Source organism: Mastacembelus armatus, chromosome 3 (assembly GCF_900324485.2).
Source record: "Mastacembelus armatus chromosome 3, fMasArm1.2, whole genome shotgun sequence".
In the NCBI taxonomy this organism is placed as follows: Eukaryota; Metazoa; Chordata; class Actinopteri; order Synbranchiformes; family Mastacembelidae; genus Mastacembelus; species Mastacembelus armatus.
The window spans coordinates 8,675,003-8,747,091 of NC_046635.1; the positions used below are offsets into that span (position 1 = coordinate 8,675,003).

Genomic DNA, 72,089 nt, shown 5'->3' on the forward strand with positions numbered 1-72,089 from the left:
ACTGGGGCAGGCAGTTAACAAAAAAGGTTGGATATACTAAACTATGTTTCCAGGGTATCACAGTGCAGTGTTTAGCACTGTTGCCTTATAGCACAAAGGTTCTGGGTTTGAAACCCATTTGAACCTGGAGCCTTTATGTGTGGAGCTGCAGCCCCAACATCGACCCTGAAAGGATAAGCTGGATGGATGGATGGATGGATACTATATGTCCAAAAGGTAGACAGATGGACACTTTTTTCAAATTTATTTTGAGAACATGGTAGAGGCCAAAACAGATCAAAAGATGAATAAGTATCTCTCTTTCACGTCAGGTCGCCAAAAGCATGATTGAATTAATGTTTACGCTTATGGTGTTGCTGTTTTGGGGAATATGCGTATTTATGTATATGACTGGAAACACAGGGAATGGCTAGACTGGCTTTGTGCAAAGGTAACAAAATCAGCCCCTCTGAAACTAATTAAATTCTTACACAGTACTTTGTTTAATATATACAGTACAAACTGCAAAGCTTATGTGCTGGAGTGCTATTTGCCTGAGTGCAGCGACTTTGCACAAAAACACTTGTACAAATTCAACAAATGACGCATAACATGTTAATTTGCAAGTTTGTGAGGTGTCGGTAAGTTTAATTATGTTACCTTTAGATAAAGCCAAGCTAGCTGTTTCTTTGTTTTCAGTCATTATGCAAAGCTATGCTAACCAGCTGCTGGCAGCAGTTTCATATTTATTGCCAAGACAGTGGTTTCAATCATCTCACCCTAATCTTTTTATTATCATTACAGGAATAACAACAACAAACAAAAGAAGCTGCTTACATGTATATACATATAGTATCAACACAAATCATGTGATAACAACATGTGCAACACTGACCTTTTAGCATGACTACTGTAGTAAACAGACATTTCATTGAACAAAATTGTGAAGATTTCCATCATGTTTTATTAGACTTTTCTAACAGGTACAAAACATCAGCCATCAAACCAATATAAATGTTGACTTCATTTAGTTGCCAAGCATGTTTTCCCTTTTTGACCTTCTTTGCCCTGCATGTTGGCCTGACCCTGCCCTAATCTGACCTCAGCTCTGTGTTTGCCAGTTACTGCATCCTGGCCTTTGCCCATTTAACCTCCCAAGACACTTCTGGATGCTCTATCTGGGGCATGTTATTATTATGGTCAGAATCTGACAGTAAGTTTTATTTAAAAGAAAACATATCACTGTCACTTACAAGTGACACAGTCCTTTAACATTTATCTTTATGAAGCTTTTGTAAACCGATCTTGTGCATGAAAAGCAAAATAATTTCATAAATATTTTTAGATATTTTTATGGAGAGTAGCCTGTCACTCGGCCTAATCTCTCTCCATATGCTGATCTTAAGCGTTTTTAGTCAAATTGAATGGAGTGGAAAGATGGTGTTTAAAGTTCATGACAGTGACTCCAGTGATTGGGGTTCACATCCAGATTTTTCAGCCTGGATATGTTTATGTAACATGTGTAATGTTTTTGTAAACTGACCACAGTGTTTCTCCAAATTTAACTAAGTGGTTTGAGTGTCTAAACATAACCATAAAAAAACGTAAACTTTAGTTCAGGGGTGGGCAACCCTGCTCCTCGAGAGCCTCTGCCCTGCTTGTTATTCATCTATCCCTGCACTACCCACTGCTGGTTACCTGGATCAGGTGTGTTTAGCCAATCAGAAGCTTCTGTTTGGAAAAACAATCAGGGCAGTGGCCCTCAAGGACCAGTGTTGGGCACCACTGGTTTAGTTGCTACGAGTGCCAATTATATTTCATGATATTGTGGGAAAACAAATGAAACATTGTCAGTTAATGGTTTGCCAATATGTTTACTATCATTAAGCTATGACTTGGCCCATATGCTCATTAAAAACTGTGCTACTCCCTCTATAATAAAAGCCCTACATTCTCAGACTGTATATTAAAATGTGCTCATTGTATTCAAATGATTAGTAATCAATCGTAAATATGGCTGTGCTTTGTCATTATAACTTTTATTCCCTAACACACGTTGAGACAGAGAGATGTGATGAGGTGGTTCCTGATTTGAGTTTCAGGAATGGCTGACAGAATAACAACCAGTATCATTCACCTGTCACCTGTCCTTCAGATCTTCAGTTCCCAGTGATCTGAATGTGGATAGTAGCAGCTTCCACCTTGTGTTTGCAAATAATAAATCATTGTTGTTGTTGTTGTTTTTAGCTATTATGGATTCTAAAAGTTTGTTGATTTATGACTTAGGCTTCTCAAGAAAAGCATATATTCACCAAATCTGGAGAGAGAAGTAAAGTCCAGGCTGTATCTTTGACTGTGTGAGGCTGGCCATGCCACTCATGTCAATGTGCCATTCTCTGACTCATGGTGTTGCCTACGGTGGGGGAGGGAAACTCAGGAGGCAGAGAGAGAAGACCGAGAGCTGAGATACTGCGAGTGGGATGAAGTGTTTTCTCCCCCTACTGACTGAGAAGGTCTGTGTTATTTTCAGTAGAAATTTCATTGCCGTACCTGCATTAAAGTACATACATTCCTTCATTTATATTTAGCATTAAATTCATTTTTTAATTTTTAAAATTAAAACCATAATTTTTGATTTAACTAAATTAAACCTACATTGCGAAAACCTGAAAAGTTATTTTAACACATTTTTAGTGTTCTAAAAAGTTCTAAATACAATTACTGTATTACTTAAACTTAAATAACCTTGTGATATAAAATGATGGGAATTTCTTAAATGCTATTCATGGCAGCATGAGATTAATTTAAAAAGTTGAACAATGTTTACTTGAAAATAAATGTTTGTATTTCAATGCACACAAAAACATTTATATTGCCAGCGCCCTTAAGGCTGGAATAGATCATCACCAATTACAATGAACCATCTTTTGTACAATCAACTTAACAGCACCCCAGGTATTAGTAGGAGCTGTAAAGTTTACTCAAATGTTAAGAAAAATGTCAGAAGTGGTAATTTCTTAATATTTTATCTTAACCCAACTCAAATGTAAAATGGTTTTTAAACACAAGGCAGCAGTGTAAAATATTGCCTCAATAAAATAGTTAAATATCAGGCTAAGAATAAGAGAATAAGTAATCAATCTGAACAATTATTCAATACTGTCAGAACAATTTTGGACACAATTCATTAGATAAAACACACAGACACACACACACACATAAACACACACAACTGTATTAGTTTGATATTGATATGCAGCCATATATGTCTATCTGTCTTCCTGAATTTCCCTTTGGGGATTAATAATCATCTCATCTCAAAAGAAAATGTAAATGAGTTTGCATTTCCATCTATTACCCTAATGCCGTTTTTAAGAGTTTGTTCTGTGAGCTAAAGAGCTCATGGTGCTAATTTTCCAGTCGGGTGCCATTATTATGATTGCAGAAGAGCTAGTGGATAAAAATCTACCAATGGCTGCTTTATATACACTGCACAGTGTTTTTCAAAAGTAGTAAAATTGGTGACTGAGACTGTGTCATATCCACATATAACACTTTTTAGAACAGTCACATATATTCAAACAGGTTTACACTTGTTTTCAAATAAAAACAGTGTTAATTAATAAGTTGTAAAAAGTTTACAAGCCTTCACATTTTGAACTATGGCCAATCACAGCCAGTAGAAAAACTGTCTATAAATGTAGCTGTAATTTTTTTAAACAAAGTATAGAATTTCTGCTGTAATTGCAAAATATAAATAAAAAAACAATTTTTGCCACAAAAAGTTTTTTTTTTCATAAGTTTTCATAAATTCTCAGGTGTGCTATAAAACAATTTTTCATTTGAATGATTCCAACTTCCACCTTGCCATTAGTCATCATATTTTAGGTTACTATTTTATTCTGTCCTTTGTCTGTAGGGCTGCATCTTCAGTGTAGTTCCAATGTGTTACCTGAGGTTTGAAACAGTACTTTGTTTTAGTATGTTGCACTGACAAATAGAAAACATCATCCATCTATTGTCTATACCTGTTTATTCCTACTTAGGCTCACTGGGATCCGCTGGAGCCTAAGAAATAGAAAATATTTTCAATAAAAAACATTTAGTCTAAAAAAAACAGTCTATCAAATGTAAAACAGTTTTTAATCTGAGCCATCTTTAAATATATTTCTACTCTCGTGAAGTATTTGCACCTGTTGTTTTGAAAGGTTCTGTATAAATATGAAATGTCTATTTGCCTGACATGGCCATTTCTCTCCAACCACACCTTTTTCCTGAAACATTTTAGTGTATCTTGCTGTTCACACATGTGAAATGAATTCTCTTTCATGTGAGATCAGAAACTGAGATATCAGTGACAAACCAGGAGTTAACAGGATTATCCCAGTTAATACCTTCACCTACTGTGACTACATTACAGGTGAGAGACTAAAACTGGCCCTTTTGACTCAGTACAAACCAGTACATTTGCAAACAAATGCAATTCATCAGCAGGTGCGAATATCTATTTTTCTGAAGAAAAGCTCTCATCTGACCACACACACACATCATTGTCTTCCCATGTGCATATGTGTGCATCAGTGTGTGTCTGTTATGTGTTTGTATTTTGATTCTAACATGAAAAGGCACTTCCACACCCATATATTACCTTCTAAAAATAAAGTCATGACGTCAAACAACATTTATTTCAGTTGGTCAGTTAGCAGTCCCCCTCCCTCCTCAAAACACACTCAATAACGGGCCTTTCACAACTAAAAAATAAAAGTACACAAATTGTTCTTAGTAAAGAGATGTGACGTGCCTTATTTTAATGATCTCAAAATACAGCTAATTATGAAAATGTACAATTTTCAGACTGTGAAATTTCTAAACCAATAAAAGCAAAATGTATACAGATGTACAGACAGCCGTTCCAGAAAAAAAGATGTATGCATTTCCTTTTTAAAATCTTTTCAAACAGCATATCTGCATCCTTTCTGTCTGTTGTCATGGTATGAGGCAACAACATGCACAGTGGTTAATACACACATGAAAAATCAACACTTGGTGCTCCTGTCCTGGTAATTTACTCATAAAAGATGGATATGTTACGTTGAGGCTTAAGTATAGAAACAACTTTAGGACTGTTGCCTTGATAAGTATTCACATCACATATAACTCTCTGCAGTGAGGCTTAGATATGAGTCATAGTCTAGAATGGTAGGAGGGCACGTTAACAGCCTGACTTTTTATTACCACTCAGCTGAAAACAAATCAACGACCAGCTGAATGACTGTGGAACAATAATTAAGAAGGGACTGATTAAAGAAAATATTAGAGTACTGATATACATATATAGTACATACTATAAAATGAATAATCTCTAATTGGTCCTGGAAATGTGACTGGATAAAACTGATCTGAACAATGTTACAGGTAAGGGAAGGTTTTGATTCATGTCAAATGGGAAGAAATGGAAAGCCACATTCAAAGAGTAATTTTAAAGTGATATTTTCATGACATTAACTTAGATGTGTCACTACAATAATTAGTAATTTCTTATTATGATTTACTATTTGACTGATGTAACTGCTTACTAGGTCAATAAAAACCTGAGTTTTAAATAGTTCACCATTGGTTTAGATTCAAAAATCCATCTCTCTCTATCTCCATCGCTATGTTGCCTTTTCCCCTAAACAGTGATAAGATCCATGAATGGGAAAAAAAAATGTTCACATTTCAAGTCAGGCAGTCTTTTCTTTATGGTTTGGCTTTAAATGCGATGCAAAACATTTAATAGTGTTTTGTTGGAATTAGTGTGCGTGGAAATATACATGAAATGTAAAAATTAAATGATTGCGTGAGCTGTTTTAGTAGGCTACATGTAATTTTAAGCCAATTTAATCAGAATCACAGTGGTCTGTGATCTGTACAGCACATGACTTCCTCTTAGACCCTTTAATTGATAAGGAAGGGGGAAAAAATCAAAGAAAGCTTGGGAAGAGCAACAGAGGAGTGATCCCTCTACCAGAATTGACACACACATGTAATAGATGATGTGTGTTCAGAACACAACAAACAGTAGAAGCAGGACAACGTCATAGATTACAGATATATACAGACAACATGATCCAGGAGGATGTCAAGCAGTTCGGAGGTGTCGCCTACAGATAGGACCCAAAGCCACATGACCGCCACTCCACCTGGACAAAGGGCAGACAACAGAAACTCTGCATTAGGGGCAAAAACCCAAGCACAGTATTCACTCTCACAGGAAACATGAAAGATACACACAAAAGGAGAAGGAGACAAGGTCAACATGAACAAAAAGCAGAGAGAGAAAGAGAGACAAAGAAGAGACTGGGACTCCTGGATGACAAAAATCCAGCTCCAAAACAACCAGGGGAGAGAGAGAGAGGTCCCAGGTCCAGCACAGAGAGCCTGTGTGCAAAAATAGGACAGGAAGGAGAAGTGATAGACATGGGCTCAGATGCCAATGTGCCACAGCAAGTTTAGTTAACATTTCTAAATCCAACAATATTCCTTTATTGCCTCAAACGTCTGCATGTCTCATCTCTGCTGTTCTCTGAGGATACGCTCTGCAAGAAATCTGCAGAGACCTCATACACCCCTAAAGCACGATATGATCCTTTGGACCTAATTCCCCTCATGGTCTTTTTTTCCCCCCTTTGTGGTCACTTCAATCTGGGAAGCAACAGCAAGTGTGATCATCAAGACTTTAAGGTAAAATAATAGCTCCATATAACTATGTATTACGCAGGAAAACAGAGTACAAACAAAACAAGAAAGTACAAAAGCAGAAAAGTAATCTATTTAGATATAGATATCTTGTACTGACTACAGCATTAATAAACTTCTTTATGGTTATGTTTAGACATCGGCGACACCTGGTTAGTGTTAGGGGAAGGCTCTGGTCTGGTTTAATATAGAAAAGGTTTACAGTGACTTGTGACACAATGTGATTATTTAGCAAAGTGTTTTTGCAGCCCACAGACAGGGCTGTGGATGTAAACACTGGTCATTTTCTTTGTTCACCCATTATCCACCCTATCCACCTCCTGGCATCTCTGCTGCTGTTAATACATGCAGCACTTCATTCATTCATAAAAATGTAGCCTCTGGATATAGTACAGCCAGCAATTAGGCTGCTAACACAACGTAACTGAGAAAGCAGCTCAGTAGTATATGAATATCATTTATAGGAGACATGGGTGTATTTAAAGTTGGCAAACATTTGTGTACATCACCACTTTTTCTTTCTGAGAAAAAGCATGAATAAGGGATTTGGTGGTTAATCACTCTGCTTGTTTTTGGAGGCACCAGCTTTCAGGACTGTCCCTGAAGTCAGATTAGACGACAAGACATGGTACCTGCGCAGGCATTGTGAATTTTTGTTGGTTTACTAGCTAAAAGAAAGGACAGTGAGGACACTCAAGTACAGTAGAATGAATAATACTTTCACTGTGTTGTTTTTACTTTTGCAGCTGCAGCCCCCCCCCTCCCTTGCAGCAAAAAGAAACAGTCTGGACAGGGTTAATGCATGTCACGGAGCAGTGGTTAAATATGTGATGAAAGCCATACACACTTTCAGCACAGTATTATCTCCATGGTTTAGGTGCGATACTGACTGCACACAGGTCATATTTTTGTAAATAATTTCTCATCTCTGCAAATACTAACCACTAAAATGTTTTGATAAGGGATTCACAAGTGGATTTTGAAATGGATTTGGATTTCACAGAAAGCTATACTCCTTAAAATTACTCTTTTGTTCTGTTGTAAAATATTTCTCTTTGTCTTTATATGTGCAATTCCTTAAACATTTGTTTTATTTCTCTTCACTTGACCACTTCCACAAATTCCTTTTATAACTTCTGGAACCATACTTTCTGGCCACCTGTGAAACACATTGTAACTCTGTTTCTGAAAAGTGATAGAAATAAAGTTCATTCACTTATTATTAGACCCTCAAATGACAGAGCATTATTAGATTTTGTAATCAACAATTACTTCTTTTTGGATTTTGGACTGTTGTTCAGACAAAACAAGACTTTTGGGGCCTGGGATATTAAAATGACTAATTGATCAGGAAAATAATTTTACAGTAAGTTGCAGCTCTACATTAATACAGTATAAATCCACAAAACACAATAAAAAGACATAGTGATGGCAGAGCAGGTATTCCAAAACTGTAAAACAACGGAGAAGTCTTAGCGTTCGGAGAGTTACAAGACAGAGCCTGTAAATGCTTCAAATTCCATGGAGAGAGTGCAGGTGACAGCACTTCAGCTCCAGTATTTGAGGATGAGGATCTGTTTCCTTTTGAAGAACAAAGCAAGAGCCCTTTTCTATCGTCATCCTTCTTTTGTTAAGTCTGCTGCATTTTGATGCCAAAGAAAAATGTAAATATTGAGACTTGTCATGAATTGCTGTGGGAGCAGGAGTCAGGCCTGGCTAGCAAATGACAGTTTACATATTTTAGCTGTGAGAAACATATTTCTGAATGAGTCTTATATAAATATCTCACATCAGCTGGGTCACAAAGACACATCCCAGTTGTGAATCTCCAGGAACTATTAACTCTAACAAAGCAGTAAGCCAGACTGGTTTCAGTAAGTCCTGTTAAGTTTTTCCAATAACTTGTTTCACAAGCAAGCAAGCAGGTATGCATACACCCCTCCTGATACTGTGATGCTCATCCGACATCTCCGAAACATTCCCATTTTGTGGCCAACAATTTCTGACCTGTAAGACCTGGAATTTTTTTTTTTCTGCTGAGACAGATTTCCATGCATCCTTCATGTAAGCTGGCCTTAATTCCTCTGCTGTGCCTTTTGTGCTTGTCTTAATTTTCTCCAGCTTTTTAAAATTCCGTTAAAACATAATGAACAATGCATGGATTTTACAATACAACCATCTCTGAGTGTTCTGAAAATCCCAACCATCTGCCCATGTTGAACAAATGTAGCTGTCAACAATGATGCACAAACAAGCAGGCTGAGGTACAGTATAATTTATAAATGCGTGGTCCTAATCCACATTTGTTCCTGTTTCGCAATGACTCAAGCTAATCTTGCATTTGTAACTCTTACATTGTATTCACGTCTTTCTAAAACACAGACCTGAGCTGCATGTCAGCATTCTGTCCTTCATATGGTTAAAAAAAAAAGTCAACATTACTAAAATATTTATGGAGCAATTATCCAAAAACATTACCAAAGATTCACCGGAAAGAAAGGAGAAACAGCTTTTAAGCAATACTTTTTATGAGGCTGTGCAATGTCAAACCAATCACACACTTTTCTGAATGAAATGAAATGAATAAATGAAGGTGGCATTAATGAAATGATATGAAATAAGTAGCAGCAGTGACCTGAACCGAACAGTGAAGCAAAAACAGAACAATAGAGAGCTGCCTATTGACACACCAGTTTAACAGGAGAAAAATCCACTATGACTGGATTTGAGCAAATGACTGAGAAGCTTTTGCTTTATGAAAAGTTTTGCTAAATGTATAAGGTATATTAGTTTGGGGGTATAAACATGAGAGACATGCAGTTTAGTAGTTTTAGCAGGTTGTGTGTGTGTATGTACATATGTGTCTTTTATTCTGAGACTGTGAATGAAACAAGGTTCTTGTAGCTACAGCAGGAGAGGAAGTAATAACTCTTAATGCTGGGCACTTGGGAGATGCACGAGGCCTCATTATCTCCCTAAACGCCTCAGGCTTTCCGCTCTTCTCACCTTACACCCACTTCTGACCTATGACTCACCAGCCTCACTATCCTCATAGTAAACCTTTATTACATTACCTTAATCGTGTGTCATCATGCTGGAAGGTTGGAGGGCAAACCTCCAGCTCCTCATCATATATGATGTCACCCTCACACTGATAAATGACATATACATGACTTTGACTGTATTCATTTGGCAAAACACCATGCATACTACACATTCTTCCAACATGACGTACAAAAAGAACCAGCTCACTTTTGTAGAGATTCACCAGAGTGGTGGTGATGTTGGCCCACATCTCTGCATGGCTGCTTAGAAACTGACGTCACTCCATTGAGATAGTGGAAGGACTTTTGTCAGAGAACTGGTATGCCTCTGAATAACAATGTTTGATCAAATGTTTGTGTTGATATGACATATTCTTAGTAACAGTTTGGCCCCAGTGAGGCCCCAGACATGCAGAACAGCTATGGAAAAAATGTGGAACCTTAAGTTTAAGCTTGTGAATTCCTATACTTCCTACACTCCTTGAACAAACAGATGAGGTCCCTTTCCTCCTTTGATTTCAGTAAAGTTTTGACTGAAGTTAGACTAAATGCTATTAATGCAATTATTATGTAGGTGTCCTTTAGCCCAGTTACTCATGCTCTGGGTCAACTTCTTTTAGAATAAGCTGATAGAAGATGTGTACAGATCTTTAGATTAAGATGTATTGCCTGCTCCTTCCAGTACTGATTAGGTTATAAAGTAAAGTTTGTCTTTCATGCAGCCACTGACAAGCCAATTTGAGTAAACTTTAAATGTCAAAAATGAGTCAGGTATCCTATTGCTATTATGGCATATTCTTTGCTCCTGTATTGGAGGTATCATGAGTCAAAAAGGATAAAGACAGTTTGCTCTCGTAGCTCACACTTTGTTCTATATGTGGGTGAAGCCACACAGATGAATATTTGATTATTCAGGTACGGTATTTAATTGTAACATGGATGTTCAGTCACAGGGTATCTGTCAAAACACACTTTGCATAGGTTGGTAAAATGATGGTTAACGTGTGCATCTGTCTCTTTAGAAGCCCATTTCACCACATTTTCTCTCATGTGATCACTGAAAAAAAATCCTAATTGATTTTTTAAATATTTTATCAGTTGCAACAAGGCAAAATGACAAGAAAAATGATAATGTGCTATATACAGGTACATGAACCAGTTTTCAGAGGAGAGGGGTTTTCATGAAGTATGATGACTAAAACTGCCAGATCTGATTAAATAAGATTTTATACGATAAATAAACAACAACAAAGTAATGAATGACAACAATCTCCATATTTATTGAATATTTAAGGCTATCTACATTATACATTGTACCACAGGATTAAAAACAAACTGCTACCAGATTTTCTGCATAAGCTAAAATCACACACAACTGCACAGCAAATAAACACACATAGCCACAGCAGGCCATCACCGACCCCACCTGAGCAATAATATAACACCAGGGAGTGTTACTTGAAAGGCCTTTCCCTTCATGGAGCAGAAGTGGTCACACATGTTGTTTAATTAGAGCAACTGTACAGTACATACCGTACATCAATAAACACAGTATTCAGGAAATGTTCCCACCACATTTTCCTTAGAGAATAAAGAAAACTCTTAGTAGTCTGGTTTTAGATCTGAAACTTTGGGACATATGTATTAAAATAAATAAAAATATTTCAAAGGACAGCTTAAACATAGAAACATAACCAGGTTAATAGAATGTTTTATACTTATAATGACTTTAATGGGTTTTTTAAAAATAATTCCATCAACATTTGTGGTTGTGATTATATACCCTACTTAAACTTCTGCTGGTAATAGTATCAATAGCCATATTTTTGCAAACCTGCGTAAGAAAACTACTGGGCATATGAATGAACTGAGAAAATATAATTATGCTGTATTTAAGCCAATCATTATCCAGACAATGTATGGAAAACTTTAATATAAATATGTTATATTCACAAATTTTAAAATACTGGGTTCAAGCTATTATAGGGGTTGAAATGTTGGCACCTTTATTTAGTAGTAAAGTGAATCAGGTTGTTGGAGCCATGAGGAATTATAACAAAATTGATTTATGGTAAGTGTGTATAGGCTCACAGATACAACAAGGGATACAGCAAGCTTTGTGGGTCGCCTTAGTTGTGCAGGAGTGTGTTTGTTTCTGAGAACCAGAGGTTTCCATCTTACTTCTGCTGATGACTCATCCCCTCTGCCTTCTTACAGAGAGCAGCACTCACCCTCCTCTCCACCCTCACTGGACTACAGGATTGCTTTACTGCACACACCTTATAATGAAATGGAGAGACTGAGGTGAATTTATTCAAACATAGAGAAAAAGGTAAATTCTACCTAAGGCTCAATGGATCATACACTTGGCATGAGAAATAATGGTTCAAAATTAAGCAGGCGGTCAAATCAATGTTCCAAATGTGTATCGTAGTGGCAATTTTGTTGGTCTAATCATAATCAAGACACAAAGAAGCCAGATGTGTTCCCAGATGACTTGACACTTGACAGAAAACAGAAAAACACACTGAAGGGATAGAGCTGCTTACAGCTCCTGCTGTATTTGCAGGGTTTAAAAAAATCAAACATTAGAGACTCCTAGTGGTAGTTTAGAAAGACACTGTGCCACAAGGCAATTATAGTTTTCACAGCAGTTTGTGTTGTTTTCAAGGTCAATTAAGATTTAGCTTTAGGTAAACAATACAACACTCATTGTCAACATGATGAAGATCATCACCCCACCTATTATAAAGTACTTTTGTGCCAAACCTTAAATGTGCAGTATCTGCCTTTTTTGTCCACTTAGCGGCAGCAGAAACGAGAACATAACACGAACACATCATTATCTATTTTAACAATTACTTATTTACACATCCAGCAAAATTATCATTCATTTGGAGTTATTTTTTCTGGCCATAAAATAAATACAAGTCCAATATTTAATCTCTTGAAGCTTTGTTTTTGGTCTCCACCAACTCCTGATGAAAGTCTCTCATGTTTTAGCTGCTAAATACTCCACTATGTTCACCAATTAGAGCTTCTATTTGCAGAAAATCACAGCCTGTTTTAGCCAAGAATGACATTATCAGAGTTGTAAGATTGAATCAAAAACAGTAAAGTAGAAGGCTGAATGGCTGAACGGTGAGTTCATAGCTACATAAAACCATTCGGAGCTGCAGATTCGAATAGTTATTCTCTGTAGGTTCATCAACCGGAGTACTACACATTTGAGCTTTCTTTTTTTTTTTTTTTTATTAAAGCAGGATAGTTTTTGGAGTGTATGAAAGGCTACATAAGGCATGTTTGCTAATTTATAAGGTAATAATATGTTAGGGCTGTGTTTTTGTGAACTTGTTCTGTCTTCTCACCAAAAATTGATTACTGAAGCTTCATCTCCATGGTCACTGTTAAAACAACACTGCTGAAACTCATGTGCAAATTCCCATAATTTGTACTCCGCTGTCCACTCTGTATACATCTGTTACTCATTTTATATACTGGCCAGACATGAAAGAATGTAACTTTTCAAGTATACTTTAAATATACTGTTGTATGGTGGCTATGCAGTCTTTTTCACCCGCACATGTATGGGGCCCAGTATGTCCAATAACCATTATTTTTCTCTTCCTTTATGATTTAATCAGTGAATGTTGGCAGATGCCTAATGGCAAGGCCAGTGATGAGTCAGCCAGGCTGCAGTTTTGGGAGCTGGAGGTGAGAATAACAACTGAGGGAGGAGGAAGGCAGCGACAAAGAGAAAATACAAACAGAAAGGAAGACAGGGAATGAGGAATAACTTTAATTTCATTTCAAAACAGAATTTCTGTTTTTCTCTGGTGGTTTCTCGGGTAAGAATAGCTGGATTAAAAAAGAGGTGCCACTGCTTAAAACAACTAATTTATTGGCTTATTTGAAATGTTCAACATCACTGGGATTCCCATTCATCTTTGCAAAATAACATAATTGTTTTATACATGGTTCCAAATATTTCAGTCCAAAGATGCATTTCTGGAGCATGGGTTGGGCTAATCTAAATGTTGTTGAAAAGGTTTCCTTCAGAACGTAGCAACCATACCCCCTATCAAACAGATTGATGAGCCAAAGTAATAGTACATCCTCTAGCATTCCTTCCATATCCCACTAAATACCATTGTGACAGAATAGCTTTCCATGTCTGTGTTTAGTCCATGGCCTGAGGTCTTTATTTTCAAACAATACAGTAAATGCAATGTTAATTATGGACCCATTTAATAGCTGACTGTGTTTTTGCTGCCAGAGGCATCTAGTGACATTGTTTGGGTATGACACACCACAGTTTAAACTGTCTGGTATTTTCATTCATAACACTCAAGCTATTCTTGCTTCTGTTATTGAACCAGAGACACCAAATGTTAGCAGACATTCTTCATCTGTAAAAGTTTATAGAAGGTTATATTTCCACAGGTGTAGATAATGAAAATGACAGCCATCAATACACAGTTAAATATGCCAATTCCCATGGAAACCAAGTATTCAAAATAATTTGTGTTTTGACCTGGGCCCTTCAGTGCATATCAGGCTGTACCATCATAAATCTGCTAGTCCCCAAGACAGACGACAACAATTCTATACCTTAAGATTGACCTACAACCCAAACCTGCTTTTACCTCTGACCCTGTCACAAGGGTCAGAGGTTTGTGACCAGCCTTTACCATACAAACAGAAGTATGTAAACCCCTGTAGTTGTGTTTATTCGGACCATGGCTAGCCCAACTAGCCTGGGTTGTAGTGTCAGCTAAACAAGTAGTTACCAGAAAATCTGGCTGAGAATTATATTTAACTGCTTCAGGTTCAGCCAACTGGTATTGTTCATGCTGGCTCATTCCCACACTTACTGGGACAACTCAACAGAACAGAACCATTACTAATGTAATTAGTAACACCTGCAAGTCTGCATTTTTATCAGACACTGCTCTTCTAGCATTAAAGTTGATATTCAGAAGCTACTTTCTTATTTTAAGTAATCTTTTAAAATTACATCCGATTGTCTGATTAGCTGTCTACTCTTTTCTATGGATTTTATTTCACAGGGACATGTGGGCTTGTCAAAGCAGGAGAACATATAATAAACCTATAAATAATAATAAAAACGGCTGCATACCATGGAGATGAGTTGGTTTCAGGGCCCTGGTATTGTGCATGCTGGCTCACTGGGAACTGAGCCATCTTTTTTTTTTACTCTGCCAGTCACCCGTTAAAATTATCTGTTTAGTATCGTATTATAATCTGATGGTTAACTGATTATGAGAAGAAACGTTGTAGAGTAATTCAGAGATTCACACTGCAGAATGTAGCAGAGACATGTAAACTGGTATGAATCATAGGAAATCTGGCAGGGCTCTGTAAGAAACTTCACCGTCAAAAACGGAGCAGGGATTTTTCATTGATAAAATGTCACTGACATATAAAGATTTGAAAACAGTGTGAAAATATGTGTTTTCTAATTAATTATGTATTCAATATCTAGCTATGAAAGGCCACCATGACATGGACTGCCTGTGAGCTGACTTTCAAAGAAAAAGAGGGCGGTGCATGTTGTGTTGAATGATGGACAGAGGAAAAAGAAATGTGGGTGAGAGAAAATGTTCAGTGTGTGTGAGGGAAAATATCTGACTACCAGGAGATCGAGTGATGTTCGTTATTTTCCAGCTCTAATATCTAAATGTAGCTGTTATTCAAATGGACCACTGGGAAAACATCCATCAGAACAAGTCATTCCAACTTTCAGTATTTTAACAAAACAATAAAATCTTCAGCTTAACACATGACCACCACTCATTTCCCAGTAAAGCTCTTGTTCCAGGAATACAATTGTCAATATCTTGAAACAAGACAGAGGGGGCAGAAAAGGCCTTGATTCTACAAAAACATCTCACCCCTTGTTAGATTTTTCCTAGTAATGTTAAATAAATAAGAATTTGATAGACTCCTTAAAAGAAAATCTGACATCTTAAGATTTTTGCAGTAGGCTATACTAATACAGGTGGATCAGCACAGCACAGAAGTTTTATATTTTAAGGAGGCAACTGACAAAGATGTATTCTTCAGAGGACACAAAGGAAAGTTTGAACAGGTGTGTTTTAGCAGCTCTTCTTGCCTCATTAATTCAAGGAAGTCAACGTTCATTAACCAGGACGATGACCTCAAGCAGTGAAACTCAGTAAAGTTTCCTCATACTGTACAGTAGTTGAGGTAACTTGGATGCATGTGACATTAAAATAAACAATATGGTAATGGATATTTGTTCCATACACTCACTTCTGTAATCTGTTACTTTTTATTTTCAGTGTTTCTGAATTTAGTTAATTGATAAGTTCACATTTTGTGAGCAAGTCTATCTTAAAATAATAGTCACATACTCATTTGTACAATTTGGGTTTTTCAATCTTGTCTGTTCTGGCTGTCGAGAGATACGGCACCTTCCTGACGCAAATTTAATGTTGGTCATATGGGACAAAATAAAATGTCTTCACTCTAACAAAAAAAAAAAAAAAAAAAAAACAATTGGAAAGGTCAGCGGAGACTTCTGCAGTTTGAGAATTGTGAATATTCCAAACTTAGAACATATTTTTACACAGAATTAGGAATATGTATTTGTCCCTTCTAACTTACAGTGGGATTGTCCTAAAAAGCAATCAATCACAACAATCAAAAAAAAACTAAATGTACGTACTGACCTTTAACCTATTTGAATGTTCATTGAAGGTGAAAATGCTAATAAGGCAGGTGAAAATGCTAATAAGACACCGCTAAAAAGAGCATTAATATGGTCCCTATATATACTATGTAAGCTATTTAAAAAAACATCAAATGTAAGTAATTTTTGTATTCTTACTGGTTACCTTCCATCCATTCATTTTCTGGAATTTATGCAGTCTGTGGTGTCTGTAGGTTACTTTTTTGCATTTCCTTTAGGTGACTTTTAAGATTAGAAAAAAAAAATCACTGGAGCTTTTCCCTTTCAGTGACTTTCCCAGGAGCTAAAATACCCTGTAAACTTGTGTAAGAAAAAATATTTGCAGACTGGATCTAGCTTACCACCTACCTGTTGATGATGCCTGTTCTAGGGACAGAGAAACTTGTTACATCTGTTGTCTGGGTGCTGTGATTTTTACTTCTGCACTCTTCACTAGTTATTCAATATAAAGTCAACCACTTTGTATATTTGCTTTGATACACTTGTTTTAGTTCTTGAATTTTTTTTATTTAGTAGTACCTATATAAACCCAAATAGCTGGAGCTGCACAATAACAGAAACAAGGAACATGAACCAATAGTGCAAACTATTATGTCTAGATATTTTCTGCCACAGAGGCAGACATAGTCATGAATTATTTATTAATGGCTTATATGGGGATCATTCTTCAGTATAGTTGTCCACTATAAGGTTCAGTGTTTCAGTTGTAGGAAATAAAAAGTGTTTTATTCACTCATTAATCCACATAAATCACCATGATCGCATACAGTACCAGCTGTTCATAGGCCTGATTAATTTCTGTCCCATGTAGTTATCAAACATTTTAAGGAGGCAATAACCAATATATCTATTTTAATAATAGGTCACAGGACTACTTGAATGTGAAAGAGGTCAACCAGAACCATCATTAAGTTAGTGAACACAACAACAGCTAAAGATGTGCAGATATTTCCCTCAGGAGTTGGTGGAGACCAAATTAGAGATAAAAGAAAAGTGACTTTGACTTATTTTCAATATGTTGCCAAAATCATGAGTGCCATTAAATGGCAATGTTGCTCCTGCAACTGCTAGATGTGTTACCAAGCAACTATTTGCTAACAAATTCTATTCAAATTAATTTTTTGCTGTGTGAGTATAAGATCCAAAACTGGTGCTGAGAAATAACAATGCTGAGCTTCATATAACCTTGTGCAGTAAGGCATTGTGTAAAAGTGAATCGGCTACGAGTGGTGGGTGTATGCATTCGTGTTGCATGATCATCAGCTGTGAGAGGCGACTTCCAGCAGTCCTGTGGAGAAAGAAAACAGAGGCGTAGTCCTTCTTGTGGTTAAGTTGCAGTTATGAAATAGGACTGGTAACAGCATGTAAAGCTCTCTCTAATCATAAATGTGAAATTTATTAAGCTCCAATATCAAACAACAAAATGTTTGTCTTGCCATTCCTTAATTTACAACGCCCATACACAGTTTCTCCCTTTGAGTCCCTCTGCATTTCGTTGCTTCAGTATTTTTTTTTTTATTAACAGCATTTCATCGAACACACAAACACCTAGAGGTCTTTGGGAAAGCCTTGCTTAACTGTACTGGCATAAATATGTGTGCAAGAGAGCTCCAGTGACGTGATTCAACCCTCTGAAGTCTCTCATGGAAGACATCGGCTGAGAAATTATTAATTAGTTTTGCAGTAGTGGTTGGATGGAAATACTATCAGCTATACTTAGAGCCATAAAGTTCGACTCATACATGGTTTCTCTCAGTGGACAGGAGAGCTTGTACACAACTATTTAAACTGCATATTCCTATCCATTGTATTACTGATATGTCTTACAGTAAGATAGTTATTTGTATAGCACTGGAAGACCATGTGGTACAATAGACATAGTGATACCTAACTAGAAAAAGTAAACCAAAAGTAAAATAATCACAATTTTTCAGCCTGAAAAATTTTAATGTTCAATGCATGTCAGGGTCATTGTAGAATGACATCAGGACACCAAATGCACTAAATACATTTGTAGTAAGTCAGGTGAGTTTCTGAGAGGCAGAAATTTTACTGCTCCTTTGTTAAGTAAACAAGGAAACAAACACACCAAACTGAAAACAGCATAAGCCAAAATTGGACAAACTGCTGTAGCAAAGAACAACACAATGCAGTGACATGTTGAAACTCACTGATAGACACACATACTATAATTAACATATAATTATATAAAACTGTTACTTTAAAAAATGTATGTACCCGTACAAGTTTTTTTGATTGCTTCTCTTTTTGTTATCATACTACTACTACTACTACTATCATTTTATTTGTACTTTTTTTAAAAAAACTTTTCATTATTTCACTTTCCTATATAGGTGAATTTTTCAATATTTCCTTTTTATTTAAAGCTTTTTGATCTGATCTTATTAATCATTTGTTTGCGTTTATTCTTTCATTCAAAAGGTTAGTAGAGTGTAACTGTTGAATGAAATAAGTATTTTACCATGTTAGTAGCACTTTCCCAGCATCTGCCTTATTGCCTAGTTACAGTTATTAATTTTTAATGTTTTTAACTGGTAGAGAAAAGGGTGGACAGTCTCAACTGAGTTCTCAACTGAAACTGATGAATGAAGGCCAAAGTGCAGCGCATGATGCTTCCTTTTGAACACACCAACTAAACTGCATATATGTACTGCATTGCCTCAGGACACAGCCGTGATGCTTGTGTAACCATTATTTATGGAACATGTGTTAATGTGGTCTTCCTGTAAATTACTGACTAATATTGAATTGTAGAAGATTCAGCCTAGGTATCTGGGTCACGTTTTGCTTACTTGGCCACATTTTGGGGTTTGTAGTTCATGGAAATGAGTGCTGAAATCTTCTTGTTTACTTTAAATCTTCTCTGATGCTCTGGTGTGACTGTATTGAGAGCTCAGAAATGCACTTTTACTTTGTGATAGTCCCATGGTGTCCAAAACTAGTGGCTCTTTTGGGCAGACTTAGAATTATTACCCCAATCTGCAGCCTCCATTGGTTTTATGGAGCCTCATAGAGAGTTTCAGCTTGATGTTGAGTTGTGTGGCCCTGATGTAATAGGGGCCTAGGTCAAGGAAAAGGTCACGAAGAACCAAATGCTCACTCTAATAGAGCTTCAGAAATCCTCTGCAGAAATGGAAGAACTTGCTGGAAAAGTTGGAATACTGGAGTACTGACAGATCCAGCATCTGGTCCCCACAAGAAAGGACCTAGCCCCAACCCTGACACTTACCCAAACCCTAACCTACTTCTGACCTTAACCCTAAAACAAAATCTATGAAAAAATGAGGACCTTAGTTTTCCCAAACTATTCTTATTCTGAAAGTATTAGGTTCAAAATGATCCTCACAGAGATAGAAGCACACACACATACAGTCTGCGATCCTATATTTTGTTTGCTAAAAGTGCTTTAACAGCAGCATGTAAAAATAGGCTCAGAGGAGTCAGAATCTTTAAACAGCTCCTTTACAAGAAAGTGCCCACAGTGCAATGCTTTGTTCAAATGTTCATGTAGCTACTTTTATTCATCTTCACATCATTAGAACAGCTGTTCCAATTGGGCCTAAATGACGCACAGTAATGTGTGAGCAGTAAATGAATTGGTTGATTGCTATATTAATAGTAACATGTTTTAGTGATTGTGTCCACGTTCTTGGAGGGTGTGGTGACTCATAACTTGTTGACATGGAGACTAAAATAGCAGCTAAATGGAAGAGGACATTCAGTCTACCCTTGAGACTTTTCACGATAGTGAAGAAAATGGAGAGAGAAAGATAGATTGAGAGGAGTGACAGAAGGAGAGAGGATAGGAGAGGAGAGTTTAGAGAACTATGAAGGTTTGTGTTGTATAAGCCAACGGTGAGTCACACTCACCATTTGAATCTTGAGAACTAATAGAAAATCGTTTGTTTTCTCCCACTAGGGAGTGGGTTAACTCTACAAGGACAAAAAAGGAAATAGAGTGATTTGAGAAACAAGAATCAGCTGCCTTATGCAATACATGTCAGGGTCATTGCAGAATGACATCAGGACAACACTAATTGTGACAGGACAGAGGTTAAACACTTTTTTGCCACACTACATACATTGCTCTAAGGATAACTTATGCCAGTTGGTTGTCTTTGGTCCAGACTGAAATATCACTATTATTGGATGGATTGTGTTGAGGTGTTGCATGTGCATTTGGTTTCCAGAGGATGAATTGTAAAGACAATGGTGATCCCCTGCCTTTTGCTTAATTGTTTCCTTAATGAAGTAGAAATGAGATATTTTAAGTACAATGCCTGAACATCTACGGATTACTATGAAATTTGGTCCAGATGAAATTTATTCACTTTATTCACTCCTTCAACTTTGAATCTTTACTATTTTGCTGTTAACAGGTCAAAATTTTAATCTGTCCAATACTTTGGTTTATCGTAAAATTAATGACATTCCCATCACCCCAAACTGTTCTTCGTGTTTAGTGCTAACTAGGAAATGTTAACATACTAACATGCTGAATTAAGCTCATGAAAATGATAATAAGCATGAGCATTGTAATATTGTCCTTATGAGCATGTTGATATTATCATTTAGCTCAAAACACTGCTGTGCCTAAATACAGTCTCAATCTCAGTAGTATGGTTTTCAACACTTAATCTTGTTCTGTTACATTTCCACTGCATTTGATCAGATTCATTGAGATTTCAGGATGTGTTCAAAAATAAATGTTTTATTTTTGTGGCTTTGTTTAACTTAGTTGATGTAGGAACAGCACAAATCTGTTACTGGTTTGGCACTGTTCCTCTGATTGTCAGTAACAAAGGCAAAAGAAAAGAAGACTTGTTTTTACCATCAGCTTCACAATTTCCTTTTTGGTATTATTTGAATCTTGCCTAACAGATCATTTAAAAAATCATCATAATAAGCATATTATGAATCCTTATGTGAGGCTATTGAATCCTAATGAGATATCTACATTTTCCATTGAAGAACTAGGGAATATTTCACACCTTAAGTTTCAGAAGGTATATCTGACCAATCTTTGACAGCTTTTGCTCCAGTTAATTCCATCCAATAACAATAAACAACTGACTAACATGTAGTTTGCTTTGTCAGTATTATTATCTCTAGCCTGTAACAAACTTGCAACCTTTTAACTGATTTTCACTTCCCACACCCTTCATACTGCTCTGTTCGAATTACACCACTGTGTCTTTTCATTATCTACACTCAGTAGACTTTGTGGCCATACAAAAGGAAAGCAGCATGGTTTTCTGGTGCTCCATCAATGGCAAATGTAGTTCCACAATAAACAGGCAGGATAAACCAAACCTCGCCATCAGCAGGATTTTTAGACTGAGAGGCTGAAAATTAATCTGACAGCATGCTTTCAAAAGACAGCCTGGAGCTACAGGACGAACATGGGCTAATATTTGTTTCTATGTTTCTCTTGCCTCTGTGGTTTTTAATTATTATGTTTTGAGACTGTTTGGGCAGTGCTTCACACTGGGTTGCTCTTTGTGACTAAAAGGGTCCACACTTGATTTAGCATCAACTGGATTTTTTTTTTAATATTATAAAGATTTTTTCATACTTAACTGTAACAACAAGACCCATCACAACCAAGAAGATGTGTAAGGTAAAATTATTTTGGTAAATGATTAATTGTTCTGTTGATTGTTTAAGCTCTTTTAAAATAAAATGTTTAAAAAAAAAACTCCTTGTTCTGACAAGTCACATTTGATTATTGGTATTCTCAGTCCTATATAATTGAAGTAAATTGAATAATTTGGAGTTTTGAACTGTTGTTATGGGCATTTATCTCTAATTTCTGACATTTTATGGAACAAACAATTAATCACTTTTTAATTTTGAAATAAATTAATCCTCGGTTGTTATTCCACATTTTTACATCATCTGTTGATTGCTTTTCAATGCATGCCGTCATCCAATATGAATGCATGGATGTTGTTAATAAAATTATAGAAGAACACGCTTTGTCCATACTGAGGAAATTTTTTAGGCTTTTTAAAAAATGTACACCCTCACACAGTAGGAAAACTAGAATACATTTAGGGTCAAGATATGGCCAGTAAAGTCCATCATGATTTATAATGCCAAATTTACAGTAGTCGGTCTAATGAAGGCACATCTTGTTCATCTGAGAAGATACTCTATATCAGGCATATGTCACCGACTGGTGAGAAACAACAGTGAGCACTGTACTGATGATAACATGCTGAGATACTAGAATATAGCTTGAGGGGACAGTGTCACAATGAGCATTTATATGGACAAAAAGGATGAATGATAGGGCCGCACAGACTGATCATGCAAGAATGCAATTACTGGACATGCATTCTGTGAAATTTTAGATGGTAATTTGGGGATAGAACATTTTAACTTACAGAAAATTTGTGCCACAGTGTTCCTTTGCTGTGAGCCTTTCCACAAAATGACAACTAAACACAACAACTAATACATAAGAGTATTTAGAACCATTCTTTGACTTAAAAACCTGAAACAATTTCCCCTCATTTGCTTGTTAGGCATTATATCCATGAGTAACTTTTAATGAGAATGGTAGCTTTAGGCTTTAAGTCTTGCTTGATGCTTCTTTAGGACAATTTGTTCTCCATTGCTGCAGAAGAATTATATCCATGAGTAAACTTTAATATAAGAATATTAGCTGTAGGCCTTAATAGTTAACATGTCTAGGTCACCATGTCTGTAAGCTTTATCTATCTGAGTCAGAACAACCTGATCCAGATTCTATTTAATTCTATTACCACAGGTTTATAGTAAATGTAGTAGCTCTTAGTTCGAAGGAAATAATTTGTGTAAATGACACTCAAGCAACAACAATGGCACATTGAGACTTGAATGGCTACAAGTATGTAAGTTCTCAAAGCCCCCTTTCGCAGGCTCAAAAACACAGCAACATCCCAAGGTTATTTTTATAATACTGTCTGAACATCATTACCTTGAAATGCCAATGAAGGCTTTTATTTTCATTATTGTAGTTCGCTTCACAATCTGCTGTGTTTCTACAGTATGACCCTTCTGCCTGAGATGCTCCTTTTTTGTGTCAGCTATGGTCATCAGACAAAAGAAGCTTTATTATAGTCTGGGAATGACGAACATTGGACATCCAAGGCAGTTCTAGAAGAAGGTGATCATTGTAACCACTGACACTGCACTAAGGACAGACAGACAGACAGATAGCGTCATCTGGTGTCACACTATCCCTTACTTTCTAATAACTGCTCTATCTATAGCATCAAATTGTTCCTTAAAGCCCTTCTTATTGAGCATCAGGGCTAAAATGAACAGCCTAGCAGAAAAAGACAAAAACTGACATTGACATTTTACACAGTATACACCAGTATCCTATATAATGTGGCAAAACAACCAAGAGTATCACTGCAATACCACAGATGTATTGTTATGTGTCAGTGGTGTGTTTACAGCAACAAGCTGTAACAATGTTACTGACATGTCTTTACTTCGTACATGTAATAAGTTGAATGTTGGGATATGGTTTTCTCTTTACACATGCAGAGCAACATTAGCATTGCAGGGTGATACTTTTCTCTGGGTTTGGGACTATGAGTGACTCCTTTCACATTATACATAGTTATCCAACTCATTATTAATAGAACATATTGATTTTATCAGCTTTAATGTCAAAATGTTGCAGATAACATACTGATGGGTATTTTAACCTCATATCATATCTCATAAGAATATCAAATACTCTGTACAGGATAATTGGTATAGATAATAGATACATGGGTGGAAGATGATTGAATATTTTGTAAATAAAATCTGCAAACTAACGACTAAACAAATAATGTAGCAAAGTAATATGCATGATACCTCTGAAATATAATGGATATAATATAATGGAGTAGTAGTATAAAAATCATACATTTGGGATCTGCTGGAGCCTATCCCAGCTCTCTTTCGGGTGGAAGGCAGGGGTAGAACCTGGACAGGTCACCAGTCCATCACAGGGCCACATATAGACACACAAAGACAAACAACCACACACACGCACACTCACTCCTATGGGCAATTCAGAGTCACCAATCAACCTGACATGCATGTTTTTGGACTGTGGGAGGAAACCAGAGTACCTGGAGAAAACCCACACAAGCACAGGGAGAACATGCAAACTCCACACAGAAAGTCCGGGTTGTGAACCCAGGACCTTCTTGCTGTGAGGCAATAGTGCTAACCACTCATCCACTATGCTGCCCTATTTGATATAATCAAACAAGTAATTAATTAGGTATAAGAACCTTGAAACAAAATTTTAGTAAGTATAATTTCCACAATTGGGGTTAGTTTGTTAAACAACTTTTATTCTGCTTAATGTTTAAATTTATTTTGGATGTGTGCAGTTCAAATAATTCATTCTTCTCCAGATTGTTCTTTTTCTTTCCTATTTTAATTTCTTCACTTTGTTTATGAGGATGGATACAAATGTACTTGAAAACAGAGATGACATTTGTTACGTGCTGTACAATAAAGATGTTTTGGTGTCACTCTGCATTAATCTTCTGTCATATGAACTACAATAACATACAATTTTCCTTTCACTGAATGGAACATATGCACTAATTCTATGTCAGTACAGTGTAGTACCCCTGGGGGGCCTTAACTCACGACCATTGAGTGTAAAAGGAAAATAGTTTGGAGCACTGAGAAAATCTAACCACTGTGGGGTAGTGTTTCTCTTCATAAGAATTTAGATACACCCAAAACTGTGTTAAAGTCTCATAAAAATAAAATAATAAAAATAATTATGCTCACTTCCAACTTAATATTGGTGTGCTTGTGCTGTGCAACAGACTCACATAAAATTCTACTGTGTAAACATATTATGTAATAGTGGACACCGGTTAGTGCTTAGTGGCATAATGCCTTTAAAGACCAAGACAAACTTTGAAAATTATTTGGTTCAATATAATACTGTATGGTTTTTACAATATATGACAGATTGAGATTTTTAACGTTTAAACAATGTTTTGTGTTTGTGCTTTTTTGGATCCCCATGAGCTACAATGTAACCTATATTCTCCCTGGAGTCCATTTTGTAGCTGAAAGCATTCAATGTTTTTTGAATAGCAGTAATACATGTTTTGTTCTTCACTTTCAGTCCTAAATAGTCATAATAAAAATAACACTATATACAAAGGTTAGTTAGGCGTGGGATTATTTTAAGAAACACTGCCCCTCAGTGCATGTTTTCATTCATGCCAGTAGATATGGAACTGTTTTATTCATAGTAATAATGTATTAATAATCTTAGAATCTACTTAGCATAATTTACTCTTTATTTGGAATCAAGGTTTTGTTTAAAAACATGCATTCCTACTTCTCCAGCAAAACAATCAAGAGTCACCTGGATTACAGCAGTGCAGTACACCAGTGTACAAAGCAGTACCAGGACTACTGCGAATCTGTATGTGGTTACAATGAAACATGATGGGTATTTTGCTGTAAAAATATTATTTACTCTATGGGTGTAAGAACATTGTATCACTAATGTTATTATGTGGTGGTAATCATCTTGTGCTCTTTTCATATAAATCTCTATACCTAGCACAAGACATTTGTTCATATGAGACTGAATCTGGGTAACTTTTTTGTACATTAGAGATGTGTATGCCATCATGCAAATAGTACTTTGAAAATGAATGAGTGAACTCACTGATAATGTATTGCTCATAGTCCAATCCCAGTTTCTGTATGTGCTGCGGGTGCGCCATATACCCCTGGCTACAAGAATACCATACAGAGTCACCACACCCAGTGCACCTTGTGCCTTATATGGTTGACTGCTCTTACCCCCATGCTCCACTGATAATTCCAAAATTTCTTGGGTGGAGATGCTCTGAGTGTCAGGTCCTGTAAGAATGAATTTGTAAGTGGTATGTTAAGAAGAACGACTTATTCATGGTGGAAAAATTATAGAGAAAAAATATGTGGAGTCAGCAGTGAAAAGCAAGGTCACTAGTACAAATTAGGGTAGAAGAGAATAAATTATTGTGATATTCATCTAAGTGAAAGTGGATAGCCATACTGTATATATGTTTGTCTTTTGGCTTCCTGTCCCATTTTATTACTAAACACATTACTAGTCTTTGCAAATACAATATATTTAAAAGTATTAATCTACTGTAATGCACTTGCCAATTAAAGTTACCTTTTGTACAAAGAAACTGTTAAAAAGTGCTTCAGTTTACTGGAACCAAAAGAGAAAACACTTAATGCCAAGGACCAAGAAGAAACAAAGATGAGCTGATTACATTTCCAGGAACCTATGGCAAATCCACTATCATAAAGCAAATTAAACACTACTACTATATATACTGAAGAAAAAATGCAGAATGGCCCCAAAATGTAGCTGCCCCAATATTGGGGATGGGTTATTAATTTCTTGTTTGAAATGCTGTATACTTGGATATATATTCATTAAAATGCAACAGAAAACCGTAAATCACAAAAGAGCAGTAACTGTAATCCATGCATGCTTGGTCATTTGTGTTAGCTTAGAATTCTTTAGATTTGGTAGAAAACCTGATTCTCCACATTGAATAGGTTAAGTCTAGCTAGATACTTCTTTCCAACAAGCTTATGACACACAGATACACATCTGGGGTCAGCTTAAACCCATTACAGCCCACTGAACAGTTTAGCAGGAGCTGTTCCAGTTTAATGTCTTCCTGCTGAAAAGGTTATAGATCTTATAGCTCTTCGTTATTGTGCTTTCCTGTTTATTGTGGGTTAAACAGACAAGGATGTAATTGGTAACACGTAAAACAAAAATATGTAATCCCTTGAGTCAGGAAGTGTACTGTGTTTCTTAAACCAGTTTGTATTTTATCTTCACACTGTAAAGAGGCATGTGCACTAATATAATTTAGGCACAACACCTTTTAAACCTTTTGAATTTAGTCACTAGTAATTGCTAGGGATTGCTATTCTATGAAGTGTTACCCTATTACATATTTTCATTTTGTAGTATTTTGTGATTTCTAGACATCCCCAGTGGCATGATCTGGACTATCAGAGCATACTTAATGTGATCTCCACTGAACTTTACTGTAGATTGTGAATCTCCTTTGTCCAGTATCCACCCAGTCAATTATCCACTGCATCAGATTAGTTAGGAAAACAACCGGTTTTCAACAGTAGCATGACTATTGTAAAGTATTTAAGTAAAAGCACATACTTCAATTTTGTGAAACTTTACACTTCTATTTAATTACTTGAAAAAAGTAAGTAATGAGGAAGCACTTATTATTTTCACCTCTTTTATTGTGTTGTATTACCTCCTACTTCTCAGATACAATACATTTGAATATGATACATTATCATATGATGATTCATCATTTTGAAGCATTAATATATTTTAAGCAAAGACACTATGTAATTAGAAGTCAGACAAGGCAGTGTGGAGTAGCTAAATGCTGACTGTTAAGTAAATCATCAAACTTTAACTTATATACACACTTTTAACTCTGAAAGGCAGTAGTTGCTTATTTGTTACTGAATTTCAACAAAATTTAGTTGTTTCCTATAGTTAGCTAATCATGGCCTGTAGAAAATGTACAAAACAGCTAATTTGACTTTAAACATAGTAAAGAAATAAGCCTTGTACCTACAGGAAAAATATAAACAAAGTTCTGAGACCGCTGTTTAGTTTAGTTAGTTATGTTTATTGACTTCCAAATGAAACAAATACCTCCACTCAAGCCTAAGCGAATATCTTTACTCATCGATTCATTATTGGAGACGTTATTCTTCATTTATGCTTAATTATATGTTTGGTTTTGACAAGTTCTGTATGTTTACCCTACCTGCTATGCTTTCAATAAACAATGGGCTGGCACAGCAATAACTGTACAATATACAGGGCAGAGTTACAGTTTATTATGTAATAACTCATTTTACCTGTAATTAGTGTCAAACTATATGGTTGGTACTTGTCAGGAAACCATCAGATGATTATGTGAAAATAAAATGAAAATTACAGACCTGTAAATGAAAATGTAAGAAAAAAAAAAGAAAGTGGTTTTACCTGACTGTTCTGTAACTTGGGTGAGCAGCGTTTGGCAGGCTGACGTCGTGGTGCAGGTTTCAGCGTTGCACAGGCCGGGCCCAGTGCTGCAGGTTGTCCGGTAGGGTGCCTGCCGAGCTACACGCATGCTGTTGATGTCAGGAGCAGAGGAGGGGAACGTGAGGAATGGCTGAAAACCGACGGTGATCTCCTGCAAAGAAACAAATCAGGAGCACAAATGATTGTCCGGCATGTTTAACAGAACATTTGTAGCGTTAGTTAAAGGAACAGCCTCTTAGCGACGCGTTAACAGGCAGCTCGCTTTTTTTTAGGGGGGGGGGCTATTTAATGGGACAACGAAAACGCAAGAAACGCAAGGTAGGCTACAGCTCCTGTCGCCAGTGCTGCTACTTTATTTTCATGGACTAATACGACACACACGGGGCTGAGAAATGTTTCGCAGCAAGGTAAACCGCCTCTCCTCGAAGACTGTGTGTGTTGTTTGACGCTAGCTAAACGTTAACGTACGTGTTTTCGGTCGGGCTCGTGAACGTATGAAGTATTCGAACGTTGTATTTTTTGAAAAGCGTCGGTTGGGCTTCATCTCTTCATGCCTCAGCCGACCGACCACATGAGAGGTCGACGTCCGGAATAGCTTAAACCACAAACAAAGCCCCCCTCTCCCCTCCTTAGTTATCGCTTTCACCTGAACCGACGAGGAGAAAATGCGTGTGGATTTGTTTTGCTTGTGTTTGTGGTGTTTCCTACGTCTTGGTGCCACCGGTCAAGGGCAGACTACGGCCGTTTGTTCGCCCTCATGCAGCTGCGATGAAGATGGGGGAGCAGACTGCTCCGGGAGAGGACTGACCACCGTCCCAGCTGGGCTCAGTGCTTTCACCTACTACCTGTAAGTACTAACCGACATTCACGCTGTTTAAACACAACTACCTAAGACACGTATGTGCACTTATACGCCACATGACTCTCATCGTAAGGGCCTCTGTATATGTGTGGGATGTTGTTGCGCTTGCACTGCAAGTGAATGATGGAGAGTCAACATCACTGGGTAAACTTTCCACAAATGGCTGGCCAGAAGGAACACTGTAATAAAGATGTTAGGAAGGCTCTCCAGGTTAGTTAAAGGACTTGTAGTCTGAGTCATTTAATGTGTCACAGCTTTCAAGATTTGTACAGACTTAAGTTAACTACTTCTATTTACAACTTGCCAACTTTTGCAATTTAGCGAAAAGTTGCATTATTAACAAAAACAAGATTAGCTGTAATTCAGCTCACAGTTTCTGCCCTGGTTCTAACAGTGCTATGTAGGGCTAGGGCTTATTTTTGGAATAATCAATCGCTCTGGGGCTACAATTAACATTTTCATCAGTGGTTGTCTATACAAAGTCAACAAATTGTGGAAAAAAACCAAACAAATGTTTTGTTTTGTTTGAAATGTGTTGTGTCCAAAAGCAAATGGTATTGAGTTTACAATGATATATGTCACAGAGAGCAATAATATTATACATTTGAGAAGTTACTGCCAAATGTGATTGCTACTTTTCATTAAAACATTATTAAAATGTTTATTTGATTAGTAATATTTGTCATTGTATTTATGAATTTAAGCATGCATCTTTGATTCTGGGAAATTATAGTGGGCATTTTACATCCCTTTGTTCATTTTTATACTGAACTATTAATTGAGAAAAATAATACAGCAGATGATTTGATAATGAGAATAACTCAGTTTCTTCATGTATTCCAGGCTATAAAATGTCAAAACAATGAAAAATGCCCATCAGAAGTTTTCAGAGTCAAGGTGATGTCTACAGATTCATTGTGTTCGCCACTGAGCAGTCCAGAATCAAAGAGTTCAGTTTCAAATGATATAAAACTTAAAATTTCTTCAAAACCTCACACCTAGGACCACCAAACCAAAGTAATCACATTTTTGCTTTATTAAAGACTAAATTATCGGGCAATTATCAGATTAATTTTCTGTTATTTGAGATGTCATTTCAGTTCTATGCATATTCATGAGTTTCTTTCTCACTTTACAATCAAGATGATTTGGCTAAACCCTTCATGTGTCCTCATCACTCCACTTCCCACACTCACTTCCCAGTGTTGTTATTATTTCTTACCTGTTGTTCAGGAGCAGATGTGTACTCAAAGGTATTTTTGTGATCTTAAAGATGTGTGCTTTGTGCCAGGAATGATTAACTGTTTACTGGGGCAAACCAGGGTTTAAATCCAATGTTTCCACAGTTCGAGACTCTCTACTCTGTATTTCTTCTTTACTGCAATGTACATTAAGTCTGAAGTCTGTGAAAATATTTGGTTTAGACATTGGCCCCTGGAAAATATTTTATTCTTACAAGCAAACAGAAGATGTTACAGTGATTGCAAAACTACCATTTGAAGAATCAACCTGCTGCTGGATAACAGCTAAAACCTGGTGCATTTTTGCTCCTATGGTCTGTGTAGGAAAATCAGAGTAATGTACAGTGTGGTGAGGTCACAAATCGGCCAAGGTTTGGGTGAGTAATGCTGCATGGAGTGGTGCAAATACAGTTGATGATTTCCTCATGAAGAAACTCCTCAAGTTTGTTTCACAGGCTCTTGGTTAATTATAAGCTACATGTAACAACATCAGCAACAGTATTAAAATTTACTATGGGTTTTTGTAGTTACTGTGCTCCCTAAAACACAGATGAAATAATAACCTTCATTTTCCTGAAGCACTCACTAGATTTGCATTATATGGTCAAGAAAAGAACCAGTTATTCACTGTTCCCTTGCTTTAAAGTGCAAAGGTTTGTTCATGTTTGTGGAAACCACTGTGCTGTTTTACCACCTTTTAAGAAACGAGGCCAAAGTCTTGCTACAGCAGAACTGAGATTGTGTCACTTAAAATCACAATTGTTAAGAGAGTGTTAGGTAAAGTAAACAGAGGGCGGTGGATTCATACACCAGGCTGTCAAGACATGTCACACTAGGCCTACTGCTTACAGCTGAAACTTTCAGCATACTTTTTCCTCTGGGAAAAAGATCTCTAATTTATTATCAGCAATCTGACATCTCAGCATGGGACAGCGTTTGCACGAAATGATATCATACACCTTACTGCCTCTCAACAGGCCTATTTTTGCCAAAATGGAAAATATGTTGTTTTCAAGACTGTGCTATCTTCCAAACTCTTATGTGAATAGTTGTTTGCCCCACTCTCTATCCTGCTCTCATTTGTTCTCCTGGTCTCCTGAACTTTAGTTGTCCTCTCCCGCTCCCTGTGTCTTTTGTATGTGAAGCACTGGGGTTAGGGATCATGATGGATTAGTGTGACATATTGCAGCTGCAAGGGCTCCTCTCAGGGCTAATGGACCCACAGTGGCTTACTGATGTAGGTCACTGTGGGTGTTTTGTCATTGTAATATTTGAACTGAACCTATACATATACAAGTTTGTTTCCAGTTATTCTGTCTTTCGAATCAACATGATGGCAAAGAGACAGAAAAAATTAGCCGAGTCGGTGACAACAACAGGAAAAAAAATATTTATGTGGAACTTTAAAGATAAAAGTATGCGTGCATATGCATTCACAATATAATATCAAAAACAGATTCAAGGTAGAGAGGTTAATGGTAACCATACCAAAATTTAGGAAAAATGCTTATTACATGAATGACTATTTTAAGCTATTTATTCTATTAATTTCTCTATGCTGTTGGATTGTACCTTTAGGGGAAAAAGCATATTGTAATGGAAGACCACTCATTTTTCAAAAACGTCATATAACAGTGTTGGAGTGGACTCTTACCCACAGCCCACAGGGGCTTGAGTTTTGGTATCTGTAATGGAAACAAGTCCTGTCATAGAAAAGCACATGAGAGAAGAGAGGAGGCTCCTCAGCAAGTAACAAAAACACGCCTTTTAGCAAGAGGGGTTATACAGCTCACATTTTGCTTATGTTGGGCCCTTTCAGAATGTGGACAAGGTTGAGACTTAGGGAAAACTGGGGGTGGTGTCAAGGGTCTTGCACTCTGCTGGTGGAGCTTGCCAACTTCACCATTGGTGCCCTCAATCCATTTAGAACTGAATGATACTTTTGTTCTTGGTCAGCAGAGGTGAAAGGAGCCAGTCAATGGTTCCCGCTCCAAAACAGGATGACTTGTGGATGAAGGAATATTAACACCCTCTCCCCCTCTCTGAGTTCACAACCCTGCTCTCCACTTATGCACCTCTTCCTGTCCCCCATCACATAGTTTTAATGAGAGGGTATAGGGATAATCAAAAGGATGATGGGCAAATGCTAAAAAGTTAGTTTAAAACATGGCAAATATGCTTCATATGCGATCTTTGTCAAGGATGTGTGACTGGAATTCAAGATGATCACAGGTAGTTGACATTTATTTAGTTTGACTATGAAGAACTTAAAGCGCAGTCGCTCTAGATGCTTTGATGATTTTACATTCCACCGTTGATAAAATACCTGTTCCCAAACTTCCAAGTGTTTCTTGTATAAATGCGGTGTAATGATAATAGTTTAACTTTTAAACAATTTAAAGTGAATATTTACTATGCAATAAACGAACTATCTATTCACCACACACATTCACACTGTGCACAGTATTTTGCAGTTTTGATTAGAGCTTGTTCAAACTGCTGTAATTAGGGCAGGGTATCGGTAAGGATGTCACAACCCCCCCCCCCCCCAAAAAAAAAAAACAATGAAAAATTCATCTAAGTGTTCTGTAAACATGAAAATAAGTTGTAAACTGTGTTTTGACATTCAAATTCATTCTAACATAAAAAAAGTGTCTTAAGCCTCAGCTCATCCACAGAAGATTGTAGTCATTTGTGTTCAACTACAAGTTTTTTCTTAATGAACTGAAACGTAAGGTTTGGTGCTTCTAGAAAACCAACACAAACCTTACTGCTGGAATAATCAGCCACTGACTCCCAGTTTACAATTTGGAAAATTCAGCAAACCATAAAAGCTCAGGAGAAAAACAAAACTTTTCACTATGTTGAACACTGCATAACATAATAATAAATGTACGGATGCATGTATGGATTATTATGACATTCATATTCACTATAAACGATCTTTCCTTAACCATAGGTTTAAGTGTACTTATACTGGACCCACTAGAACTGGATATAGAATTTCAAAATTAAATATTTTGATGATAAACAAATTAAATAAATTGTCAGAAAATATTTTAATAGTATGTTCTGTATTAGAATTATTATTATATTGCAGCTTTAAAAAAATTGTTCTAACACCAGCGCATTCCTTTTCTTAAACATAATAGCAATCTTCATGTTCACATTTATTGTTGTTTCAACGTGTATGCATACTGTGCATGCACATCTACAGCAAACAGCCGCATTTGTGCACCATTCCTTACTGACATAAACACACAATTTGCTATCACAGATTTTCCTGGACAGTAATGATTCCATTTTGATGGTGGTGATGTTGATGTCTGCAGTTATCTAGTCATGTTTGATTCATACTGGGTAAATTGTTAAACTCTACCAATCTCCAGAAGATTCTGCCAGCTGTAACTGAGTTTTGTTTGATTAAAAAGTGGTATTTTGCACATTCTTGCTGAGGACAAGTAATACAGCAGATAATATGGCAAAAATAATTGAACATTTGACCTATAATGAGTTACTACATGTGCTGCCGTAGCAACCAAAGTTGACAGAGACATAGCATCATGAGAGACCGGAGAGAGGGAAATAAAGATAGGGCTGTAATTCAAAGTAAACAGACTCTAGGGCTGCTTCTGACCTGAGGAGACACTTGGAACCCTCTAACTGACTGAGTGATTGATGGACTACTTAAGTGACCTCACTGTCCTTATAGCCATTATTAACTGAGATAAACATGAATGAGAACATGTATCAGGCTGGCTTAATTAATGCCACTGGACGTCTCTTTGTTATGAGGCACTTTTATCCAATGTTTGCATTTTTGTTCTATCCATCTATCCTTTTCTATCCACCACAATTGTACAAGTTTTTTAACTGCCACTAACCATAGCAGAAAGCTTTCTTTATGGTATTATGTTACTATTTAACTTTGGTGAAACCAACCTAGCCATGTGTTTAACTGGCTAATACAAGTGTTGAGGATTTCATAATATATAATTCATTATAAAACATGTATTTGATATGAAATAAGATTAGTTGTAAGCCTTCATAGGTTATAGTGAAAGTAGTAGTTTTCCATATTGTCAAAACAATGATTGTTTCACAACAGGAGAGTTCCTGTGGAAGAATTCAGCTCATCTACATCTACACTTGATAATTTATGAATATTCATAAATTAAAAGGCTAAGAGCAATTAACTAATCAAAATTAAGTACAAATCTATCATGAACAGTTTCCATGAATTTTCCAGTATGGTTTGGCGTGGTGTAGTCGCAGTTTCCACTTGGCATTTTACTTTGCATTTTGACTATAATGTTGGATCTTACTTTTATCAGACCTTTTTGGCTTTTGACCAAAGTTTGTTCCCTGTTGTTTGGCTTGGTCTGTAGTCTGGGTAACTTAGGTTGTTTTTTTTTTTTTTTTTTTTGTTGTTGTTGTTGTTGTTGTTGTTTTTTCTGATAACGAAACCTGTTCTCAGAAATAGTTTTACACAATTTCCCAACAGGTTACACCTAGAAGTTAGTCATGATGTGTACATATTAAGTGGCAGCCAGAAGGACCATGCTTGTATGGTTATTTAGAAATTTGTAAATCTGTACTTAGCGATGCTATAAACAAGCTGAGTTTGAACTTACGAAATTTGCAAAACAGTTTGTGTGTGTATGTGTTTTTTTTTTGTTTTTTTTTTTTTTCATTAAGATGAAAGAAGTTTCAGAGATGTAGGCCAGATGCATAAACTTCCTCACAGAGTCACACCTCTGTGTTCACAAACCTCACAAACACAGAGTTGGTCTTAACCACAGGTATAATTTCCAGTGTGTGTACTGTTGATCTCATTAGTTCAGTATAGATAGTCTGATTAAAACACATAATTTCAAATCAACATCACTGGCTCAAGGAAACAAGGTTAATACATTATTCCCTAACTTCCGTGTACATTAGTAAACTTAAAATTACACACAGTGCAGGCCAATTCAATCAGTTACACCATATATAAAACAATTCGTTAATAGAAAACTATTCTGATAGTTGACTCTTTAAATTAATTTAATTTAAATCTAATTTAAGCAAAGTAGGATAGAATATTTTATTCAGGAAGAAAGAGTAGTTAGTTACTACAGCTTAAAACACATTTTCTACACAGGGGGTAACCATGAACTATTTACATTTTGATACTTTTTATAGTAGTTAGAATATGTTTTAAGATCATACTCTTATTGTGCACTTAAAGGTAGTATTTCAATTTATTATGCTATGCAGTATTTTATCATCTGTGTGTGTGTGTGTGTGCGTGCTGGGGCTTATTTCTACCTTAATGAAAGTATTGTATTCAGACTGTATTTTTAAAGGAATTATATTTTGACTTTTGGGATATGTTCATACTTCACTTTAGCAGCTACAGTATATTTTCTTTCTCTAGACACGTCTGCTGCTTTTCTCAGATTCTCTGCTTCCTTTCTGTGAAAATGAAGCCAAAAGGCACATGGGATAGACATTTACTAATACCTGTTTGTAGAAGCATTTAAGCTTGTCACCATTTATCACAGCTGCATTTTTAGTCCTCTTCAATCTGTCCTAACTGGGACAGGCCAGGACCTGGATGAGTAAAGCAGCCAAACACAGAGGGAGGGAGGAAGTGTGATAGAGTCATGTTAGGCCTTCTGTACTCCCCAGCTCTGCATGTGGTTCAGAGTAGTCAACAGTCTGTAGAAGATTTAGTCAAATGGTTTAAAATGTGGTTAGGGATGTATTCATCTGACCACCAGTGGTGGTAGATCTGCACCAGTGGTTGCAGAACACGAATGGAGATGTTGTCAGGGTAGGAAAAAAAAACAGGGAGTGGGTGGATGTTGATTGAAGTGTGGTTGTAGCTTGCATGGTAATTGGATAACCAGGTAAGTGGAGATGGGACATAGGTGGCAGGGATGATGACGGTTCTGTCGAGGCCCGCCTTTTAAATCTTCTGTGTGTTTGTGTGTGTGTGCGCGTGTGTGCATGTACATGTGTGTGTCTAGTTGGGACTGCAGAGGAAGGGCAATATGATCCTTGAGGGATTCAGGGGCCCACACACAGGTCCTACAGAGATCTGCCAGTGAAATTCAAAATGACCAGTGGGAGAGTGAAAAGGAAGGGAGAAGAGCAGGGGGTCGCTTCATTTGTGAACCCCAGATGTTTTTTCAGTTTTGATATGTGACATCTCTTTACATGTGATGTCTACAGAGCTTTTTCTTTTAAGCAGGTTAGTAGGTCTGCACAATTTGTTTTTCAGTCTCGATCCTGATTCTGCCCGCTATGCGATCCAATTCTGTAGAGGAAGGATGACGATTCTACCATGTTTGTGTTAACAGGGAGATCTGTTGCATCAAACCCAGCGCTCCCTTTTTTTTGCTTAGCTGCATTAACCAATAACAGGAATGTGTTATATCACGTGATGAGCGGTATACAGGAAGACTGACTCAAAAACAAATCCAACGTGTTTGACAGTGAAAGGAAAGACTCTGATGAAATGAGTCAGGCTCAAAAAGAGCCTTTATCTGAAGGTCAGGAAGATACCCGTTTACAACGGGATAACGTTTACAAACCCATTAAGAACAAGAACAGCAATGCTGTATAGATCATGTTGCTACTTCTCATTGTAAAAAAAAAAAAATCAGAATGTAAAAATATGCATAAAATAGCAATGTTTCATTGGTTAAAAATTGTGAGAGAAAAAAAAATCACAATAAGCTTCTAAATGTTATTTTTTACTCAGAATCGTGCAACCCTACAGGTTAGTGGATTCATATTCAGCAGGATGTCCAGAGGGATCCAGAGCTGAGTTTGCTGCACTTTATGTTATCTCCTCAGTACACCCAAGTCAGTCTTATGTCTCCTGACAGTGACAGTGCCTTAGTTTTCATAGCCACTTGAAAACACTGCAGAGCCTATAAGGTGTGTGTATAGATTTAATTACTCTCATGAAGCTGTAAATACATATACTCATATTAGCTTTGGGGAAGCAAATCAAGTCCTGTGTGCATATTTTTCATGTTGCTACATGCCTATCTTTACTTGATGTTGGTTTGAAAATGAAGATCCCTGGGGCCAAAGAGAAGGGCATTTTCAAGGCTTTTTTTGTTGAAGTTATAATCATGGAGGCATAGTCAAAAGACAGAAAACTGCTATAAGGGATAAGTGATACAACTAATTGTTGTTTCTATATGTAGTTTACAATCACTGTGGGAAACCCTATCATGTTACTATCTCAATTGTATGTTTGCAGAAGAGTTGATAAAATAAGCCCTCAAACAGAGATGATTTCACTTTGAGACATTTTGAGAATGGAGCCATAAATTGAATCAGGAATGGTCTTGTGTCAAATTATCAAATGTAATTGATTTTAAAAACACGGGACATCATTCAAATTCCTTTGAGTATAAATAGTTCTTAGGAAGTGTACAAAAGTGATCTGTTGCTGGAAACAACTTGAATACTATATAACTTTGCATGTGACCATGACTGCCCATCAAGATCCAAAACCCAATTTTAGCAAATGCTGATTTAAATGTGTAAATTAACTCTAGATTTTATTGTGTATCTAACAGATTTTTTTTTTCCACAGTGACCTAAGCATGAACAACATCACTGAGCTTCCAGCATATGTATTCAAGAATTTCCCCTATCTAGAAGAGCTGTAAGTACATGCCCCCTTTTTCTTAAGTATATATTTACTCGGCACAATATTGACACGAGGGTTGGGCTTTATGATGTGCACCTGGGTATTTGTATTGCAGAACACACAGTATAGGTGTACAACATGCCCTTCCTCTCAGCTGAAGAGTGCAACATTACGTGAGCTAACGAATCACTCACCAATCATGAATTGAACAGGAGCAGTTTTAATAGGTGCAGTAAAGCTCGGTTAAAAAGGTGAGGTGAGACAGCATGTATTAAAGCTACAGTCATGTGACATCCTGTGTGGATTTTTGCTTTTAAGGGATTATCAGGGTGGCAACAGAACATCTATGCTCTAGGGGCTTTGTTGAGTGGCATACATCTAATCTTAGTGGGTGTTTGTTATTTCTTTACTCTTTAAATGCTCCACTGTCTGGCTTGGTGCTGTTGGGAGTCAGAGATAAAATCTGTCTACCTGATATCAGGTAACATGCAACCCTGAGAATGTAGAGTGACCAGCGAGTGAACAGCACTTCCAGCCTCACTAGGCCTTTGCAGGCATGGTTTTTCAGCACTTGTGCATCTTTCAGCTGGCTGTATTTTCACCCTCTTCTTTTCCATACACCACTCCAATCTCCTTTGTTGAAAGGTAATTTACTTTTCATCACATTGTGTGGAGGAATGCAAGGCAGGAAGGAATGGGGCAAAACAATGGTTTCCATGGTAATAAGGTTAAAAACCCACCCAGTCTTGGTGCAACTTCTTTCTTGTCTTAGATCATCATAATGGATGGATAGTTTTGGGGTGTCTATTTTTTTGAAAGATATTTTGACTGACATATAGCCTTAGTTCAAATGTGTGTTTGTTTAACCTTTTTTGTGAGAACAAATCTACATGCTTGTCTTCTTGAACTTTAGTGGATGACTTTTTTGCTCCAGGGTTGCAGTAGTGTCAGTGAACCAGAGCATGAGCCCTGAGGGCAAAGACAGAGAGAGAGAGTTGACAGAGAAAGAGAGCAGGCTATTCTCATACATAACAGGAACGGAATTATAGTCACGCAATCTCCTCCACTCTCTATTTTTCTTGCCAAAGGCACAACAAAGCTCAGCAGATGTGATGACAGGTATTCTCTTCTTTGCAGTTTGTTTATATTTTTTAAAAATAATCTGTGACCAGGCTCAACAAATGACATCTCATTCAGCCATCTGTTGTCAGTATGTTGCATTTGTTTGACAGAATGATTAAAAATATTTGTCATTTTATTCATTTTAGTTTCATTATGTGGTTTATTTCCAGTGTATTGCAGCAGTCTATTACATTGTGTGAGTTTGCACTGCATATGCACTGTAAACTTTATTCAAAAATTTTTTACCTTGATAACTTTAAATACAATGTTGTATAGTTTTACTTGTAGAGGTTGACCGGCGTGGCTGTTTTTTATGGGTGATACTGATTTTTAAAAATCAGGGCAGGCAATAGCTGATGTATGATGGCAATTGTTTTTATTTTATATTTATATTATATATATTATTTATTTATTTATTTTTTACTTTTGGCCAATTTGTTGGGTCTTTTTTTCCCCTGGCAATATGTATTTTCTGCCTAATATTAATATTTCATATATAACTAACTAAATATACAGGGCTTTAAAAAAATAAGAATTTAAGCCTTGCTGTTCTCTACCATGAAGTTTTTCTTTTCACTCTTAAAAAGTTTCTCTCCTCTTGGCCTCATCTAGTGAGGTCTGATAGAATAGTAATTTGATTGACACAAGGGACAGAGTCAGACATGTTCCCCAACAGTCGGCTGACAGTGTATGTCCTGCCTGTTAATCTGCTTAATATGCTCAGCAGTCAGCTGATGCAGATATTGTTAAAAAAAAATTGTCCCAATTAATCAGTCGACTTCTAGTTGCTTGTAGATATGCTTGTTCTGATGAGTTATAGAATGGTCAGTCAGCATATCATGAGTGTAACCTGATGTGTTTTACTAAGACCTAGTTGAATCAAAACATTTGGGACTCCTGGATGTGCCTGACTTCATGTTGAGGCAAGTGGCAAGACTAAAGGTGGAAGACTTGCTTTATTTGTAAACAAGAGATGGTGTAACCCTGGTCATATTACTGTCAAGGAAAGGACATGTTGTCAGGACACTGAACTTTTGGCAGTTGTCCTCAAACCTTATTATGTTCCCATGGAGTTCAGTCATATCATTGCCATACTTTATATTAAACCGTTTATATTCAACCAGGAACTAATGTTCCATGTGAAGTATCCATGAGACTGTTACCAGGATACAAACTCAACATTCTCAGGACTTCATTATAATATTGAGAAGATTTTAACCATGTGACTCTCACCTCGCACCTGACTGGATTTTCCCAGTTTGTCAGTTGTCCTACCAGAGAAGGTAAAACACTGGATCTGCTGTATGCAAATATCAAGGAGGCCTATACCTCTACTGTCTTACCACCACTCAGCAGGTCAGATCATAGCCTGGTCTTTCTGGAGACTTGTCAAAAACCCTGTGTAGTGAAGCAACCTGAAACCACCATCTCAGTCAGGAAATGGACACCTGCGGTAACTGAGTCTCTAAGGGACTGCTCTGCAAAGTAGGAGCAAAAGGGAACAGCACGAACATTGAAAGCCAAGTTGACTGTTATATGGATTACATCAACTTCTGTAGAGACACTGTTTGCTGTTTCCCAAATACCATACTCTGGATCACTAGTGACATAAAGGAAATCCTCAACCAGAAAAAGGAGGCAGTTAAAGATGAGACAGAAACACTCTAACATGTCCATCATGAGCTGAATAGGGGATTAAAGCAGTCTAAAGAGGACTACTAAAAACAAAAATACAGCAGCATAACAGCATAACATCATAGAGGAATTAACTGCTTTACTAGCTGTAGAAAATAACAACCAGACATCAATGGATGATGTGGACAGAGCAAATGAACTCAAATTCTTCAACAGGCTTGACACTTTGGTGAATGTAGCATGTCCTGGCACACCCCTTCATTCTTCCTGTGTCTTCTCCATCTCGTCCTCCTCCTTGTCTGTGTTCTCTCATCTGGAAGAACCTCGATGTTATGTGAGGATTATGTTCTTTGATTTTTCAGGGGCATTCAATGCCATCCAACCAGTCATCCTGGATCCATTAATTTCCTGGATGACAGATTACCTGTCATAGCAGACTTTAAGTACAATTCTGAGTCTTGCCACATTCAGAGTGTGTATAAGGAACAGGCAAGAAAAAGAGTGCAGGAATCTGATGAAATCCTTCAGTGACTGGAGTCACAAAGACTGCCTCTTACTGAACACCTCTAAGACATCAGAAATAGTGGATTTTCAATGGTCTAGGCCCCTTCCTTTCCAGTCAACATCTGTGGTATAGTACACCTGGACAACAATTTGGGCAGGTCACTGAATACAAAGGGCAAAGACGACTTTTCCTCCTAAGGTGGCTGAGGACGTCTGCAGGAAGATGCTGCAAGTTTTACCAAACTATGTTAGCAAGTGTGCTATTTTATGCTGGAATCTGCTGGGGAGGAAGCATAAAGGAAAAGGCTTTGATGCAATGCAGCTTGAAAAACGGGTGGAAAACGCTGGTTCCGTAACTGGGACAAGGCTAGATGTACTGTAGGCTGTGGTGGAGAGAAGCGCACAGAAAAAGATAGAGGCCATCCTGGAATACACTGACTGTTCCCTTCACCACCATTCTGATGGAGCAGAGAAGAAGCTGCAGTGGACGACTCACCTCACTGTACTGCAGGGCTGCATGATACGAGAGATCCTGCATACCCACTGACATCAGGTTGTACAACACTTTAGCCAGCAGCAGATGACGGACCAACATGAATAGGACTGTTGCTGACTACTTTTGCTACTTAGAATTTTTTACTTTCACTATAAGAGTACTTAAATTTCCCATTAGGGATTAATAAGGTTTGTCTCATCTCAAATGACTGCAACATGAACATTTTTGCTGCCAACATGAATGTTGGAAAGTCACAGGGTTATCAGTACAGCTACCTATACCATCAGTGATAGAAGGTGTGCATTGTACATGCGAAGGCATGTTGTGTGGGGGGAGAGCTCGTTTGGGTTTTGCTGCAGCAGTTTCTCAATAGAAAGCTAAATTACATTGTTACAACAAAGGTTGAGGCCAGAATGTTTTTAGTAAACTTAACCAAATGTTTGTTTTCATATTTGTAGCCCTTTACTGCTGTCAGGCTGCACTACAAAGCTTTTCGTAGTTTAACTACTGACAAAGGTGGAAGTGGTGTCACACTTGGAGGAAATGTAACGTTTTTCATTAACAAAATGTGGCACATTCATGGAAGCCTGGAGGGGTGAAGTGTTCCACAGTGCAGATTTCTGTCATTTTGAATAGGTATTCATATATGTGTGACAACTTTTACTCTAGTCATCACTGTAACTGCAGATTATAGACTTGGAAATAAAATCTAATTGCGCATAAATGTTTTTCTCTTGGCAAATTGTGGCTCAACATGGTCAACCACAACTAATCACACAGAAAATAAGGCTTGTAACCAACCTTTGCAACTTAATGTGGGGTTTGATCATCTTCTCTGTTTCCATATTTCATGGGTACTTAACACTTTCTGTCTATGTGACTAATGGAATTAGTATTTTTTTGCCTTTGTAGCCAGTTTTTCAACCAAATATAGTGCAAATTCTATTCAAATGTCCATAATATCAGCAAAAGAAAACAGGAATTGTAAAATTTCAGCCAATACTGTCATGTGAATAATAGATTAGGTGTTGAAGAATTTAATAATAGAGTGCTGTTAAACTGATGTAATTAAAAGAGTAACAGTCAATCCAAAACAGTAAAAAAATAATGTAGATCTTTATAGCCTACTCATCACTTTTCACATTATTTTATCTACTGATATTTATAGTCTTCTCACTGGAGTAAAAACTGCAATTGGACATTTAAGTCAAATGCTTTATGTGTGCAGCGATTTATTTGCTAAGTCCTTGTTCATTGCACTTTGCTGGTTTTTGTTGATAACCCAACTCCTCCACCTAAGCCAATGATTTTGTTTTATTATTCTATTTTGTTTTTGATAGTTGCACTTATTCATGTACAAATTTAAAATGCAGGTAAAAACAAGTGCTTTGCAACCTGCAAAACCAGTAAAATTTTATAGTATGTAGAGGAAACACCGAACACCAATTTTGAATCTCCATGTGGTACTCAAACACAGTCAGCTTTGATTCTCAGGCTAACACCCAGCAGCTCTTGTTGCAGGGAATTCAGCCTTGCTGTACTCATGTTGCAGAGTGATAAATCTGTTGCTAATCTTTGAGGCTAGATAATATACTTGGGCTCTGTGTCCCAGACTGCCTGTCCCATGCTTATTTACACCCCTATTTCCTATAGACTTCCTGTTCGCAACAGGAAAGGGAGGTGTCCCCTCAGTCTCAAGTAATTCATGCAGGGACTGGAGCAGCTGCCTAAGAATAAATGTTACAAGGTTGCACTGTTGAAGGGAATGAAAGTTATATTCATACACTGCTTGTATCAGCCTGGGTGGGAGGCTCAGAAAGGGATCTAAAGAGGGGATGTGTAGGAACAGTTCTAATCTCTTGCGGGTGACAGATGAAGTGACAACAGGACATGGCACAGACATGTCTTTGACACCCCATGCCTCATGTTCAGCTTGAGAACTGGAACTTGATATAGTGAGGCACTGGATGTGAAGTAGTTCTCGACACTATGCAGTACCTTATTCATATAAAGTACACTCTATACACACTATTTTATGCAAACAATATGATTTTCTGTAGTAAACATTTCCTTTCTGTAAACATTTCAGAAATGTCTTGAGCTTGATTCTTTCTCTCACTCAGGCGACTTGCGGGGAATGACCTGTCATTCATCCACCCTGAAGCCCTGTCTGGACTACATCAGCTTAAAGTCCTGTAAGCACACACTCTCCCTACCCCCAACATCAACATTAACACATACATTCACACACAAACACACACTTACAGTATGGCTGTGAGTGTGAAGTTTTCCACACACTGGGGAAGAGTAAATATTGCAGTTCATATTGCAAATATAAAGTAAATATTGCACTAGTGCTGTCAGTTATTGCCACCCTAAACATGGTTGTTCAGTTTACATCTACTTGGAATAATGTAGATACATTTTTCCATCTCTACTCCAGTTGTGTTTGTGGGGGGAAAAAAAACACACAGACGTGCATACAAGCTTTGTGTAAAAATTAGTTCTGCATAATTATCATCAGGCAGCACACCCTAGTATGCTTGCACCAACTTGGACACATTGAGCAACTCACAACGCACTGAACCTGTTCATTCTGCACTGAGCCAAAAGTACAAAGTCCTGTTGATATAAAAGTGAGCTCTTGGATACAAGACTGAAACACAAACACATAGAGGTGTTGTACATGCTTTTATCAAGCGATTTATTCAGTGTTACTTGTAACTACACAAGTGAAAACAAACTGAAGTATTTTGACCACATGCTGATCAGACAAAGTGCATTCATGCTGGAATTGGATCAGTTGTGTACAAATTCTGTAACTACAAGCATACATAGTTTTACATACTCTTGATTAATAAATGATTAATTAAATACTGTCAAATTAAAGAGATTATTGGATACCATCATTGGTGTTTAAAGCTTCTTAGTCAGCTTGCCAGCAATTCCTGGAAGACAGAACTGATTGGCCAGAGTTGTATGTATTTGTTTCCATTTGCACATACTGAGACAAGAAGAATCAGGAAACACTGAAGCCAATGTTCCTCCCAGAGGGAATAATTGTAACCTGTGTGGATAGGCATGAACAGCAACAAGACCTTCGGAAAGCTCACTAACATATTTAACATAAGATATATTTGTGGGTGGATGTTGTTTTAGATTCATGATGCAAGGAAAGCTTTTTGTGAGTAGAGGTGAAATCATCATGTTGCCATTTTACCTTCAGGATGCTCCAGAATAATCAGCTGAAGACTGTGCCCAATGCAGCCCTGAAGAGCCTTCATTCTCTACAGTCTCTGTAAGTGCATGCACACATATGCAAATGTTACATGCACGTGCAAGAGTGGTACATGAGTGGGATACTGTCTTTCTGTCATTCCCATTTATATGTCAGATTTAACTGTATTATGACAGCCTTAGCCCACATTAGGCCTGTAAGCTGTAGTAAATGAGAAAGATATATTGTCTTTAATTCCTAGACAGAAAGATTGGTTTGTTGATTGATTTGTCCACCGTTATGGTTAACATACACTAATGGTAAGGTATTCTAAACAACTATTGAATGGGTCCCCTAGGAGAGGTGTAATATCTTTGCTGGTTTTTTTAACCTAGGGTCATCATCAGGTCGAGCTTTTCATGTGTCACATACTTGTGCTAAGTGCTAGTAAATAGCATGTTAATATATGCTAAGATGGTGAACATGGTAAGCAACATATCTGTAAAACCTCAGCATGTTCACAATGTCATTGTTAGGATGTTGCCATGTTAGCATTACCATTTAGTGCCAAGTACTGCTGTGCCGAAGTACAAGCTCACAGGGTAACTGGCATGGCTGTCAACTCCTAGTCTTGTTACAGAGTGCTGACGTTCAGCCAAATGCAAATATCTGAAATCTGGTAGTGTCTCTCTAAATAGAAGCAATGCAAACATGCATTTTGCCATGTCATTTTACTAAATGTTCACATTAAAACACTAAACTGCACTGTGCTATAGTTACACTTTACCAAACTTCAGCATGACTATAGAGTTCTTTAAAGTTCAAGGTGCAGTCTTGATCCAGCATCAAATTGTTTCAGTCACACAAATTTCACACAGATTTTGGGCATTGGGTCATTCACTGAGATAGTTTAAATATCCGCTTGACATGTGCCTGTACTTATTACTTGCAATACAATAAATGTGCCATTACTGTCAGATGGCTCTGAGATGGGGAAAAAAAAATCTTTATTCTTCTTCTTCTTGCAAACAGATTAAATTGTTTTTACTTGAGACATTGTTGATGTCATTTAAGGGGGCTCCACTCATGTTACATACTTTACTCCTGCTGCAGTGTTTGTTGCCCAGCAATAGCCCTGTGCAAATCTAGGTCAGTGTTATTCAGCAGATCTGTAGCTGACTTTTATTTATTATGTTGGATTGTTGGGTTTTCAAGAGCTTTTGTGTTGAACTGTCAGCCCTATTAAAATTTCCTGCTCTACTCACTATCAATATTGGCTTCATTTTAATCTGTCTACTGAGTGTGAATTTTATTGAGACCACAACAAGAACAGTGGTTTATTTGTGCCACTTCCCTCCACCATTGTGACTTTGAATTTGACATACTAACGTAGAACTGGATCCAGCTGGAGAAACATGCTGCTTATCCAGCTTTTAGCTATTATCACCCTGCTATATCCCTCCCCTTGTCCCTTACTTCCCCTTTTCTTTTTTCTGCCTCTCTTCTTTCTTTTTAACAGATGTCCTTTCTCTTTTTTTTAAGGTCTGTAGCTGAAGTAATATGCTTTGGCAAAGCCAGCACTTGGTTTGTATAAAGCCTTAGAGAGCTAAATGTCAATCAAGACTGTTTTTCTTCCAGCCTAGACACTTGAGGAATTTTGAGGGAGGGCGAGACACTTGGTGAAGGAGGATAGCAGGAGCAAACTGCATGGTGATGGTGGAAAGAAAACCTGAGTATTTGTAATATGTTATTTAATGCTATTTTATTTTTTAACTACCAAATTAATGGCTTCCGATCAAAATTTCTTCAGTATGCTATGATCACTACTCTCTTGTACATAATAATCCACAGGTAGGAGAAAAATTCATAAAATGAAACTTGAGAGTATTGCTATATTATGTAATTCAAATTTTATGAACTGTGAGTACATCACTTTTGCCTTAGTAGCCAGATACACATTTATGTCATCCTCCTTAATGGCATGCATGATGTCTCTCATTTACTTAAAGAATGAATGGTTACAGCATTTGGCACAGTGACTCTGTGGTTTATACCATTGCCTCACAGCAAGAAAGTTCATGGTTCGAATCATGTGTGAAGCTGGGGTCTTTCTGTGTGGAGTTTGCATGTTCTCCCCATGTCTATGGGTTTCATCTGGGTACTACAGCTTCCTCCCACAAAGACATGCAAATTGCCAGTAGGTTTGAGTGTTTGTCTGTCTCTATGTGTCAGCCCTGAGATAGACTGGTGATCTCTCCAAGGTGCAACGTGCCTTTCTCCCAGTGTCAGCTGGGATTGGCTCCAGCCCCTCTTGATACTGGAAGGATAATCAGTAGTTAATGGATGGATGGAGGGTTACAGGTTTATCAGTATTTCTCAAAAGAGAGATTAAAAAAGGAAGTGATTTAGGCTACTGCAGTGGTTGTGATAATGCAGCCATTATGCAATACTGACAGGTACTGTATTCAGAGTAAAGCTCTTAATTTTTACCTGCCAGCCTTTTTTTCAAACTTTGGATGACGTACGCAAAATACTGGTAACAACCAGTGAATCAAATATGAATTCAGTTGTGAAGAGTGTGCAGTATAGCAAATCCTTGTATAAGATTGCTGCTCCCCTTCACCAAAGCAAACTGTAAAAGGAAGATATTTCAACTGGAGTTAAAAGCCAAGGAGAAAAAATGTTAGTTTTTAACCAGGATTCTAAAAATCGCCAGGCTTGGCACAGTAATAATGCCTGTGGTATTCACTGATCCACAGTTTAGGAACAGTTAAAGTGGAGGCACAGTCTAAACCTTGGAATGACCATAAGCATTGGCTCAAAGGATCTACAGTAAGTGCCCTAGATGATATGTATAGATGTAAAAGCTCAGAGAGGTAATACCGCACTAACCCATTGAGTGACTTAAAAACAACCGTTAGCACATTACAATCAGTCCTGTAACAGTGTGCTCAACAAGCTACTGATGAAAGTAAAGGTTGTCTAATTGCTAAGAGCAGACCAAGTGTGTATTACTTTATCTCGCAGATGAATTAGGACAACTTTTAGTCCTGTAGAATGTGCCAAAGCAACTTGGTGGTATAGGCTATCTGCCACCATAATTCTGATCTAAAAAATGACTTGTGTGGGAGAGAAATTGTTGTTATATGGTATCATTCTTAAGATGCAAATACAATGTATCAGCAAAAATATATCCAAATAAATAAAGTTGTAAAAACATAAGGTAACAAACTTCCTTTTTAGAGTTCTTTTGCAAGGCATCATAGAAACAAAGCATGTTTATCTAATGAATTTGCGCTTTTCTTTTTTCTCTGTTTTGTAGTCGCCTTGATGCAAATCATATTACCACAGTTCCAGATGACAGTTTTGAAGGCCTGCAGCAGTTGAGACACCTCTGGTTGGATGATAACAACCTGACGGAGGTTCCCATCGGTTCTCTAAGACACCAGGCGAACCTTCAGGCTCTGACATTGGCACTAAATCGCATCTTGTACATACCAGACAACGCCTTCACAAACCTTACTAGTCTAGTTGTGCTGTAAGTTATATTATGCCCCTGCTCTAATTATGGTTTAGAATGAAAAGCTGCATGGTACTGTTGGAGTACATAAGTTTACAGTACATACTGTATATTTCACTAATGTTTCTTGCTAGTCACACCTTTGCCATAGTGTTCAGGGTGGATAAAAAAAAAAAAACAGAGGTACTACAATATAGTGTGCAGTACTTAGGTTCTAAATCTGCTAATGTCAGCCAGTCACTATACTTACTGTAAATCTAAATGAAATACAGTATATTCTATTTACATCACCACCAAACAAATAGCCAGAAGCATAATTGTGAATGGGTAAGTGGTGAAAGTAGTTGTAAATGTGGCAAAACCATCACTCTCTCAATTAATTTCATAAGAAATTATTTAAATGGTTACTTAAAATGGCATTTCCTTAGTCAAGGCCTTTGAGAAGTCTTTTAAATGCTACAATGGTTGAGTAATAAACAGTTTCATTAAAGTGAACTTACCAAGGACAGTTAGAGAACTTTGCATGCAGTCTTTGTGGATTACAGACTGCATTAAATAACTTAGCAGGAACAACCTGCTGGTGTACTTTTTTAAAAAACCCTAATTATCCAGGCACACTGACAGAACCATCTCATGTGTACTGAAATTACCTGACGGAGCAGCTGAAGAAGTGAAAGTCATTAGGTGTTGATCAGGATAATTCTTGAGCTGAAAGCCATCACATGCAAAATATATGCAGTGTGAGTTTAGTATTAGTTTGCTAACTTGTTATTTTTGCAGTCATTTTCTGTATTAGGTAGGTGGTCATTTCTTGAATTAATACTAGAGAATTTTGGGGCTGATTTTTCTAATTCACTAAATTCTTAGTCCCCTCATTACCTGATTTTATAGGTTATCGTGCAGTTAGCACAATGCAATGTCAAAAAAACTAATCACACTATTTGTAGTTACCTGGTTTTTGCATTAATTGGTCATAATATATGATCTGATCTTAAAGTCACCAGTATAAACAAACACAAAGTAAAAATATAATTGTACAATTTTGATTTTTTATTTAACAGACATTAAACATTCACAGTTTGTTTCCATACTCCATGTGCCATGTTTTGTGTATGGTAAACTGATGTTAACCAGCTCCAGTGACTCCTTTAAGCAGTTAACTCTTACTCAGGGCTTCTTTTACACCTCATTGAGCATTCTGCATTGTGACCACAGTACTATTTTTTTCTCCATATACAGACCAACTGTGGACTAAAATCTGAACTATCTGAGATGAATTTGTAACCCTTTCTGTTATGCAAATTTCTTCTTTGCAAGACATGGTTCACACCAGTAGATGCTGCTTATAAATAGCAGACTCAAAATGTTTGAGTGATTTTTATAAGTCAGAGTACCTCTAACCTATGGCTCCTTCTCTTTTCATAAGATTCCAGCTAAATTCTCACTCTAACTAGATTTTGTTTATGTCATTAGCCTAGGGGTTCACATATGTATACCTACCTACACTATGGCTATTGGAATGGTGTATTGAATGTGGATAAGAACAATATAGTTTGTAATAATAATAATAATAATAATACATTTTATTTCATGGCGCCTTTCAGTCTCAAGGTCACCTTACAGATAGAAAAGGAAGCATACAGCATGATATACATACATAGTTTGTGTGTTGTTCGTTAAAATAGATGTTTGTTCATAATTGTAAATTAGTTGGTGTGTATGTTACACAAATGTACACCAGTTATTTATTTATTTATTTTTCATATATCATAGCATTCTGTTGTCACTTCGAATCTATGTGTGTTCTGCTCTAGGTCTGAATATATCCATTCAGTGATTCCAAATCAGATGCCAAACACAACCACAGAATTGTATATAGTTCCACAACTTCCAGTTAATCATTCATTCAAATCGCATGCCCTGTGTTTTTGCATGCAAGCAAAAGGTTTCTACACTAAGCACAAATGTAAAATCAACATTATCTTTTATTCATAGTGTAAATGCTAAAACCTTCCACAGAGATCTGTCAAACACTATGAATCTCAGGAATTATCCCAAACTTATATTTTTCATGACTCTTGTAATACATTCACACAAGCACACACACATAGAATGGTATTGCTGCAGGGTTAGTATAAACATGACAAGATAAACAGGAAGAGAAGACCTTGAATCTATTAGGCAAGGGAAAAGCCCTCTCTATATACACATACTGTACAGTCACCTGACTTCAGAAATTGTCAGACTGGGTTAGAGCCCATGATTGTTTTATGTCTGTCATAATATGAAGTCATCACACATGTATGTGAAACTGTTTTTGCTTTGCCAGGCATCTTCATAACAACAGAATTAAGGAGATAGGAGACAACTGTTTTGCTGGACTTTTAAACCTGGAGACCCTGTAAGTACAGACATACAGTGGTTGATATGTGTATCAGTTTGAGTGTGTTTGTGCTCATGTTTGTGTATGCTAACAGCTCCCCCACCCACCCCATCTCTAGTCTTCTAGACATCATTGTGTCCACTTCCTCTTTTAATTGCTCTAGGATAAATAGAGCAAAGTACATGATGCTTATCAAATCTGCCCTCCCACTGTTCACTTCCTCCTGCCACACAGCCATGAAAAATCTCTTAGTGGACACCTTACCTAATGGCAAACAGCCACTGTACAGCACACGTACCGTTACGGGTGAATGGGGATGTCCATTTTGTCCTAAATTCTAAACCTGCAGAGCATGTTAAAAATTACCGAAAGCTGTCAGTGTAGGTACTGGATTATTAAAATTTCTGGTCTGATTTTGTACTGTTTCAGGCTGTGCTGAAACAATAACCATCCATCAATTAGTTAACATTATTTAACATTTTTGCTTATGATTTTTCATTTTATCATTTGTCATGCAAATGTCAGAGTTGTGCTTCTCAAATGTGAGGATTTGGTCTCTTTCTGTGTTTCTTATTGCTGTAAATTGATTATCTTTTTGATATGGGTTAGTCAAGCAATGTGAACGATCTTAGAACATCTTTACTATTTTTGACATTTCATAGACTTACCAACTAATATCTGTATTGTATCCATTAATCAAAGATAGGCAGATTAAAGTGGGATATGCTGTATATATTTTTTTTACAGTGGGCTTGTAATCAGTAGAATAATATACTATGGATTATTTATTAGGATTACAGTGTATTTATATTGAGTATTTGTAGTTGTTTGGTTATTGTTGCCAAAAGGGTTGATCATTCAGACTGCTGGCAAGTCATATATTTTATTAGGATTATAATAAGGGTAGTTATCCTAGTTTCTAATAAGTAATTTCTTACTTGGTGCTGACAGCAGTAACAGAGTAAACCAGATCACTCATCACTCATATTAACAACGCTTAATCATAGGGGCTTTGTTTGAATGTGCCATTTATCACTGGGCTTTAGAATAGATTGCTCTCTCATGTCATGAGATAACAGAACAGCATCAACATCCTGTGTCTCTCTCTGTCTCATCCTAGAGACCTCAACTTCAACAACCTGATGGTTTTTCCCAAAGCAGTAGAGACCCTGCCCAAACTGAAGGAACTGTGAGTGTAATGTTCTTTTTCTCCTGGAAATGTTTTGTAGTAACACTTAAATCAGAGATCAGTTAACTCATCAGAGCATAAAAGAAGCTTGCTAATGTCTTCTAGTTTTTATGTGACAGGAAAACAAATATAACTGAATAAGTTATATAAAAAATAAAAGTAAATGGGAAGCTAGAGCAAGACAGTTGCTACTTTGCAAAGTCAGCAAACTCATTGTTTGATTAAAGGCTTATTTAAGTCAGTTGGCAGACTTAGTTTTCTGTAGTAGACTTTGAGAGTTTGTGTTTGATTTGCTTGAATGCTTGATGCCTTTTGTATCATTACTTTTTTTCTTTTTTTATCTTTTGCATTTGCCAACTCAACTCACTTGTGTGTCAGGTTCATAATGAGTTTAAGTGTGTAAGTGTAATGGCCTTACACTTGAAAAGAGTTAATCATTCAACCTGCCAGTAAGTCATACATTTTGTCTCCTTCAACCTCTTTCTTGCAGTGGGTTTCACAGCAACGATATTCCTTCCATACCTGAAGGGGCCTTCCATAACAACCCCTTGCTGAGAACCATGTAAGGTCAAACACCATTGGTTCACTGACATGACTTACTGTACAGATAGACACACTAATATCTTACATTTTTTCAAATGACACCATTTAGAATATACAGTATGCTTGAGTGGATATGGGTGTAAGGGTTCAGTTGATGAATGTCCAGGAGATGGTGCCATTCTTGCATAATAAATGATTTTGGTTTAAACTTTCACCTTGTGCTCCTGCTGCCCTCCAGACATCTTTATGACAACCCTCTGTCCTTTGTGGGTGCATCAGCTTTCCAGAATCTGTCTGACCTGCACTCCCTGTAAGTCCTACAACTTGTAACATATCACTGTTAAGCTCTATCTAGTGGTTACAAAAAAAATAAAAAATGTCTTTTAATTGGCTCTTGTGTCTCACTTTATCCATACCAACTCCTGCCTGGACAGCGGTTGTGTTATAATATTATTTGTTACTGGGTATGTTTCAGAATGTTGCGTGGGGCCAGTATGATGCAGGACTTCCCTATACTCACATGGACTAATAACCTTGAGAGCCTGTGAGTGAGCTCAGATGTAGCATCTGTTCCTGCTTGTGTTTTGTGTGTCTCCTACATCATTGATGCAGTTTTTCAATTCCAGGACCCTGTCAGGAACTAAGATATCATCCATCCCTGCTGATCTGTGTGAGGGTCTCAAGTTGCTACGGACACTGTGAGTGACTTTTACTTTCTTTTCGTCTGAATAGTCCTTAAAATATAGTTTTCGATTCCAACCACAGTACTTGATGAAGATTTAAGATCATTAAGAACTTACTGGCATCATAGTAATGGTCCCACCATTGTTTCACATCTAAAGTGTGGTTTTACCAGTTAGCCTTTTTGTATTAGATCTTTCTTTTTATATTATCTGATTTGTCTTATAGTTGTGGTGTGGTGTGTTTCCTCCATCAGAGACCTGTCCTACAATGAGATCACGGGGCTCCCATCCCTACAGGGCTGCGTCCGACTGCAGGAGATGTGAGTGTTGAACATGTAGTATTCGGTTTCATACAAAGATGGTAAAACTTCAAAGATAAGAATTTGTATTCAGCTTAAAAGAAGATTGTGTAGCAACAATTGATGTCATAAAGGGAATGTTTGCTTAGTTACTATGTATTTTCTTGTTTTAAATCTGCAGAAGTTTTCAGAACAACCATATTAAACTAATTGAAAGAGGCACTTTCCAAGGTCTCTCTGCTCTCCGTTTACTGTAAGTTCAGTCATAGACATTCATGTACAAACATATGTTTTATGCCTGGATTGTGAGGTCATTACATTGTGATTTTACACAGAGACCTGAGTAAAAATGAAATCAGAGTTATCCACAGAGATGCTTTTCTCACCCTCACTGCACTCACCAACCTGTGAGTACAACCTGTATAATATTTTACCACCTTTCATTAAAGGGTCATAATTCCAGTTACCTATCATTGTTTGATTTGACCGTGATGTGCAGAAATTAATTTCTTGTGTGTAATCATTTTTGTAGAGATCTGAGTATGAACTCTCTGACTGCAATTCCAACAAATGGATTGAATGCCCTCAGTCAGCTTAAACTCTCAGGGAACCCACAGATGAAAAATGTGCTGACTGCTAAGAACCTACCCAAACTCAGGTAGGAAAGAACTTCTGTAGTGATTAAAAATGTCCAAGAATGTGTCTTTTTCTGTCTTCGTGCTGCAGTTACAAACCCCACCTCTTCTTGTATATTTAATGTGAAAGCCGGGAGGATCTGTTTTCTCCACAATTGTAGATGCACTATGGAAACATCTAAATATTATTGGGGGAAAAATCACACTGACCAAATATTTGCAGACAATCATATTATTTATTCTTTTCCAATATGGTGATTAGATTATGGGCCATCTGCACTGTCAACACTGATTTTGGACCTCAGCAGGATGCTCACAGCCTTTATAAATGATTATTGCTGTTTACAGGTCCATCTCTGTCCCTTACGCCTACCAGTGCTGTGCATTTGTTGGATGCGACTCTGTGACAAGTTCCTCTGAAGAAAATGATGCAAAGAAATCTACAGGTGGGACTGCTGCAGTGAGAGCAGAACAGTTGAAGTTAAAATCTTTTTGGTTTTATTTAAATTAAATCAAAGTATCAATGGAGGCATAAGCCCCCTAAGAGCTTTCTAATTCCCATACTGCTGACTAGTAGAAATGTACATGTATACAAGTAAACTCTACTGTGTACTGTATTTAAATAATATTTAGTTTCACACCATGGCAGAGTAACAGAAAATGAATTTCAGGTTCTGGGCAGTTAAGCCTGTAATAATTAACTTTAATTATTGTTTTTGGAAAGTCAAACAAAAACAGTTGTTAACATACTTACTACTTCATTCATCTGACTGCTTTTGGCAAGGCTGCTATTGTGGATTAAAACTTGCATTTTTTTCAACCCTTTTATTATAGGAGGGGAGGATGTGGAAAGAATCTCAATGGTTATGCATTGCTCCCCTTCACCAGGTAAGCATTAAACACCTCGAAATATCTTTAGTTATGTGCCTGCATGTTTACTTTTGGCAATCAATTTTCAAATGCCAAATTAATTGTACCCTTTTAAACAGCAGCATTGTTTTTAATCTTCAGGAGCTTTCAAGCCTTGTGAGCACCTCCTAGGTAACTGGATGATTCGGCTGACAGTTTGGTTCATCTGCCTGGTGTCTCTGGTCTTTAACAGCCTGGTGCTGGCGGCCACCTTCTCCCCCACACACCGATCGACAGGACATTCCCACTCCATGACTCCATCTCTCTCTCCAGCCAGGCTTCTGATGGGGCTGCTGGCCCTGGCAAATCTGCTCACAGGCCTGTATGTCAGTGTGCTGACCGTGCTTGATTTTGCAACCTGGGGCTCCTTTGCTGAATTTGGGGTGTGGTGGGAAATGGGACCTGGCTGTCAGATCACAGGAGCCCTGGCTGTCTTCTCATCAGAGTGGGCAGTGTTGCTACTGTCATTGGCTGCTGTGGAGCGTAGCATGACTGTGCGGACAATCCTTGGGAAGGTAATGACGTCACCCAGGAGGAGTGGTGGGAGCCATCATGGATGCTGGAGAGGAGATCGACGCTTTAGCTTTGTTGCAGGACTGCTGGGCCTGCTGGCTGCTGCTGTAGCCTGCCTGCCTCTACTGACCTCCAGTAACCAGTCCACCTCTCCTCTCTGCCTGCCTTTCGCTGGTGCTGAGAGCCCAGCTCTGAGTGTTACGGTGGTTCTGGTGCTGCTCAACGCGCTGGCATACCTGTTCACTGCAGCTGTGTACACCAAGTTGTACTGCCACCTGGGCAGGGTGGAACTGGCAGATCCAGAGCAGACCGGTGCACTGCGACACGTAGCCTGGCTCATCTTTACCAACTGCATCTTCTTTTGCCCCGTGGCAGCTTTCTCCTTTGCCCCTCTCTTGGCAGGCTCTACAGCCGGTGGGCCAGAGATTGCCAAGTCTGTCACCCTCATTTTTTTCCCACTGCCTGCATGCCTGAACCCAGTGCTGTATGTGTTTTTCAGCCCAGCCTTCAGGGAGGACTGGCTGAGACTACGTGGCCATGGAGGTTTGACAAGGGAAGTGAAAGATAGTGCCGAAAGTCATGGAGACAATAGTGCCGGTGGATCGGAGCTTTCAGACGGAAGCTCCTCCACCCACGTAGGCTTTGACTGTGGGGTGTACACGCAGCTTTGCGGAGAGACAGTTGTATGTGAGCAGTGCGAGGCAGTGCTGCATGCCAGGACCTGCTCTTCCCCTTCGTCCTCCACAGTCTGTAGACACTTAGTGAAGTCTCACAGCTGTCCCACCCTCCTGGCAGGAACTACAGTGTGTCACCGTGCTGAGGGGTTTTGGGCGGACAGCAGCACGCCCTCTGCCCAGTCGGAGTATGCTGACGAGGGGGACTCATTTGTATCGGACAGCTCAGACCAAGTACAGGCCTGTGGCAGAGCCTGCTTCTGTCAGAGCAGAGGCCTTCCTCTCGTACACTACTCATACAACATACCTCGGGTCAAAGACTAATGGCACTTCAGAGCTCCAGTACGTCTGTGTGCATAGATGTCTCTGTCGTGAATTTAGATACTACAAGAATATAAAAAAAACATTTTTATATCAAACAACAAAATGTGCCAACTACCCTGCTAAAAGACTATTCAGCAAGCACTTACATTTAAAAAAAAAAAAGATGCAGCCAATCATTTAAAGGGAACTTGGTATGCTTTTTGAGCTTAAAGACCATTTCTAAACTGAACTGAGCACATCATGTTACAAACGAGTCAACAGAGGATCATATAAAGGAAAACCTTGCCAACAGTGCCTGCCTCTTGCTTTTGAGTGGAAATAATGATGTTGCAAGGCTTAGTGTACGTGTCAGAGATTTTGTGATTTTTCTGTTTTACCTGTTCTCATAAGCTTTTTCAATTTTTATTGTTATAGATCTTGTCAATTTTAAAACTTTGCCACAGCAACTGTTAATTTTATACTTTGATTTTTTTTTTTGTTTTGTTTTGGGTTTTTTTTTTTTTTTACAAAAATGTAGCAAATATAATAATCATCCTAGACTTTTCTGTCTGAATGTAACTTTCAGCTGGTCTTCATTAATGTAACATCAGCAATAACTTCTGCCCTACCTGCCCGCCATCTTAATCTGCCAGCATGAGAAAGGTAAATACGAGTCTTTTTACTTTAATTTACCAAGACTAAGAATGTGATAAAAGTAGCAGATATCACTGTTTTAGCGACAAGTGTGTTTAGTGGTTTTCATGGATGTTGTTAATCTTTTTAGCAGCAGGAATGTCTGAGTGAAAATGATTTGAGGTGTATGAAAGATGAACCCTTCAAAGATAAATATATAACCCAAGCATTGACCAAAACAACAACGCATCCATTTGTGTTGTTATTCTTAAAAAAAACAAAAAAAAAACAAAAAAAAAAAACAGATGAACACATCCACAGTCACATCATTATTTTTATTAGTCTGGATTATATGTATATGTATATTTTTTTATCTGGGCCCTACTTTCTCAGTTTTAGCCATTATGCTGTTTGATTTGGATACAAGTTTTTATTTATTAATTAAGGTGCTATATATTTTACTGCTGAGCCAAGAGAAACCCACAAACACTTTCTTTTCAGTAAAGTCACATTTAGATGAAACCTGATTCATTAAATATTTGGAGTATTTATTATTTTAATTGTTGGCTCATTGTGCTATTGACTATCAGATCAGAAAGCATGAACTGTTTATAATGCAAATAAAACTGGCACTTGGTTAAGAAGTTCATATCAACCAAAAGAACTATTTGGCATTTTGGGAAGTATGCCACCCCTGAGAGTAAAATGAGAAGATTAATACGACTTAGTCACACATCTGTAGGCTAAATATGAAGCTACAGCTAACAACTAATTATCTTAGATTAGCATAAAGACTGGAAGCAGCAGGAAATGGCTAGACTGTTTAAACTATTCAAAAACGATTAAACAAACAAGACCTACGCTAAGCTTTAACTCACTGTTCTGGCTCCATATGTAGCTCACAGATACGAGGGGAGTGTTTGTGTTTTTGTCTAACTCTGGACACTAAAGAGAATATTTACAAAAATGTTAAAATTAAAAGAAAAGGTTGAGTCCAAACAAATCTAAATCAAGTGTATCAATGTATTTTTATAGTTGAACTCATGAGTAGAGTCATACCTGACATACGTTTTTGATTGATTTGAAACTTTAAACATAACTTGGCTTGTGACAAATTAAACAAATGAACACCGTCCAAGTTAAACACACGCGAATTAAATCCCACTCTTCCACTTCTTCCACCAGCTTGGCAGCCAGCTGATTCAACAAGAAAATGTATAAGCATTGCCAAAAAGTATAAACTGAACTATTATAATTGATACATGGCTGACCATTATTCAACCAGAAATACTTAAAGACAAATATATACAGTGTGTTACTGCTTTTAAAGTCATTTTTGTGCGGAGCCTGTGTACCTGTTGCAGTATATGGTGACGTGTTTGGCAACATTTTGACCAAAATAAATGGGCATGATGGCACAAAGTAGGAAAATAGGGCCTATGATGAAAATGATGAATTTTCTTTAACCTAATTCACTGCCCACTGCTCACTGTCTTTGCAATCCAGTTGCATTATCAGCAGATGACTCAGAAACTTGTGTTAATTTAAGTCTGTATTGGTCAACAGATGAACATTATTATAATGCAAACCATGGTAACATAGGTCTCTTGTTGCCCTGAGAGCTGACCCAAGTGTGACTGTGAGTGGTGAGGGATTGACTGTGTGCTGGAGCATGACTGTACACATTAAGGAGGATACACCCTCTGAGCGTGTATCCACAAGTGCATGTCATGTGAGTGCTCAGGAATTTAGGCAATGTAGAGAAACATTTTATCCCACCGACGAGACATTCTTGTGTCCTTGTGATGCACAGTTTAATTGAAATCTTTTGGCTTTATTTACTGTTTTTGCATACTCTCGTCTGGGTGTGTACATTCTTGCTCCAACCAACATGCCCGCTGATTGTTTAAGATATCTGATGTCCCATCTGTTGAAAATGTACAGGTGTTTTAGTAGTTCGGTTATTGTTGTTGTATTTGTAAATTATTTGAAAAGAAACCAAGTAATCAAGAAATGGGATGCTAACCAAGGAAGCTACCTCCTCAACTGTAGTGGCTACCAGCAGTGCTTTGTAAAAGTATAGTCTGTTTTCATTTGTTGTTTCTCTTTGTTTGCATTCTTGGCTTTATGTTGACACATGGTTGTACATCATCATGTTAGTTAAGTGCAAATTGGGGGAGGAAATATGTACTGTATACTGTGATTTTTATTTTTTTTTAAACCAAACTAAACTATAAACTATATAATTATATAAATATCTCACTTAATTTAAATTCAAATTCAGTTTTATTTGTAGCTTCTTCTTTTTTTTTTTATGTGAGCTCCCCAAGATGTTTTTTATTCTGATCAAGTAGAAAAATTATTCTATAAATTTTGAATTAATAAAATTTAGAACACAACCATTTTTATTTTTATTTACATTTTAATGTTTAAAGACTAAAACCCTTCATCACATATTTTATCATGTATGTGCAGTAATTGTGCTATTTTCCTTGTTCAAATTTAGGCGTCACATCAGTGCTTTCTTGCTGACGTAGCATTGACTGTCTTTGATTGCAATTCTGTTTATTGCAGTATGTGGTGAAAAGGTCACATCATCTTAGTTTCTCCCAGCAAAGTTTCTCATTGAAGGAGGAAGGTAATATGTTAAATTTTAAATCTGGCACTATTTTATCATGTTTCTGCCAACTGCTCAATCCCTGCGTCCAATCAAAATAGAATTTACTGTGGAGATTAAGTCTGAACTCACTGAGGACTTGTTTTTCTTTCCTAGTGTCTGATATATACTCCACAGTGATACCATTAAATGGTACACTCAGTGTAGAGAATTGATGTAAACTGGGTTATCAGTAAAGACAATAATTTCTGTTTTTAGAAATGTCCTAAAATGCCTGTTATGATGAGTATCTCCACATCTGTTGGATGGATTAACATGAAATTTTGTAAAGACATTCATGATCTCCAGAGGATGAATTCTTTGGTGATCCCCAGACTGCTTCTCTGGCACCACAGAGAAGTTCCCATTTATTGTTTGAGTGAAATTTCAGAAACTATTGAATGGATTGCCAGGATCTTTGGTAAGCCCATTCACATCCCCCTTTAAGATACGTTTTAACTGAATTCACATTCCCATCAGATTGTTTGGTACTAATCTGTAAATGTTAGTATGCTAACAAGCTTTCTGACACATCAGACAGCTGATAGGGAATCCTGCTAAGTGCATTTACTAGTTAGGAACTGTACTCAAGTACAATTTTGACATTGTACCTGAGTATTTCCATTTTATACTACTGTATACCTCTACAGTGCACTTTTCTGAAATAGGGTATTCTGCATGTTGGCTAACCTTTAGATACTACTGCTTTTACTAAAGTAAAAGATCAGGCTACATCTTATATACGCTAATGTTAGCGTTTATCTCAAAGCACCACTGTGCATCACAGACTTGCAAGTGTGGAAATACTGTTTTTAAACACTTTTTAGGTGAAGTTGCCCATGCAAACACCTTTTAGTGGTGAATAAATACAGGCATTTCCAAGCCTGTTTACATGTATAAGAGCATTTGCACCTTTCAGTCTAGGTTTGTGTCCAACTACACTCAAGTCATGTTGTGACTGCTAGTGCACTTCACTTGTACTGCTAATAGTTATAACTTGATAATGAGTGAAAACTAACCTCTGGGATTTCTTTATAGAAACAGGGGAAAAAATTACATTTTAAAGTCCTGTTGAACATGACAAACATCCCCATGTGTTTCCCTTCATTGACATGTCCTCCGTAGTTAAAGGACATCCCAGCTATTCCAACCCTTCACACACATCCCCTTCTGTGGCATGCACATTAAACACATGCCTCACACCTCTGGATTTAGCGAGGCTTTGTTACATTAAAAGTAAGCCCTTGACAATTCTTGTCCGCTCCTCTGGACCTCTGAGTATCAGTGGCATGCTTTCTGAATTCTCTGTATACCACGGCTGCTGTACTTATCATAGTGTCAGTTTTTGGGCACTGCAGTTCACCTGTGCAGTTACTCACTACGCTGTAATACTACATGATTGCATATAGGACTCAATAAACTCAACTCTGAGGTTTCTGTTTTTGAAGCAGTTTTTATGCACACAAACCAGTATCAACACTATAATCCAGTTCCTCCAAGTTCTAACTGAAACACATGAGAAATTGCTTCACAAATCATTAAGAGATTCATAAATACTGTTAAGTAGAGTATTCACAGTGTTCACTGCACACCATTATGCAGTATACAGTCTTTGAAGGAATAGCAGACAAACCATTAGTTATTTTCTAAATAATACATAACAGCACAGTGAAGCAGAAGTCCCAATCAGTTCATTAAGCCAGTGGTAAATATGATAACATCAAAGTGAGGATGACTCGGTGCAAAATAATTGCAGAAGAGGGATGTATAGTGCACAAAGAAAAAGGATGTGGGCTAAACAGTCTGCAGTACAAGTGAAGAGCTTGTCATGACACCAAGATGTGAACATGCAACTGCTGGAGAAAAGTCGACCTTTTCTGCAGTGATCAACTCAAACCGCTCACTTCTTCTGGTCTTTCTTTTCTTCTTTAGCGATTTGAGCTGTAAGCCAGGGACACAAGTTGAGACGATTACTAAACTGATGGCATTCAAAAAATAAATATGAGCTTGGTGTATCGGAACAATAAAATCAAAACTCAATGACATTTGCTTGTGCTGGTTATTACTATAAGATAGTCATATACACTAGAAGTAGACTTAGAACTATGCAATTTAGTACAAACTATAGAAAAATATGCATTCACTGTTCAGGTCATACATTTCAGTGAACTGCTAGTGTAACACAACTTCTAGTATTAAATCAGTAATGAATATTTATTTGTCAAGCCATCAAGTGTGATGTTTCTTTTTTCACCTCTGAAAATAAAATAACTTTCCAACACATTTGATGGATCTGTTTGAGCAACTCCATGAAAAAGGCCAAAAGATGTGACTGAAAGCTTTGGTAGGTTGAATCTTGTTTTTTCTGTTTACAGGAATTTTTTCAGTTTTTTTCAGTAATGCAGAATGCCAGAGAGTGGATGAAGTGTCTAAGTGGGCGATGAAATAGTGACACATACAGTCCCACCCAGAAGGATACTTACGGCGAACCTCCAGTTTACACTCCACTGAGTCTTCTCCGCAGTTGTTGACTGCTTTGCACATATACACTCCCCCGTCAAACGGACAGGGCTTACGGATCTCCAGCGTCAGGACTCCTTGCTTACTGAGCATCCGGTACTTGGCTTCATTTGTGATGTCTATCTTGTTTTTGTACCAGGTCACTTTGGGCTAGTGAGGTAAAACAAAGCATTAAAGGTATTATCTTTTTTAAGCTTTCAGTTTTCATGCAAAAACCCTACTGACCTTTGGTATGCCACTGACTGCGCAGCTGAGGGTTGCATTATATCCTGCAATGATAGAACGGTTCACCAGAGGGTGAGTGAACTTGGGAGCGTGTGAGAAGTCAGCTTCCTTGTAGGTGGGCAGCTTGTACGCCATACCTGAAAAGAGAAAGACATATGAGAGTTTTCTCTTCAAGTCTGCCATGCAATATCTGTTCCTAACATAGTGCAAATGCAGAACTGCTTTGTACAAATCATATGTGTGTAGTAAAACCCCACCTGTTTTCTGGATGTAAGCACTGTCTTTTGCATTGCAAGGCTCTGGGCTCAGGCCCACCAGGTTGTTGGCAAAGACACGGAAGATGTACTCATTCCCCATGATGAGGTCAGACACGACACAGTTGGTTCGGCGGAACTGATCGTAGACCGTGTACCACTCCTTCACAGCATTCACAAAATACATTTCAGCTTCACTTTTTCCAATTCACTATGTAGTTTTTTTAATTATTTCAAAAAGGTGACTAAATGACTGGAGAAACATAATGAACATACATGATCTGAATCACTTCTGTGACCCCAGACACTAGATCTCAAACTGCATATGGCTGATGTTGGACTTGCGTTCAGCAGCGCTCTACACATCCACACTACCATCGAAACACCAGAGGGAATCATTTTTGGTGGAGTTTATGTTATCGATCACTGGAGCTGTATCAGCCTTAGAGGTTTGTGGTGACCCATCGAATCACTAACACATTCAACCTGTTTGCTTTAGATTAGATTAGATTAGAATAGATTAGATTAGATCAACTTTATTGGTCAGAATTTTAACAAACTAATCTTTCAGTGGTAAAAAGCGTAATATACAAATACATTAGTAGCAATAAAAAAACTGATTCAGCCAATTCAAATTCTAAGGACTTAAAGGCATTACTGCCCGGATAAATGACCTAAATTAAATCCATTACTAGTTGATTTCAAAACATCTTCACCTGAAACTAAAGAGGTTGTATATTTTTTCACAGTTTATTTAGCAGGAAGCAGGAATGAAATAGGATAAGTGTACATTTAAAGGGCATGTGCCCTCAGCGCTTCTATCTGTGCCATCAAAGAAGTACACAGTACTTTGTTATTGGTAACCTGATAATCAGCATCCTAAAGGCTTGCTATAAAAAGATCCAGGTTAAATTAATTTAATCTAATAATGACTAGAGTGAAACATGAACCATTAGCTGAGTTGGGCAAGAGAACAATGACCCTGCGTCACTGCACAGACAATCCAGACCAGGTCAGGGCTACGAGGATAAGATTAGTACATTCCTGGCTGACATTGTTCCTGGCAGCTCGAGTCGGAGGATGGTGGCAGCTAGAGTTCTTGCCAACAAGCCCATAATGCATCACTTTTGGCCCACAGAGGAGACTGATTAGTGTATATGTGTCACAAGGGAGGCTAAAATATCCCTCTGTGTCCGTGCTGCATTCATCCTCCCACACGAACAGACACACTAATCTGTGTTAATAAAAAGAGGAGGTTTGAAAAAGTGTCTTCACAGCAGGTCAGAGCCTGTCAGAGGTAGAACTAAAGGCCTGTAATGGATCAGTTACGGGTAGAAAAGAACTGTCAGCTGTAATGACATAATAGACATAATAAGCCGCACTGACCATTGTCTTCCTCTCAGAAACCCTCTGCATGTCATGGATACTCCATTCCAAATAAACTGGAACTGGCTTTAGAGTTAGGACAGGTCCAATTTATTTTCAGTTTAGTTTAGGTAGTGCCCCCTTTGTATCTAAATCTTGGCAGATAATGCTGTGTGTGTCAACACATCTGTGTCTAATATCCAAGCAGATCACTGGGTGGTTGTAATCATCAAGGGGACAATGTGCTTTTTGGAGCAACACAAAAAAATAATAAAATCATTTCATTTTGCCTGTGACATCAGCGTCTCTAGCTTGTTTTCAGTTGATTTCATATGTAATATTAAAAAAAAGGATGTCTCACCATGGTCTTCTTGTCAGCTTTCTGAACGGTGTAACCAGTGATTTCACAGTTACCGTTGTCTTTGGGCGGTTTCCACACAAGTGCCACATTAAAGCCCCAGATATCTGCAATCTTCAGAGCCTCAGGAGGCCCTGGGAGATCTACAAAGAAGAAATACGAACTTGGTTTAACTGTCCACCAACAAAGCCAGTTTAAATTTTATGCAGTACAGTTGATTACTTGGATTCCCTTTATTACAGCAGGGTCCTGATGCGTTCTGCCTGCTTACCAACAATCTGCAGATTCACACTTGCTGTGTCTTCCACATTCTCAATCTGCACCTGGAGATCATACTTCCCGGAGTGTTTTCTGTCTGTTTTACGGATGAACAGGATGGTATCCACTTCACTGTTCCTCACACTAGCGAATGCAGGGTTTAGAGGGTCCCCATCCTTGCTCCATGTAACCTTTGGCCTGGGCTTACCCTGCATAACCAGGTATATATTACATGTACATTTATATTGAATTCATATATTTATACGCACATATTTTGTACAGACAGAAGTAAAGCATTATCAATTTTTTCGGATGATTTCATTTTTACGGCACCTGGAATGGAATCACGAGGTTGACTGTGTCTCCGACTTTCTTAATGAGAGTCTGGCGAAGATTTCTGGGGAGCCAAATTTTTGGACGTTCTGTGCAACAAGCAACATGAAAAATCGAGTAAGAGAAATGAAGAGGACAGACAAACAAAGGAGCATGAGTTTCACATCAGGACTAGAACGCAAACAACTGTAATGTTGAATACAGCCATAAAATAAAATCATAATAATAATGATGAGAAGTAGCGGATATTTTTCATCTACTCACGCATTATCTCTCTGATGGTGATGGGTTGAGCCAGAGTGGCAGGAGCACTGGGCCCCGCCATGTTGTAGGCTCGCACACGAAACTGCAGCTTGTCTCCGGTGGTGAGGCCCCTAATTATCAGTGACGTCCTATCAGTCAGACCCTGAATGGCTGGTATCCATTCTTCAGCTTAGACCAGAAAACAGACAGCTATTTAAAAAAAACTCTACAACACAAATCTTTGTTAGAAGGAAGCCAAAGTCAAAAATACAGATAGAAGTTCTCTATGACTTTTATTATATGTGTATGATGTATTGTAAAGTTACTGGTAAAAATTGCTACATTTCACTGTAGTTAACTGACTGCATATACATTTTTATTATACATGTTATAAAAAAAAAACAAAAAAACTTCCTTATCAAATGCAGGGTTTGGCTGCAGCACTTACTGCCCTCCTTGCAGTACTCAACCCCATAACCCTCGAGTTCAGCTGAACCGATCCTCTCAGGCGGCCTCCACTTCAGTGAGATGGAAGTGTCATTGATGTCATCAACGCACAGTCCAACAGGCTCACTTGTGGGTGCTGAGGGAGGCAAACGCTCTGTTAGTCACTTAAAGCATTAATGCAATAAAGTCGAAATGGATGATTAACCAAGTGAATGAACCTGATCATGAATTTAGAAATCATGTAAAGCAGCAAAAACCTAAAATGATCTCTTCGAAGAGCTCTTCATCTTTAATGAGAATCAATGAGACTCAATAAGACTCAATGATGAAGAGTAAAGCAGAAATAAGTAAGAAAAAGGAAATACAGAAAAACACAGTCATCCACATAGAAGCACATACCAAGAACATAAAATCAATCACTGACAGGTCTAATCTATGTTTATGTGGCAGTATGGGTCTTGTGTCTATTCCGTCTCTCCAAGCAATCTTAAAGAATAAGGCAGGTTATTTTCTGCATTAATAGCATTTTTAACTATTGCCATATAGTGACTAACACCACCGATTTCTTCTATTCAAGATTAATGTCTGTCAGTGTCCAACCTGGGTCAGCTTTTTTGTCTGTTTTGTAGACCTTTGTTAATGTTCAAAAAGAATTTAAACACATGAGTTAAACACATGTTTCAGAATTACAGCACATATGACCTGAATATTTGTTAAAAATGCTGCCACAAAGGGTAGGAGACTGTAAACAAAGCAGGGAGAGAGAAGAACATCTCATAGTGATTGTTTAAAAACTAGCCAAGGTTAATGGGGACCACAGGTGCAGAGAACAAAGATGTCCTAATCTTATTAAATTCAGTATTTTAAAAAAATTGCGATTTTTGAATTTACATTTTGACATCATTATGATGGTACGCATCAACTGCATGATTACTAAAACATGCCTGATACTTTTAGACATGTATATTACTGATGAATGAGCGACTGGAATACACGGCCAATTTTTCCATTAATGTCACACATATAAACAAAATTTGATTCCATTTATATTTCTAAGCCCTACGTGATAATCCAACATCTCAAAATGAATAATGCCTACTGCACTCACTATGTTCTCCTTCTCTCTCACAAACACACACACACTTGCATGGTCTTCATGATGGTGACATCAATTCTGCAGCAGCCACCACAGTTAGTATGAGCCGCTCTGTGCTAAGCAGCTGGCCCAAGCTGAGCCTGAACGCGTCCAAGTCCATTATTTATAAAGAGTCATGCCATAGATAGTTGCCAAATCAGCTGTCTTAGAGGCAGTGGTCATCTGGATACACTGATGTTCGCTCTTAAATCAACAAGTGGAGGATGAGATGGCAGTTAAAACATCAGTGACAGAATAAGGGGCAATCCAAACCTGAATGCCTGCCTTACAGGATAATATCACAGAGTGTGACAGATCTCTCTCTAAATCACAGTACACACCTCTGTTCACAATTTAGATCAAATTAAGCAACACAAAATGGAAATTCAGTGTGACTATCAGGCTAATATCTAACTTTCTTGTGTTCAGTCCCAACATGACTGCCAAAATGCCAGAATGTCCTGGTGTTGGATATTTACTGGTACGTGGAGTGATGCTAAATGGGTGAAATATCATTTACCAATCACCTTCAACAGCATACTAATAATGCTAATTCTATTAAGTCCACTATCTGTCCATGTGGTGAGATAGCAGACACACAAATGACCATCATTACTGACATGACTCAGGGATGTGGGTCATGTACTATATGTATATTTCTGTGACATGGAGAATCCATCCACTTCTTGGGTTACAACAAACATACAGAAAACCTGACACCCTCCTGTTATGACCGCAAATCATCCAGACCCTGTGAACTCAGAGAAACCTTAGACTGACCAAACCAGGCCTGACACAACCCCCAAAGCCATCAAAAGCCAGACATGTTATATCCATCAGTCACCACTGGTCATCTAAGACTAACCATTAATCAAGTATGTAAAAATGAATCAGTTTTTGTTAGGCATCTATCATCAACAGTTGACATAGTAAAAACAGCCACTACAAATGTGTTGGTGGACTCACCGACTGGCACAAACGGCTGTGAGGCAGGACTGTGACGAGACATGCCAATGCTGTTGACAGCATAGACTCGGATTTCATAATCCATTCCTTCAATCATCCTCTTAGCTTCATAGGTCGTCTCAGGGTAAGGGTCAAAGTTCAGCCGCATCCACCTGTAGCTCTTCTTCTTCTTTCTCTCCAGCACATAACCTGAGAATGAAATGTTGTTATCAACCACATCTCCCAACAATAACAGAGGATTCATAAGTTATTTAAACAAAGTTTTTACCAATGATTGGCTGCCCGCCATTAAACAGAGGGGGATCCCATTGGACCACACAGGAGTCCTCTCCCACACTTAGGATTCTGGGAGTTTGGGGAGGATCTGGGACATCTGTGGGAGAAATATTTCTCAAGTGATAAAAAAAGCACCATATTTGCACTTCTACATGATAATATGATTTGTAAACAGTAGTTTATGAAATTAAACAAAATGCATTTGACATCATATATGTCTGTCTGGCTATATAAAGTGATTTACTTTGGTTGTTGCTTTGTTTGTGTTTGATAACTGACGGCTCTCATTAAAATGAACTAGGGAGCGCTGACCTACCGACAACTTTCACACTGATATCTGCAGTGTCCTCCCCAGCAGGGTTTCGCACCACAACAGAGTAGATTCCCTCGTCCTGCCTCTCAGCCCCCTCGATTGTGAAGATGCAGTGGCCCTTGGTGGTTTCGACGTGGACCCTACTATCTCCCTCAGTGATCACCTGACAAGAACCAGGGCAGAGTAACTGGACTGTGTCTAATAAGAGCTTAAATGAAATCAATAAGTCTCCTCTGACTCTACACTTGTTGATAGTTGTGTTGCCTGTACCATAGGCAAAAATGCTGGTACAGCAGGTGTAGCAGAGACATATTGATAAGACATGTTCTGATACAAAGCGTCTTTGTTTTTGGTGACATTAGGTGAGTCCAGACATCACCATACAACTACAGAAACAGTGCTTGGTGGAAATGACACCACAGATGTGATATGCAAAAGTTTTTAGATGTTTGTGTCCTTCACAAAAGACCATCAGAAAACAAGAAATCCTGCAACAGAGCCCTGAGGTCTACATGACAGAGACAGAGAGTGTGGGATTACAGTACATGAAGAGAAATAAGACACAGACAGAATAAATCCACAGATCAAATCAAGAGAAACCATGTAAGGGAAAAAGAAAACACTTCAATTAGTTTGACAAAAAATCATTGACAGGTCTAATGTAAGTGTATGTGAAATATGGTCTTTGTGCCTACTCCATCGTACACAAATTCAAGCTCCATCTATTAGCCGCTGAAGTATCATTCAATATGAGTAAAATGTTGGACTTTTCACTCAGGAAAAAACAAGGGCTTTTTAGTTTTTCTCCACAAGATGATGCTATTTTTTTCTATCATTCATCACAGTTTCAGAATATTTCTCCTGTTACTTTACTATTTTTGTATCACCATAACAAACTGCCAATAATAAAGTACTTACTGCCCAGTTTGCTCTGACCTGCATGTCTGAAGGAAGATTCAAAACGTGCTCTTACCTTATTGACATGGACAGATATTAACTCCACATGCAATTTTTTTTAATTTTTTTTATCTTGCTCTAAATGCTGACACAAAAAAGCAAAACACACGTGTGCAGCACAGTGTGAGGACTGGAGAACCCGCTTTTCATTCATTAGTCTGCATTTTGCAGTTTGTTGTTGTTACTGTTTGTTTTTCTTTTCTGTAAATCAATATAACAGACAAAATCTTTAGTCAAGTAGTTGCAAGAAATTGCTCCACATTTTGATGGCTACATCTATTATCTTTTCAAAACTCAAATGGTAAAACAATTGGGGTGAAAGGATAAAGCAGGGCCAAGCTTATTGTCAAAGGACACATAAAACATAATGGTAAAGCTCAGGCATACATTAATACAGGCCATGCACACTTACTTCCCCATCCTTCATGGTCCAAGTGGTTGTCGGCCTTCCTTTCTCTCCTCCGTCAGCTTTTACAGAACTAGCCTACATTTGAGCAGAGCAGAGTAGTAAAAGCCAAAGAGAACTGAGAGGACACATAACCTCTCCTTCTCCTCAACTCAACCATCAGCAAGCTCGCAGCCAACGCTGAATTAAAATGTTAGTTGAATTGATCTTATTGAGTCTGGTGAAGACTTCTAAGTAGAGACGTATTAACATAAAGGCCTGTGTTAGTTATCATAATGTCAGTGACAGAGCTACAGAGCTTTTAGTAAATTAAAATATATATGTCCACAGCTGGTATCGTATTAGATCTGTATTACATATTGATTAAATATTACAGCAATTGTTTTTTACGCTTGTGTTTTAACGTGTTTTAACGCTGCAGCATGTTAAGTCCTTCAGCTATTTTTTTTTTTTTTTTTTCGGTGAGTGACTTGTTGCTTTCTACTCAGGCTCCAGTTTTCAGCTTCTACTTACTGTGCTCAGGACAGATGGTAAATGTCAGGCCGCGGGTGTGCAGTTCAAAAACAGCACAAGTCTGTTTGCCTGATTTACCTTATCTGCCTTGGTCCAAATCACTGTGGGAGCAGGGTCTCCAGTAATTGGCACGTCCAAACGCAATTTGTTGCCAGCTACGACTACGATGGTTGACTCAGCAGTGTTACCCATACAGTCCAGGTGGATCTTAGGAGGATCTTAAAAAGCAAGAGAAATGGTCAAAATGAACAGATGCTTGAATTTAGACTAGTTTAATATGGACAATAGAATCAAGTAGATCTAATGTACCTTGACGTGGCACATAATCAATCTTCACCTCTAGGAAAGCAAGAAACAAGAGTAAGTGAGAAATCGTATGAGTAAAATATAGCATGTGATTAATATTGATTGAATTGTACAGCATGAAAATACAAAGAGAAATATTACCCAAGAAATTGAGTTTGGCAGAAAGGTTGAAAGCATGGCCATCTGGCACAAAAGTATAGTCCCCCTCATCCTCTGGTTTTACATCATCAATGGTCAGTTTGTGGATTCTACAAGGTGGAAAATTTTCAAAAGTTTAGTTTATAGTGTCATGGGATGAGTGCAACATGTTTACTGTGGGTAAAACTGTCATCACCTGCCAATATGTGTGATATTTATTCTGGCATCTGGCTTGACTTCTACTCCATTCTTGTACCAGGTTCCCCTTACACTCTCGTCCGACACCTCACACTTGAAAACTGCCTGATCCTTCGCCTTCACTGTGAGGTCTGCAATGCTTTGGTACACCTCCAGTTCTTTCTCTGCACAGGCAAAAACCAACAAAAAAAAAAAAAAAAAAAAAAACAGAGTGAAACTATCAAACTGTGCTGTCAGACTTCAGAGGATGTGCCACTTTTTGAGATGACAGATTGATACCCAAAGATGATGGTGTGTAAGGACACTAAAAGCACTAAAAGAATCAGATGCAAGGATTGTTCTTGAGGGTAATGCGGTAATAAGATGTTCAAACGTGTTATCTTTAAATGGCCTTTTTGTGTTGTAGCCTAGCAACAGACACAAGGGGAAGAGTCAATTGGATTTATGGTAGAAAATGAAGTGGGAGGAGATGAAGACCAGATGCGATGAGCGTCAGGCTATTAGTGTAGTTATTAAAGAAATTGTTACCTGGACGAGATAACTCACACCAGGTTCCTTGTAAAGGTTACAGGAG

At 37.7% G+C, this 72,089-nt stretch overlaps 2 protein-coding genes across 2 annotated transcripts in view; one reads left to right on the plus strand and one right to left on the minus strand.

The window, feature by feature from the left end:
• Nucleotides 1-28,701: 28,701 nt before the first annotated feature.
• lgr4 (leucine-rich repeat containing G protein-coupled receptor 4) lies at nucleotides 28,702-57,955 on the plus strand. Its single transcript, XM_026319785.2, has 18 exons — nucleotides 28,702-29,477; nucleotides 38,334-38,405; nucleotides 44,271-44,342; nucleotides 45,374-45,445; nucleotides 48,687-48,902; nucleotides 51,214-51,285; nucleotides 52,388-52,456; nucleotides 52,947-53,018; nucleotides 53,238-53,309; nucleotides 53,475-53,543; nucleotides 53,626-53,697; nucleotides 53,937-54,002; nucleotides 54,163-54,234; nucleotides 54,317-54,388; nucleotides 54,514-54,639; nucleotides 54,965-55,062; nucleotides 55,451-55,504; nucleotides 55,628-57,955. Exons 1-18 carry the CDS (start codon nucleotides 29,296-29,298, stop codon nucleotides 57,034-57,036), a joined length of 2,937 nt encoding a protein of 978 aa, XP_026175570.1. The 5' UTR covers nucleotides 28,702-29,295; the 3' UTR covers nucleotides 57,037-57,955.
• Nucleotides 57,956-62,099: 4,144 nt separating this feature from the next.
• The window catches only part of mybpc3 (myosin binding protein C3), a 24,232-nt gene continuing 14,242 nt past the window's right edge, over nucleotides 62,100-72,089 (minus strand). Inside the window, exons 16-31 of the mRNA XM_026320601.2 lie at nucleotides 71,514-71,679; nucleotides 71,321-71,427; nucleotides 71,183-71,212; nucleotides 70,952-71,091; nucleotides 69,001-69,160; nucleotides 68,677-68,781; nucleotides 68,409-68,597; nucleotides 66,309-66,443; nucleotides 65,882-66,049; nucleotides 65,618-65,706; nucleotides 65,298-65,493; nucleotides 65,030-65,169; nucleotides 63,307-63,466; nucleotides 63,050-63,186; nucleotides 62,791-62,974; nucleotides 62,100-62,245 (exon numbers count right to left, since the gene is read on the minus strand). Coding sequence (XP_026176386.1) covers nucleotides 62,205-62,245; nucleotides 62,791-62,974; nucleotides 63,050-63,186; nucleotides 63,307-63,466; nucleotides 65,030-65,169; nucleotides 65,298-65,493; nucleotides 65,618-65,706; nucleotides 65,882-66,049; nucleotides 66,309-66,443; nucleotides 68,409-68,597; nucleotides 68,677-68,781; nucleotides 69,001-69,160; nucleotides 70,952-71,091; nucleotides 71,183-71,212; nucleotides 71,321-71,427; nucleotides 71,514-71,679 — 2,147 coding nt within the window. The 3' untranslated portion in view covers nucleotides 62,100-62,204. The remainder of the gene's footprint in view (nucleotides 62,246-62,790; nucleotides 62,975-63,049; nucleotides 63,187-63,306; nucleotides 63,467-65,029; nucleotides 65,170-65,297; nucleotides 65,494-65,617; nucleotides 65,707-65,881; nucleotides 66,050-66,308; nucleotides 66,444-68,408; nucleotides 68,598-68,676; nucleotides 68,782-69,000; nucleotides 69,161-70,951; nucleotides 71,092-71,182; nucleotides 71,213-71,320; nucleotides 71,428-71,513; nucleotides 71,680-72,089) is intronic.

Bases quoted from the DNA above. Each gene is read 5' to 3' on its own strand.
- lgr4 (XM_026319785.2), top strand. From the start codon at position 29,296: ATGCGTGTGGATTTGTTTTGCTTGTGTTTGTGGTGTTTCCTACGTCTT. The intron at 29,478-38,333 runs GTAAGTACTAAC...TTTTTTCCACAG, and splicing joins AGTGCTTTCACCTACTACCT to TGACCTAAGCATGAACAACA. The intron at 54,235-54,316 runs GTAAGTTCAGTC...GATTTTACACAG, and splicing joins CTCTCTGCTCTCCGTTTACT to AGACCTGAGTAAAAATGAAA.